This window comes from Mustela putorius, unplaced genomic scaffold (assembly GCF_011764305.1).
Source record: "Mustela putorius furo isolate JIRA1106 unplaced genomic scaffold, ASM1176430v1.1 tig00000281_pilon_pilon_pilon, whole genome shotgun sequence".
Classification (NCBI taxonomy): Eukaryota; Metazoa; Chordata; class Mammalia; order Carnivora; family Mustelidae; genus Mustela; species Mustela putorius.
In genome coordinates this window covers 25092655-25164743 of record NW_025421343.1, presented here as the reverse complement: position 1 = coordinate 25164743, position 72089 = coordinate 25092655, and positions in this window count along the sequence as shown.

Sequence of the window (72089 nt, the reverse complement as noted above, 5' to 3'; positions counted from 1 at the left end):
CAATGAAGTGAGAGATGCTGACTTTCTAGGTGAAATGTTCTCTGGTATAAAGGAATTAATTCAAATCTTGAGGGTTCTTTGCACATCATCTTCCAGCAGGTCAACATCTAGCACTACTCTTCATTCTCATTTTCCACATTTAATTCCCTTCAGTGTTGAGACAAGAATCTCCTCAGTGTCCTTTGTGCCTAAGAAAATAAAATTCTTTTGATCTCAGTTCAGGTCCAAGAAGATCCCTGAATTAAAGGCTTCCCAGAGGGCACCTGGGTGGCTCAGCCAGGTAAGCAGCTGATTTTTTTATTTCAGCTCAGGTTATGATCTCAGGGTCATGAGATCGAGCCCCACATCAAGCCCCACGTAGAGCTCTGCACTCAGTGAGGAGTCTGTTTGAGATTCTCTCTCCCTTTCCCTCTGCTGTTCCCCTGCTCACATACTCATTCTCTACCAAAAAATAAATAAGTCTTTAAAAAATAATAATAATAAAAAAGTAAAGGCTTCTCAGGATTCTTCTAAAAACTACTTTTCACAATGTTTCTTAATGCACTTTTTATTCTGTGCTGAAAAGTTCCTTTCTTAATGGCTGGCCACTTTGAAATCCTCCTCTACCACCTACCTACTTGATTCTGGTCAGTTAATAACTCCTAGTCCAGCTACTCCCAGGCACCTCTGTATTTATGAGTATTCCCTCCTGCATCCTCAGCCATTACATCACACATTCTGAAAGCTCCTGGGTTTCTAAAATCACGCCCCCTTACATCTTCACTCCTAGGTTCACCACCTGCATGCCTGGCACACAGAATTATTTTCTTCACTATTTGCTGGCTGATGACCCAATCACCATATCCCATGATGTCCAATCACCATCCAGTAACAGCTCTGTCATATATTAAAGTTTCATTTAACTTCGAAGGAAAAATATTTAATAGAGAGCTTTCAGAAATTGTAGACGCAAAATGAGAGCGATACACTGAAACTCTCAAATCACATGGTAGGCTATCTCTCTCTTGAGATGACATGCCATGCAACACTCTAAGTGAAATAGCTGGAAAAGTCACCCTTACATGTTAAATTCCAAGACTTTTTGAGTTCAGTTTGTTCTAAGAGCACCTGACAAAACAGACCTAAGGGTTCATTTTATCTTGATGCCTTGATGACACTCAACCACGTAACATATAAATGAACTATTCATGATGTATTATTCTTCTTTTAGATTAGTAGAAAGTGCTGATTCATCAGAAAAACAAATTAGGCTTGTATTAGGTCAAGCTTTTTTTAAAAAAATTAGTAAGTTGTCTAGTCACTGAAATACTGTCCTCTGAATCTTTACACTTTTCAGCTGAAGGTCAAACTCAGAGATAAGCTCTGAAGGTATTTTTAGAATGTATTTTATATCTCTTACCAGATATCAAAATTCCATTTTTTAAAGATTTCTGAGAGATTGCTTCTCGGCCTTTTGGCTAAGATAGAGTGTAGTAAAGATTTCTGAGAGAAGGGTCCCTGGGTGGCTCAGTGGGTTAAGCTTCTGCCTTCGGCTCCGGTCATGATCCCAGGGTCCTAGGACTGAGCCCCACTTGGGGCTCTCTGCTCAGCGGGGAGCCTGCTTCCTCCTCTCTCTCTTTCTGCCTGCCTCTCTGCCTACTTGTGATCTCTATCTGTCAAATAAATAAATAAAATCTTTAAAAAATAAAAAAAATAAGTAAATAAAAAGATTTCTGAGAGGAAATAAAATAATTATTTTTTGATTGTATAAAACACATGTCAATTTTAAATATATAAAACATTAACTACCACTCCTTATAGCAGAGCCTTAGAAACTATGGGTAGAGGTAGCAGGAAGTGGCTCCAGGTTCTCAAATGTGCATCTGCATCTACGAAAAGTGGTATTTCTCCAGTTACATCTAGGTATCCTGCCACTAAAACGGTATTTTTCCAACTTGAGGGAGGCAATCATCCGGAAAAAATAAAATCTTTTAAATTTCAAGTTATTTTTGTTCATGTATGTGTGTGTGAGGGAGAGAGAAATAAACAGAGACAGTAAGGAGATGGTATGTATCTGGTATCAGCTTCTATTCATATATACTAGAATATAATTCGGTTATTTAATTAACAGAAAATTCTATTTGAATTTAAGTAAACCAAGCCATTGCAGCCTTTTCTGTTTCTCTGTAAAGAACTTCAAAAGACCAATGATCTCCACCATCTGCTTGTAAAAAGACTAGAAAGAACATAGGGGCTAGGGAACTGGGTTTTACTCCCAGGTTTGACACTATTTCACTATGTGGCCTGAAGCTAGCTCATCTATATCTATAGATCCCAATTTCCCCAAATATAAAACAAGGACTTGGGTCAGGACAATGGATTTTAAACCTTTTCTTAACTTAAAGTTATTTTAAAACAAAATCTATCATTGATTGAATAGTAATAGTGAAAGGACTGAAAATCATCCCCAAACTTTGTCTTAGTAATGCTCAACTTCCACTCCCAAAAAACCCCCACACAACCATTCTTATTACATATTATTTATTCCTATTTTAATCATACGGCTAAATACACTCTAGAATCTTCTCCAGTTTTATCAATAAACTACTTTATTAAATGGAAATATATCACAATAAAAATACTTGATGATGGTCTATTGAGTTAATACAATTAGGTAAGACTGTAAATGAAAATGCATATCATGGGGTGCCTGAGTGGCTCAGTGGGTTAAAGCTTCTGCCCTCGGCTCTGTTCATGATCTCAGGGTCCTGGGATCGAGCCCTGCATCAGGCTCCCTGCCTGCTTCCCCCTCTCTGCCTACTTGTGATCTCTGTCTGTCAAATAAATAAACAAAATCTTTTTTAAAATTAAATAAATAAATAAAATGCATATCACATGTCTGAATATATAAGACTTAGTAATCAACATTTTAAGTCAAAATTAAACAAAAAGCTATTTTTTTCCCTGTAGGTGGAAATTTTCTCAACAAATGCTGAAAATGGCAGTAATTTTTAACAACACCCACATAACATTGATCTTCTGGCTGCAGCCTCCACAGCTATCATTCTCATAGGTCTGTCTACATTTATGAAGCCCTAGTATTTACATTAAACTCCTTCATTCCCAAGCTAATTGAATCAAGATTGGAATAATGTTGGTATGGGAAAATGGAAAATGGGCAAGGGTAAAGAATCTTAATAAGAATCTGAATTGGGGGGCGCCTGGGTGGCTCAGTGGATTAAAGCCGCTGCCTTCGGCTCAGGTCATGATCTCAGTGTCCTGGGATCGAGCCCCGCATCGGGCCCTCTGCTCAGCAGGGAGCCTGCTTCCCCCTCTGTCTCTGCCCGCCTCTCTGCCTACTTGTGATCTCTCTCTCTGTCAAATAAAATAAATAAAATCTTTAAAAAAAAAAAGAATCTGAATTGGTTCTCTGATTATATGGAAAAATAGCAATGATGCTGCAAAGATTACATAAGGCTAGAGAAATGAAAGGACTCTTATGGACATTGGGGAGGGTATGTCCTATGGAGAGTGCTGTGAAATGTGTAAGCCTGATGATTCACAGACCTGTACCCCTGGGGCAAATAATATATTATATGTTACTAATTTTAAAAAGGGTACACTCATTTAGAGTATATTCAAGGCAAACTATATAGTAGAGAAGAAAAAGAAGCAAACATAGAAAACATTGTGGGCCAAGAGACTTCTACGATCAGCTCCTCAATCACCCAGGATGAGTCTCATTTCTGGACTATGAGCAACCATAACAGTCTGGATATGGATGAGAACTCTTTTTTTTTTTAATTTTTTATTTATCTGAGAGAGAGAGAGAGAATGAGAGGGTATAGGTCAGAGGGAGAAACAGGCTCCCTGCACAGCGGGGAGCCTGATGCGGGACTAGATCCTGGGACTCCAGGATCTTGACCTGAGATGAAGGCAGTCGTTTAATCAACTGAGCCACCCAGGCGCCCAGATGAGAACTCTTGGTTGAGGAGAGCTCAACAAGTTTCCAGAGAAGTTTCCTATGCCCTGTTTACCATAGAGCCAAAACCAGGCTATGTAGCTGGTTAAACCAGGTATAGGTCATCCAATCTACATATCCCTAAAAAACGTTAAATATTTGGCCCTGGCCTACACCAAGGGAATTTCATGCTTTTAATGGCACATCATTACCTAGCCAATTCCATCTTTATATTGCCTTATCTGCCTTCCATACTTCCCAGAGATAAGCAGAGATCTGTTCCAGTCTAATGATAACTATCTTACCAAAACTCCACCTGCAATGGAAAATAAAACAAAGGTAGTCCATGACATGGACTGGTAAAATAAACCAACAAAATATTGCATTCCTGGAGACCTACAGAGACTAATTCCACCATCAAGGACTTAAAAGATGGTTGGAAGATCATTCCTATCAAACACCAAATCAACTCACCTATCTGGACAATATGCAGAAGCCAGGCGAATTTGAGAGAATTACAGTGGATTATCATAAATTAATCAAGTGGTGATTCCAATAGCAGTTGCTGTTCCAGCAAATCAGCACAACCCCAAATACCTCCGGTGCAGCTACTGATCTGATCAAGTTTCTTATCTCTCTCGAGTCCTTCTACAAATGAAGCAGTAGCAATAAACTTCTACCTTCTTTCAGGAATACATTGACTTTCCAGCCTGCGGTTTTGTTTTGTTTTTTAAGTTTTTTTTTTTTTTAAGATTTCATTTATTTATTTGACAGAAATCACAAGTAGGCAGAGCAGCAGGCAGATAGAGAGGGGGAAGCAGGCTCCCCACTGAGCATAAAGCCGGACGCAGGGCTCAACTCCAGGACCCTGGAATCATGACCCAAGCCAAAGGCAGACACCTAACCAACTGAGCCACCCAGGTGCCCCTCCAGCCTACAGTTTTAATCTAGACTGTATGCAACTTGATCATCTGACCACTTCATAGGTCATGGCATCAGTTCACTACATTGAATGCAGACTGATTGAGCAGGAAAGAACAAGTACCATAGATCAGTATTACTCAGAGTATAGTCTGCATACCACTGGATATTTAAATACTGTTTGTGGCTAATCTGTGATTAGTTAGGTACAGAAAATTAGACTAAGCACTTAGAAATTATATAGCAATTTGATAGCATAATTTCTTTCATCTAATACTAAAACATTTAAACTTGTATTTTCTATGTTCATATGCAAACTTGTATTTTCTAACTGGTATTAGGTTATTGAAAATCTAACTTGTATTAGATTATTGAAAATCAAACTTGTATTTTCTATGGTCTGTGTTCATAATTTTATTTTTTTAGTTACTCACTTTTGCTGTATTTTATAAAAGTAGCGGTCTGAAATGGAGTGGAAATTTTAAAATTAAAAAAATAATAAGTAGTTTGAGAGATATTGCCTAAAGCACACATCAACAAACTACCAGGAGCCTGCTTTTGCACGGCCTATGAGCCAAGGATGATAGCTTATATTTTTAGAGAAATGTTAGAAGAAGAAGGAGGAAGAGGAGGGGGAAGAGGAAGGGAAAGAGGAAATGGGAGAAGAAGTGGAAGATGATGAAGAAGGTGGAAGAGGAGGAGGAAAAAGAAAGAAAAAGGGAGGAGGAAGAAGATGAAAAGAAGAAGGAAGGGGAGGAGAAGCAACAGTAGTAGGGATAAAGAGTATTATACGATATATTAAACCTAAAATACTTATTATCTGGCCCTTCACAGAAAAACAAGTTTCCAGTCCATACCTTAGAAGTGTGACAAAGCATAAGAAATAAACCCCTCAATAACTCGGGGTTCTGTCACTTGAGTAAGGTTTCTAGAGTTCCAGTGCCTGTCAACATATCAGCTCCAAGGTGAGGGACAAGCTGGTACATTGGGCACCAACCACCACAGAGAAAGAAACATGATGCCTTTTAGGCCTCTTTTGAGTTTTGAAGGCAACCTATGCCAGATTGGGGCACAAATGTTGCTTGGACATATTTACCAAGTAAGTTGTAAGGTTTCTACTTGTCAGCGGAGTCCGGACAGCAGGCTCTGCCACAAGCCCGCACTACTGTGTAAGCCTCTCTACCACTTGTGCCTCCTGATACAACTGCTCCCATGGCACATGAGGTATCTGTGATAGGGGTGATGTGTGGAGTCTTTGGCAAGGTCCTACTGAGGAATCACCATGCAGACCCTTGAGATTCTAGAGGAAATCATGCCGTCTTCTACAGAAAACCATTCTTTGAAACTCAGCTGCTTCTCTAGATTGGGCCCTGACTAACTGACTTGAGCCACAGAGTTACGAGGCAGCGTGAATTGTCCATCACATGCTGAGGGCTGCCTGAATTGCCAAGCCATCAACACTGATGACGCCAGGGCAGTCCATCCTCAAGGGGAAGTGGTATCTGAGAAATGGCTCCAGAAGGTCCTCAAAGCACACATAAGCTGCATGAGCAAGGCTCTCATGGTGCCTAATTCTGTTTCATTGCCTCTTCTCCCTCACCCCACATATGGTCTCATGGAGTCTCCCCTATGACCAGTTAGTTGTTTACTGAGAAGGGAAAAGAGTTGGGCTCAGTTCACACAGACCGCCCCGGAAGAGAACCTAACCCCCCCCCAAAAAAATGGATGACAGTACTGGTCCTTGAAGGAGAATTATTTGAGGGATATCCTCCCAGTGCATAGAATTTTGAACAGTTATCTGGTTTGCCTAGATGAGATTGCCAAGGATATGAAAATATAAACCCAAGTTTTTATGTGTGCCGTCACTAACAATTGAGCTGAGTGGTCAGGGATTTGAAAGAGCCAGATTCAAAAATTGAAAAATCTGCTTAGGAGAAGAGATATGTGAATGGATCTTCCAGAATGGGTACAAAGTAGGGGATATGTGTCTCCTGTAACTATAGGAGGACAAACACAGCAGAGGAGCCTACAACAATTAGACAGACAAAATGTTCCATTCTGTGAATAGCACCATGGCTAGAGCTGTGGACATTATATAGTCTCGAAAATAAGAATTTTCATTCACCATGGCTTATGTAGCTATATCCACTACTAAGGGAACAATTTATCAGCAACACAGACACTGTCTGAGTCCCCAGTAGGAAGAAAACGATAATAAATTTGCTTAGGGCAAAGGAACTATGGGTAGTGGAAGTACGAAGTTATAATATCAAGTATGGCCATGTGACAAGCTGTAGGAAAAAAGGGATAGTAACTGTCTATATTTTCTTTACTCGTTAATACATATATACTTGATTAATTAATCTTCCTCTCCATCCTCCATCATGAAATATAAAATATGCTCATATGGGCTGACTCTGTATTTCAATATTCAAGTCACGGAATATCAGAACTGGATCAAGTGGCATATGAGCCGCTGTGCCTTCCCTTTTGGGAAAATGAATGTGTGTGGCCTTGAATCTCCCTTTATTACTTACATAAGAAGCCCAAAAGGTACATGCTATATGCCCTCAGGGTGATTCACTGGAGGTGAAAATGCCCACCACCTGTTTTAGGCCTTTTAGAATTATACATCAGAAATACTTACAATCAATATGCTCCAAGTAGCCAATGGGGAAGCCAAACAAGCTGCATAAATGCTGCAGTGCCTTTGTGGGACTTTTCCTACCAAATCAGTGCTATCGAAGCCCATACAGAAGACATCAATTGGGGGCGCCTGGGTGGCTCAGTGGATTAAAACCTCTGCCTTCGGCTCAGGTCATGATCCCGGAGTCCTGGGATCGAGCCCCACATCGGGCTCTCTGCTCGGCGGAGAGCCTGCTTCCTCCTCTCTCTCTGCCTGCCTCTCTGCCTACTTGTGATCTCTGTCTGTCAAATAAATAAATAAACAAAATCTTTGAAAAAAAAAAGAAGACATCAATTGCTGTCCCAGCAGTAAAGAAGATTTCAGGTTCATTTTAATCTTAAGATTAAAGGGATAGAAAAGATGCTGAGAGATCTTCAAGTTCATCAAGATTAGACTTAAATTGCTCCAAGGAGAACAGAATCCAATCTCCTTAGACTCTCAAGGGAAGAGATATTCAACTTCCTCTGCTACTATTCTCACTGTTGGGTACCATTCCTGAATGTTTAGTTGTGACTCTAAACTAAATCAAGTCTGTTGCTACTTCCTGTCCTTTGTCCCACTGCTGATAAGGACAGTTTGCATCCCTTCGTCAATAAACCCTTTGAGATTAATTAATTTATATATGTATAAAATACCTATGTGACCCTGTCAACAAACAACTTATGAGCATCTCCTATGTTGCTGTTGTTGTGCTAGGCATTAGGAAAGAAACAAAAGAAGTTCTTTCATTTGAATTGTAAACCTAAACACATTGAAACTTTGTAGCTCTGTCTATAAACTGCTTTCACTCTCTTGATAACATTTGAACTTTGTAAAAATCTTCCAACAGTTTCTCAGAATTACTGTATCAGTAATATGACCTGAGACATGACAAAGAGGTAGAGGATCTTGGATATTATCCCGTATCTTGCAATTCTTTGTCCAAGGCTCTTTCTATTATACCTCTTTTATGAAAATGTTTATCAGTGAAATGAAAACTGAAGCAATCATCCAGCATATCTGAGATACAATTCCAGACCCCACTGCTGCATTTAGTCACACCAGGTATCAATTGTGCCATCTGACTTATCTATCTTGCACGTTCATTATAAGACATATGTATCCAAAGTTTAGTGAATATTATGTTTTCTGAACGTTTCATGGGAAATGAAGGAGAGGGTACATACCAGCTACTAGGACTTAGTAGAAACTGAAGGAGATAATCTTCCCAAGTTTTGGGGGGCCACTTAGCCAATCAGTGATCCATTCTCTTACCTGTCTATGATTCCCTCTTCCTTCCTTCAGCTTCCACTATTTCATTATAGCAGTTATGTACACAGCCAACTCTAAAATTCACACTGCCCAGGGGTGCCTGGGTGGCTCAGTTGGTTCAATGTCTAACTCTTGGTTTTGGCTCAGGTCATGGTTTCCCGGTTGTGCAATCAAGACCCATGTCGGGTTCCACACTCAGCACAGAGTCTGCTTCAGATCCTGTCTTCTTCTTCTTCTCCCACTGCCCCTCCCACCACACACAAGTGCATACTCACTCTCTCAAATAAATGAATAAGCAAATAAAACCTTAAAAAAAAAACTTTAAAAAAGAATAGAATAGAGTAAAGTAGAATAGAATAGAATAGAATAGAATAGAATAGGATAAAATTAATGCCCATTTTGACCCAGGTCCTTTATTAGAGATTACTTGATTTCAGGTAACAAAAGATAGTCTTAAATTTCCCTGAACAAAAATCATAGTTATGACCACTTCATTCCCACAATAGACCAAATCAGGAAGTGGAAAAGCAGGTCACAAGATTACTGGGCAATTCTCCAAGTCCTGACTCAGTGGCTGCCCCATTACTATCACCCTCTGCAGAAAAGTTTTCTCTGCTTCTCCCAGAAGAAATAAGATGCCCCATGAAAACCAGACAATGACTTTAAGTTTAGAGAACCTCCAGCAACTGCCATCAACCCTGACATCCTGTGAGAAAAAAATCTGGCCGACCCAGCAGATGCCAGCCAGGTCAGATGTGCGATAAAGCAGAACCCAAATTATGTAACCCATTCCCTACTTGGCAGGGGTGGTGCAGGTATATCAAAATACACGTATATCAAGAAGATACAACTGATACTAACTGACAAAACACCCATAGAGCCATCATTTGAAGCCTATAATTCTGAATTTGAGAGGTTAATATTTATCTATTCAGTTAGCTCAGAGCAGAAACAAATTTGTTTCTGCTCTGCAGAAGGCTCCAGGAAGAAGAAACAGAGACTCAAACATGTACCTTGTGCAAAGACAATCTGTCTAGTAGAGAATAAAGCATATAAATAAACAAGATAGGACACAGTATTTCTCTAATGAGAACATTTCTGTTGGTTTTCCAGTGACTCCATAAAAATTCTTTATGCGGGCGCCTGGGTGGCTCAGTTTGTCAGGCAGCTGCCTTTGGCTCAGGTCATGATCCTGGAGTCCTGGAATCAAGCCCCACATCAGACTCCCTGTTCCATGGGGAGTCTGCTTCTCCCTCTAACCTTCTCCCCTCTCATGCTCTCTCTCACTCTCTCTCTCTCTCAAATAAATAAATGAAATCTTTAAAAAAAAAAAAAAACTTCTTCATGACAGTTTTAAAATACTGCCTTTGTATTTTGTTGAGAGTCTAAAAACATAATCCCGTTCTAGATTACCTAGATAAAGATCTAGTAGAGCATGTTTTGCCACAGACTTTCATTGCTTTTATCTGATGAGTGCTTATTTATGAGGTGTAAAATGACAATCTTAAAAACCACTTTCCCTTTGAACTCTTTAATGAAATGTTTCTTACATTGGGATCCAGAAATATTTGGGGGCTTTGGGATTCATCAAGTTTAAGAAGGAGTGATATAAAAAGAAAGTTAATAAAGCATTGTCACCCACTGAACTCCTCCTACGAATTACCTGTTTATATGAAGATTTTATAAAATTTCATACTTAACCTTAAAATAATCACTTGAAATTGGTATTATTATCCAATTCATTGTGTAGGTAAAGGAACTAAAACCTATAAAAGCTAAGCAGTTTTGGGGCACCTGGGTGGCTTAGTGGGTTAAATCCTCTGCTTTCGGCTCAGGTCATGATCCCAGGGTCCTGAGATTGAGTGAGCCTGCTTCCCCCTCTCTCTCTCTCTCTGCCTGCCTCTCTACCTACTTGTGATCTCTGTCTGTCAAATAAATAAATAAAATCTTTAAGAAAAAAAAAAAAAAGCTAAGCAGTTTTGTCCAAAGATCACAGAGATGGCCAAGTAAGAGCTATAATGGTAATCCAGACAGCAGACTATCTCATCCACATGCCTTCCTCTACATCATGTTAACTAAGAAGAGGGAGTATTTATATGCTCTACTCCATACTTTTATGTATGGTATCTAAGTACTAAGAAGGTAATTCTGGCAAAATCAGAAAAGCTGAAAAAAAAAAAAAGAAAAGCTGAAAATCATGAAGGACATACAGAGAACAAAGACTATTTGAATCTGGTAAATGTAGTAGCACAAAAGTGGGGTTGCCAGATTTAGCAAATAAAAAAATATAGGATATTCGGTTAAATTTAAATTTCAGATAAACAATGAGTCATTTGTATAGTATGAGTATTTCCTATGCAGTTCTAAGGATACATTCATACCAAAAAATGACTCATTGTTTATCTGAAATTCAAATTAACTGGGTATCCTGTTTCTATCTGGCAACCCTCCATGAAAGGAGGTAGGTGGGTATCAGCAGGCGTGGTGGAGATAGATGGAACTGTAGACTGTCAACTGACTAAGATTAGACTTTATTCTCCAGGCAAAGCGGAATCAACTGGAATTTCTGAGGGAAATAGCAACATGCTCCGATTTGTGCTTCAGGAAGATTAATCTGTCTGGGAAAAGTAAAACAAATTAGAGACATGAAGAGTTAGAGATAGCAATTCAGAGGACAGGTAGGAGAACCTGAATTATGTGAGCAGCAGTAGGATAGGAGTGGTAGGATAGATCGGAGTGACAGAAGAGAGGAAGCATCATCAAATTAGGGAAACCCAAACGGGCTGGTGAAATGTGCCTAACTGGATTTGTAGAACTAACAAACACCTTTGAAAAAAAAATAGGTACCATTGTCAATAGTTCTATTTTAAAACACATACTTGAAATGCCTCTTGGATTGTTTCCCCCACATTTGGGTGTCTTTTCCCCAGAAGCTATGTAAACAGCTCACACTCAATCCTGAGTTCCTACACTAAATTCATGAAGTAGTTTTTCATCATGACAGTGAACCCAGAGCACACACTCAAGAGGCATATGATGGATTGAGGACAGCTTTGAGCTGCCAGTGGGAATGAAAAACAGAAGAAGACTGAAGACGGCAACATACCAGAGAGAAATCTTACCTTTCAGTTGTTTTTTATCAAGCATGAAGTTTATCTTTTGCCCCAGGACTGCAGTGTTTTCCACATGGGCACAGTGGTTTATGGTCACCATGGGTACCCTCTAGAGGTTACCTAAGTCATCCATCAGAGCCAGTCTTCAGCTGTCACATGGGCATCATCTAGACACCACACAGACTGAAAGAGAACAGAATGTGCAGATAGCTTTAGAATTCTATAAAATTCATTTTTTTTCTCATTTATTCAGATAATATTTATCATATACCTAGTATGCTCTAGAGCAGGGGTCATCAAACTAAAACCCATAGGCCAAACCTATAGGCTGCTTTTATAAATAAAGTTTTATTGGAACACCACCACATCCATTTGTTTAGCTGCTTTCAATCCCCAGTGGCAGAGATCCCATGCCTTGCAGAGTCAGGAAGCTTTCCTAAATAGACAGTAAATATTTGAGGCTTTCTGGGGCCATTCAGTTTGTGTCATAACTACTCTATTCCACAGTACAGAGCAAAAGCACCATAGACAATGTGTAAATAAATGGCCATGGCTGTATTCCAATATAATTTTATTTACAAAAGCAGGAGGTCAACCTGCAGCCTTATTTGTTACTCCCTAGTCTGGACCATACAATGTCTCTGGTTTATGTCTCTAGAAAATGCAATAATAATTTCCCCCAAGAACTAACCAACACTGGCTCAGTATTTTACTAGTGTAAACACAGAGCTTTGATGAAACATATTTTGTTTGTTTTGATTTTTCCATTTGATGACTTATCATGGAAATACAATTTCAACAGATCTCAAGTTCATTTGATTCTCTTTTATTCTGATTCAAATATTTGTTATATTAGTATGTGTTGCAAAGAAAAGAAAACATCATTCTCGCACACTTCTCAAATTCATTTGAATAGAGACATTTGATGGTGTTTTGTTTTATTTCAAGTGTATGCTTAGGTAACCGGCTTTTTTGACTAAGTTCAGATGTAGCATTTACCACCTAATGACCTACTGCTGATAGCTGGAAAAGAAAATATGTGATCATTTAGCAGACACACTCTGAATTTACTCATTGCTACATCTTGGGTGATATCCATTATACATGGAATAATAATTTATTAGTAATAATTCAATGCAATACAGAAACCACATTTGTAATTTAATCAGGGGAACTTTAATATTAGGAATTGTTAACTAGTACAAGGGAATGAGCAGGAGAAGTCAAGGCACAGAAACTGGAAGAGAGCTCCCCCCAGTGCCTTTTATTGACAGGGCCTCGTGCTACGCCAGGAGATTAATGTTTACAGAGTTCAGCTCAAGTATCAAAATCAAGGCCAAGAAGGGGGGGGGGGGTCCTAAACTAAAAGTCAGTAATTGATAACTGGCATGAAACACAACTGCATTTTGCAAATATGGCCTGCAAAAACATTATTTAATCAATACACTGTATTCTAGTAAGACTCCATCTGGGTATTTTAATATTTCCCAAATGCCAGGAACTACAGCTGAGCTCTACATGTACACTCTCCTCTGGATTTAGTGTAGATGTCTCTTATTAACTCTGTATTTGTGAAACCCCAAAATCTGTATGTTGAAACCCTAGCCTCCATGCTGTAGTGTGACTAGAAACCATGTCATTATTTCCAGTGTTTGTCCCATGATCTCTAACGTTGCATCTTTGTTAATGCTTTTTCTTTTTTTCTGATTTCAAGCCCCCAACACTTCAAAATAAAATATTTTATGAAATTCTCCCCCCTATTTAAGGTCTGGTTCAAGGGCACTGTTTTTAGTGTCTTCCCTAAATTTTCCATCTGAAACTATTATCTCCAGAGTGCCCATGTGCCAGATTCTGTTAGAGGTTCCAGGTATACAGGTGATTAAAACAAAACCCTACATACAGTGTGATTGTTTTTTTTGGAAGTGGATGATTGGAAGACAGTGATAAAAGAGAGGAGGAAAACTAGGAGAGTAGGACTCCGAAAGCCAGTAAGAAGGTGTTTCTGTATAAAAGGAATTATCATCAATGCCAGATGGTGCTGAGAAATACAATAATATAAAAACTGAAAAAAGACCACTGAGCCTGGCAAAATGGAAATATCCTTTATAAGAGTTATTTTGGCAGCATGGTGAAAACAAAAGTCTAACTGGAGTGAATCAAAGAGACAATGACAGAAGAGGAAGAGTCAGTCAGTGGGTGGAGACAAGTTTTTATTTTGCTCTAAGAGGGAGCAGACAAATGGGATAATTGCTTGATCAAAGGTGGGTGCTTTCCTATATTTTAAGGTGAAAGATTTTATAGCATGATCTTGTATTTATGGACGAGATCTACAAGAGAAAGAAAATAGTAAGGTGCAAAGAGAAGCTCTTCAAGAAGAAGAGGGACTGATACATAATAGACAAGTACATAAACTAAAGGTTAGTTTGGGGTCAGTTCAATCATGAAACAAGAATAAAAAGAGAAGAAAGAGAAATGGATGCAGGTAGAGTAAGAGATTTGGGGATGAGGTCTATTCTGATAGATCCTACTTTTTCAGAGGAGTAAGGAATAAAGCACTAGGGGAGGGTGTTAGAATTTGGAAGACAGGGAAGTGTGAATGAGTCAGCCCCCAAAATAAGGTGAATTTGCTAGGCTGACTATGGGACACTGATGATGTTTTTGAGAATTCAGCATTGACGAGGCAGTGTGATTGTGTTTTTCTTCAACCACACTCTGATGCTTGGATGCAGAGGTTAAGTATCTGGAGAGTTGGGTTTAGTGGTAGAGATATTATCAAGTAAGCATGACAGAAAGAGAGAAGGGGAAAAAGTTGAGGGAGCAGTTAAGGAACTGTTTAGGGTACTGTACTGGAACGTGTGTTCTAATCTGGGTGATCAGGAAAATGAGTACATGGGGATAGGAAAGAGTAATGTAAAAGACACTGCGTAACAGAAGTGCCAGGGGGTCAAAGAATGGATGAAAACAGGGCACTGGAATGATATATTTATCCCTGATGATCTAGAGCAGGGGATGATGTATTAAATCTAATGGTGGGGGACGAAGCCCACATGCTCTACTTGCTAAAGATTCTTTTCAGGCCTTAATTTTTGATTCGGAAAAGTGCAAATAATATTAACAGCCCCACACACAGATGGACTAAGACAGTGTTTGGCTCAGAGTAGTTTCCAAATAAATATCAGTTTTTATAAGTTTTTTTTTTTTGCTTTTTTTTTCTTTACATTTTTTATTTTGTTTTTTGCTTTTGTTTTTGTTTTTGTTTTTTTACATCTTCAGAGACTTCTTGGCTCCTTACACAGAGAATGTACATTTTTCATTCATTTGCCCAGAAATGTAGGCCATTAAAAAGGTCGTCATACTAGGAACTTAGTATCATCAGCTGAACAATCCTGTTTAAATCTCCAGTATAGCAAAATCTTTAAAGAATTAAACTTCCAAATCTTAGTGCCTCCCACATGGGAGATAAAACATAAACGAACCTTGTGTGCTCCCAGTGAAAAAGACAGTGTATGTATAAAAGAGAATCAGAGAGGCAGGGGCGGGTAGGGGAGATGGCTTCTGGCTTTTTTAATCCTTAAATTCTCATATGAGATCATTATTTTGATTTTGTATGTATGTTTCTTAGCCTATTCAGTATTTTTTTCTTAATCTGTTCTATTCAGGTTTTAGGTGGAAACATATTAGTTCTTTTTTTTCTTTCTTCTTTTCCTTATTTTTTCTTTTTTTTTTACAGTAGCCTTTCTTAGTCTTTTCTTTTTTTTAGTTTTATCTGCCCTCTCATTTTACATTATCATTAAATTCAATGTAATTATTGCTGTCAAATAGAAATTCTACTTGTGCTTTCATTTAAAAAAATCATAAGTTGCTTAAGTCTCACAAATTGACCTAATTAAACAAGAAATCAAATTCTAAAAATTGTACATAAGTTGAATTTGTTTTAATTGAATGAATGAATAAATAGGGGGTTAAGTGTTCTCTAATATAATCCTTGAGGAATAAATACATTTATAAATAATTATTTGGGGAAAGTGAATAATTTTACATTAAATTTTATTTATTTATTTTGTTTTTAAGATTTTATTTATTTATTTGACAGGCAGAGATCACAAGTAGGCAGAGAAGCAGGCGGGGTGGGGGGGCGGCTGGGAAGCAGGCTCCCCACTGAACAGAGAGCCTGACATGGGGCTTGATCCCAGGACCCTGGGATCATGACCTGAGCTGAAGGCAGAGGCTTTAACCTACTGAGCCACCCAGAAACCCCTACATTGAATTATGTTTTAATGTAGGTTTTCACATATTAGATTTGTTTCATGTGGGATAATCTGTTCTCTCATTTCTGCTTACTTGAAATTCATTTCCATAATGACAAAATATATACATTGGCTTCTGACAAAATAAAAACAATGTTTACAAATTAAGAGGATAAGTCACGAGCTGCATTAATAAATTTAGTCTACAGTTTAGAAAGGGCAGCCAAATCAAGTGCCCCATCTCACATTCATTTGGAAAAGTCTTCTCTAAACATAGAAAAGAAATATAACTCTATTAAAACGTCAGACACAGGCTGGTAACCAGTTGAATATAATTTTATAGATTTTTTTATGCCTGAATTTGGAGAGGCTTTTGACTGTCATTTCTTCAACAAGATTTGTATAAGTGAGGGATGACCTGTTGTACTGTGATATACAAATGTATTGTTCAATCTGCTACTTTAACAGTTTTGCTATGATGATGAAAAACTTGCAATGACATTTCCCTTGACATAAATGTAGATCTATAAAACCAAGATTATATCTTCAGGATCAGCGTGGGTTTGAGCTAACAGGATCACAGAGATGGCTTAGTATAAGCTTTCCTTTTATATTTCAGGATGTCAAAACCCAGAGAGGTAATGACACATCCAGGATCACCCAAGGTTGTTAATGTCTATACCACAGTAACTTCAGGACCCTGTCCCTTCCTCTGTCCCACAACTGAAAACGGAAAAGGAAAATTCAGTGCTTTCAAAATCCAAAATTTGAGCTATTTTTTCCTTATTGCATATCTGTGCTACTTTGGGGGTAGTTTCTGCTTGTGTGTTGTTACATAAAGCACCTTATTATTTCAAAAACAAAAACAAAAACCTAAGGTGTTGCCTCTGGGAAAGTTCAAAAACAAGTGAAAAAATATGTATCAAACACTCGTATATACTAATCAGAGTGCAAAGATACTGAGGAAAATTTAAAAAGAAATCATAATTTTAAAGACTCTTTATGGGGCTTAAAACTAAAAGACAACTAAAACAATTATCATCTTGTAAGTAGAATCACCATTTGGGTACCCTACAGCCACAGGGTCCATGCATCTTCTTGACCAAACCTCCTAAAAGAATAAAGATTGATGATTCCCACAATTCAGCAACTCACACTTTGTCCTCCAGTGAACTAAGAAACAGGAGCTTTGTCACGGATTTGCAGCAAAATACGTTCTCAGGATGAATAAAGATACCTAGGTCAAGAATTTGATACTCCAGATTCCAGATCTCCAGATGCACTCAGATTAGAAGGAATGAAATCCTCATGCCAAAACTTTGTTTCCTTGATAACTGGCAGCCGCCCCTTGCTTCTCTGGCTGCTGTGGTACTCACCTGTTGGTCCTGCTCTGCACCTGTCAGCTCCATTCTGACAGACCTACAGGAGCAAGCAAAACCTGGGGACGAGTCACAGTGCCGTTCCCTGGAGTCAGTGGCTAGTAGGTCATTGTTGGCTATGCTCACTGGCCTCTTATTTCCCTTCTATTCAAATTGCAGGCCACTGTCACTTTGCCGCTCGCACCTTAATAAATTTTTACTCCCGACTCTCATTCCTTTTATCAGGTCCCTATCAGAACTTCACTACTGTCCTCCAGAGGTAAAGCAAGCATCTTCCTTACTTATTTAGGTTCTGAGCTACTCTAAAATTTCCAGTGCTTATTCTTCTAGTGAATGATATAAACTCACAAGATGACCCTTCTGGCAGAGGCTTGAGAATCACTGACCATTCTATCAGCTGACTTCTGGCTCTGCCCACTGCCTCCCTGACCCAGCTCTCTCTGGTTTATTAGTACAGTTACCATGTGCCTGTCTGCTTTCTTGTATCCCCAAGGCTTCCTGCTTTCCTTGTTTTTCTATATTTATGACTTCTAAAAGAATCACTTTGTTATTGTATTATTGGGATTTGGGTGGAAAGGGTTTCAATTGGCTAGTTTACTTATCCTTTGGGATATGTTTCGACAACAAAAACCTCAGCAGGTCAGCAGACTCTGAGGGACATCAGCACTGGGTGGCAGCATGGTCAGGCAGAAGCATGAAAATCTTTGGGTTCAGAGAAACCAGGATCCAATCTTACTTTGCCATTACTAACTAGCTGACCTGGACTAACTTAAAGTACCCAAGCTTCTGTTTTCTCATCTGAAAATGGATGTCATGTGCTTTTTTCAGATTCCTTAGAAAACTGGGTGAAACAGTATCTGTAAATTGCCTGGAGCTTTCTGACTTGAGTCGTAACTCATAAATGTTAATTTCATTTTATTTCCTTGAAAGCAAGTCTGAAGTTATGCTACTCAAATGGTCCATGGGCCAACAGCATCTCTATTATCCAGGAGCTTTTTCAAAATATAAACCTCAAGCCCCACCCTAGACCCACTGAATCAGAAGCTACACTTTATCAAGATCCCCAGGACATTTGTTTACATATTTTTATGCATAGTAAAGCCTAAGAAATCTTGTTCTAGAGAACAATTTTATTTCTTTTTTAGAATTAGTTTTTTTTAATGTATAGGAAGAAATATTACATGGTTTATTATGTATAAATATTATACTTTTGGTTGTTATAAAACTTTAAGATATGTTCCTGAAATATACTGTTCTAAGAATAAATTTATTTTTTTTTCAAAAAATTAATATTCATATTATGACATGTAACTTACTTTTGACGTCAGACTGTTCAAGTTGGATTTTTAAACCATATCAATACCTATTGTTATATTGTACTCAAATATTAGTTTAGTATTTCTTTCTTCTTTTTGTAGCTTGACTTTTTTTTAACTTTATTTTTTTTGTTTTTTTTTTTCAGTGTTCCAAGATTCATTGTTTATGCATCACACCCAGTGCTGCATGCAGGAAGTTGAGGCCCATTTTAATTAACTGACAGCTGTTGGGATGAGATAGAACTAGAGGCAATAGGGAAGTCTATTAATGCAGCTCTAGAACATTCTGGGGAAGATTCAAAAGTTCTGGTGACAAAACTGTAGATAGTGTCTTTATCATTTAAAGTATCATTTTAAAATATCATTTTTAAAAAGTATCATTTAAAAGTTTAATCTCCTTGGAGCACCTGGGTGCTCAGTGGGTTACGCCTCTGCCTTTGGCTCGGGTCATGGTCCCAGGGTCCTGGGATCAAGCCCCGCAGGCTCTCTGCTCAGCGGGGAGTCTGCTTCCCCCTCTCTCTCTGCCTGCCTCTCTGCCTAATTGTGATCTCTCTCTCTGTCAAATAAATAAATAAAAATCTTAAGGAAAAAAAAACTATAATCTCCTTTCAGGTTTTACTCTCTCCAATTAATAACTTCAATTACATATCATAGAGCTGCTAAGTCTTCTGACAGACATATTGACTGGACATAGTTCCAGGGATCCACCGCCATACAGTCCATAGGGATGGCTCTATTCCAGGAGATTAAATCCAACCAACCAGTAGTGTATCTCAGGAAAGCCTTTCCTGTGGCACCTGAAAAATGAACTATTCTCTCTACAAGCAGACCATGAGTGTAACTCTTCATGCCTGAGCCCAACATACACAGAGGCACACGTTTCCTAGGTCTATGCACTCTGTTCGGAAGATACTTCAGTCTTTGTGCTACAGCCAGGATTTATCCCTAAAGCTGTAGCTTCAATTTCTGGGGGTCTTGTAGGGATGCATTCTCACAGACTCAAGCAATTTGAGGACTTTCAGAAATATCAAATGTCTATCAGTCAAGAAATAGTGTTGGAGGAAACAGCTACGCCCTTTGCATAAAAGATGATCCCACAACTTACCTTCTAAGACATCCCTGAAATTTTAGTACTCAAGGCTGCTGATTCCATTTAGGAAACTAAACAGAACAGTAATTGACAGATAACTTAAAGCACATTTAATTTGCATCAACTGGGTGTTAGATCACATAGGGATGACAAGAGGATTTTATGGCAAATGTTGGAGCCTGGCTGAATGTAATGAATGTTTCATATTTCTATTCAAGGCCCTATATTTTACTTGTTTACAAACATTTAAAAACAAATGACTATGTCCTATTGACATAGGAATATCTCAAGGCAAAGTAACTGCCAAAACTCTCAACAAGATACTTGAAGTACTCATTTAAAGTTTGGAGTCTATGACAAAGAAGTGGAAAGACATTCCATGCTCATGGATTGGAAAAACACATATTGTTAAAATGTCTACACTACCTAAAACAATCTGCACATTTAATGCAATCCCTATTAAAATACCAACAGCATTTTTCACAGAGTGAGAATCAACAATCCTTTAACTTGTATGGAACCATAAAAGACCCTGAATTGCCAAAGCAACCTTGAAAAAGCAAAGCAAAGCTGACGTGATCACAATTCAAGACTTCAAGTTAAGTTACAAAGCAGTAGTAATCAGATAGTATGGTATTGCCATAAAAATAGACACATAGACCAAAAGAATCGAACAGAAAACCCAGAAATGAACCCATACTATATGGTCAATTAATCTTCAACAAAGCAGGAAAGAATATCCAGTAGGAAAAAAATAATCTCTTCAGCAAATGATGCTGGGAAAAATGGAAAGCAATATGCAAAAGAATGAAACTGGACCACTTTTCTTACACCAAACACAAAATTAAATTCAAAATGGATTAAATACCTAAACATGAGGCCTGAAATCATAAAAATGCTCTAAGAGAACACAAAGAGTAATCTCTTTGACATTGGTCATACCAACTTCTTTCTAGATATGTCTCCCAAGGCAAGGGAAACAAAAACAAACAAACAAACAAAACCTAAACCACAGAGACTTCATCAAAATAAAAAGATTCTGCATAGTGAAAAAAATCAACAAAATTAAAAGGCAACTTATAGAATGAAAGAAGATATTTGCAAATGACACATATGATAAAGGGTTAGTATCCAAAATATATAAAGAACTTATCAAACTCAACACCCAAAAACAAATAATCCAGTCAAGAAATGGGCAGAAGACGTGAACAGACACTTATCCAAAGAAGAAACACAAGTGGTTAACAGACATATAAAAAAAGTTCAATATCACTAGCCATTGGGAAAATACAAATCAAAGCCACAATGACACCACATTACACCAGTTAAATGGTAAAAATTAACAAAACAGGGGCTTCCTGGGTGGCTCAGTAGGTTACGTGTCTGCCTTCAGCTCAGGTCATGATCCCAGGATCCTGGAATCGACTGAATCCTGCATCAGGATTCTTGCTCAGCAGGGAGTCTGCTTCTCCCTCTGCCAGCTGCTCCCCCTGCTTGTGTTCTCTCTCTCTCTCTCCTTCTTTCTGACAAATAATCTTTTTAAAAAATTTTAATAAGAAATAAGTAAATAAAAATTAACAAGACAGGAAACAACAAATATTGGTGAGAATGTAGAGAAAGGGAAACCCTGTAACACTGTTGGTGAAAATGTAAGCTGGTGCAGCCACTCTGGAAAACATTATGGAGGTTCCTCAAGACATTAAAAATAGAGCGACCCTATGACCCAGCAATTGCACTACTAGGTATTTATCCCAAAGATACAGATATAGTGAAAAGAAGGGGCTCATTCTCTTCAATGTTTACAACAGCAATGTCCACAATAGCCATACTGTTTCTTCAGCATATGAATGGATAAAGAAGATGTGATTCGTATATACAATGGGATATTACTCAGCCATCAGAAAGGATGAATACCTACCATTTGCACTGACATGCATGCAACAGGAGGTGATTATGCTAAGTGAAATGAGTACAGCAGAGAAAGATAATTATCATATGACTTCACTCATATGTGGAACATAAGGAATAGCATGGAGGACCACAGGGGAAGGGAGGAAAAACTGAATGGGAAAAAATCAGAGAGGGAGAAAAACCATGAGGGACTCTGGACTCTGGGAAACAAGCTCCGGGTGGCAGAAGGGAAGAGGGTGGAGGGATGCGGTAACTGGGTGATGGATATTAAGGAGGGCACATGGAGTGATGAACAGTGGGTGTTATAAGCAACTAGTGAATCATTGAACACCCCATCAAAAACTAATGATGTACTACATGATGGCTAACTGAACATAATAATTAAAAACAAATGAAATTTTTAATTGGGAAAAAAAAGGGGGGACACCTGGGTGGCTCAGTGGGTTAAGCCGCTGCCTTCGGCTCAGGTCGTGGTCTCAGGGTCCTGGGATCGAGTCCCGCATCGGGTTCTCTGCTCAGCAGGGAGCCCGCTTCCTTCTCTCTCTGCCTGCCTCTCTGCCTACTTGTGATCTCTCTCTCTGTCAGATAAATAAATAAATAAAATCTTAAAAAAAAAAAAAAAGATGTGCAGATGGCCAATAGACACAGGAAAAGACGCTCAACGTCACTCATCATCTGGGAAATACAAATCAAAACCACAATAAGATATCACCTCACATCCATCAGAGTGGCTAAAATTAACAACACAAGAAACAACAGATGTTGGCAAGGATGCAGAGAAGGGGGCCTCCTCTTACACTGTCAGTGGGAACGCAAACTGCTGCAGCCACTCTAGAAAACAATATGGAGACTTCTCAAAGCTGAAAATAGAACTACCCTATGACACACACAATTATACTAGGTATGTACCCAAAGAATACAAAAATACTGATTCAAAGGGGCACATGAGCCCAGATGTTTATAGCAGCATTATCAATAACCAAATCATGGAAGGAGACCAAATGTCCACTGACTGATGAATGGATAAAGAAGAGGTGACATATATGCAAAATGGAATATTACTCATCCACCAAAAAGAATGAAATCTTGCCATTTGTAATGACATGGATGACATTATGTTAAGAAAAAAGAAAAGAGAAAGACAAATACCATATGATTTCACTCAGAAACAAAAACAGATAAACATAAGGGAAAGAAAAGAGAGAGAGAGAGGGAGGGAGGCAAACCATAGGAGAGACTCTCAACTATAAAGAACAAACTGAGGGTTTCCTGAAGGAAGACAGATGGGCGAAATGGGTGATGGGTTTTAAAGGCAGTTGTGATGAGCACTGGGTGTTATATGTAAGGGATGAATCACTAAATTTTACTCCTGAAACAAATAAGTAATATTACACTATATGTTAAGTAACTGGAAAGTAAATAAAAACTTGAAACATTTAAAAAAAAAAAAACAAAGAAACTAAAACACACGCACACGCATGCACACACACACACACACACCAGTCTTAGGTGAGAAGGAAAAAAGCAGCTCTTCAAACAGGTAGATGTTAATATTACAAAAGTACTTTGAATCAATCCCAACCTTCAAACCACTGCAGCCAGAAACTCAAATGTTAATCAGAGAACTGAAGGAACCAACATTTGGTGATAAAGGTCCACCAGTACATCCAGAAAAGCCTTTACACTTAAGATCTTGTTTGGCTCACTATTCATCTAGTAGATCTCACCAGTAATTGTAAATGTTACCTCTTTGCATGAAAGAAATACTCTGCCAGTTGTTAAGATGACAAGTATATCCATAGAGATATTTCATGGCCAAGAGAAGAGGCTGGATGTGAGAAAATTCCGTTACGTACACATTTTCATTAAGAAAAAACTTATATGATCAGGGGCGCCTGGGTGGTTCAGTGGGTTAAGACGCTGCCTTCGGCTCAGGTCATGATCTCGGGGTCCTGGGATCAAGTCCCGCATTGGGCTCTCTGCTCAGTGGGGAGCCTGCTTCCCTCTCTCTCTGCCTGCCTCTCCGTCTACTTGTGATTTCTCTCTGTCATTTCTCTCTGTCAAATAAATAAATAAAATATTTTAAAAAAAAAGAAAAAACTTATATGATCAGAACCATCTCCCCTAAACACAGTTTTCACCATCAAGCTGGAACTGACTGCTGTTATTGTTGTCATTTTAATGGAATTGCTTTTTTCTTTTCAATAAAACTTCAATGAAATTTGTTAGCAGAAGTTTTAGTTAATGGCATTCGGCCAAAGTATTTGTCAACAGGATGTCACTTCTTAGATGTGTTAGGAGCTTTGAAAAAGTTTTTATTTCTTTTTTTTTGTTTCCAACTTGGAACTCTCCAGAGAATGTCTGGAGGCATAAGTATTAAATAGTCCCTATTCTAAAATTCACTGTATATTAAATGTGACGTTCCCAGGACTCCCTTGGGTACTAACATATGCAAATGTCTGTGCATGACACCACATGAGTACATGGTTAAAGATTTCATGACTGCAAGAGAATACCAGTTTAAATAAAATGGAATGTGTTCTTTTCTAAGAAATAAAGAAGACCAGAAATATTGACATTTATTGGGTTTGATGATGGTAATAATAGAGTATAATATATAGATTAAAATTCCAATCCTGATCTGTCTCTCCACGTCATACCGTGCTTCATTAACTGACTACCTCAATTTCAACAGTGTAGAACACCCCGGTCTTTTTAGTGAGAGAACAAACATATTTGCCTTGATTGAGAAACTCAATTTTATTCAAGGAAGAAGGGTATGGTTCATTATAATGTATTCACCTGAATGTGTTACTTTCTAGCTGCATGATTTGACTCTCAAAACCTCTCATCTCTGAATGTGAAAATGCAGAAAATACCTAACTCCCTCACAAGATTGCTGTGCTCACAAGTAAAGCACTGCACAGCATTTATATCTAATAGACACTCAATAAAGTTCATTGCCTTCCCTTGTCCTCCTTCAGGCCATGATTAGAAAATGTGTAACTGTCTTAGAGACTTCCTGGGCTTCACTCAATCATTTACCTAATCAGTGGCAAACGTTATCAGCTGTACTGGCAGAAAGTCACATACAACATGCAACATGTATCATATATTGACTTGGGTCGTAGGTTCAGGATTCTGTGGCGGCTTATGTGGTAACAAACTTTGAAACTGCAGATAAGAAAATATGGAGACCTGGGATGCTTTAGGAAAATGTTCTGTACCAAGAATCAAATCTGTGTCCCAGTCTTGTTTTCATCCTAGTGACTTGGTGACTTTTGGTATCATTTTATCTTTTGAGACCCAATTCCCTCACCTGAAAAACATGATTGTAAAGCCTGTCTTCATTAATCTACCATTTTAGAAGGATCCAATGAAGTACGTAAAGCTAGAAATCTGTGAAACTACAAGGTATCGGTCATAGTAGAACGACAGAAATCTTCCTGCTCTTTTGAGCAATTCTGTTTTTAATCCCCCAACACGTAAAGAGAAGATTTTCTAAGTGGTTCACTGGTGACCCTGAGGTCTTCCTCACGCTGAGAATCAAGATGTCCAAGGGGTGGGTGGGGAAGGGGGTAGATAACTTCTGTCTGGGTGAGACCAAAGGTAGGAGTTAGACTTCTGTGCAACAGGTACAAGACAGTGCTAAGAAAAACGATGGTCAGTACATAAGTACACATACCATGACATAGCAGATCATGACACAAAAGTATATAAAATTTTAGCATGCTTGTGAATATGTAAAAGCAGTGTGAAAAATTTTTAAATTCCGCTAGGCTGAACTTCTTTTCCCTGAATGGGAACAGAGATTTGTAACCTCATGTAGACCAATAAGCATGCAGCTTTTTTTTTTTTTTTTTTTTTTTTTTTGGAGACGTTGTTATGTGGGCTTACCCATGATTTGGGCCTGAGAAGGAAAGGTGTGAAAGCAGTTGAATGACAGTATGGATGCCACATTCTACTGTGGCCCTCCCCTGGGTACCAGCAGTGGACTATCCATGAACACCTATCAGATACAGAAGGAGTTTCACAAAGTCCTGGGTACTTGGGTAGCTCAGTTGGTTAAGCAGCCGACTCTGGATTTCGGCTCAGGTCAGGACATCAGAGTCGTGCAACTGAGCCCTGGCTGCACCCGCATCAAGCCTTGTGTCCAGCCCTACCTAGAGCTCCTGTGGGGCTCTGCGCTCAGTGGGGAGTTTGCTTGTGGATTCTCTCTCTGACCCCTCCGACCTCTTGCTGGTACACTCTTTCCCTCTCTCATATAAGTAAATAAATCTTCAGTAAAAGGAGAGGGCTTCACAAAGACCTTCTTTCTACCTGGAATAAACTTTTGAATGAGTTTTTGAAGTCTTTTGATTGATCACAAATAGTGCTGTACTTGCTGGCAATGGTGCATCAACCTCACACCCCAGATTCCTAATGAACATCCTGTGCAGACAGTGAAAACCATTACCCAGCTATAGTTTATTTTTTAAGGTGAGATTATTTGGGGGGGGGTTGTAATCAAGAGAGAACTTCATGCTTCTTCTGCTTAAATATCTAACTATCTGGATATATATGCATATATCCCTCATATCATTCAAAATTAAAATGCCTAGAAGAATGAGTCAAATCTACAAAGAAAGTAACTGATACTAGCAGAGCAGGAACTTCTCTTAAAATAGCTTCTTCTTCTGGTACAGAAAATTCTCATCCCCCACTGCAATTGTCACCTTTCCTAGGACCTACAAGAATGAGCCCAGGGTCTCTCTAGATCAAGCTTTATTGCAATTTGATCACTCTCTGAAACAATAAACAATTATGCCTTAGCATGCTGGGAGAAAAGATCCCAGAAATCTAAAAATGGATACAAATAGACCCAGAATTATCTTCTAGAGCAGGCAGAGAGTTTGTTTTCAAATGAAGAATAAACTGTCACTTGAGAAACAAGGCTCTGGTACTCTACCAAATTGTGTCGAAACATGGGTTAGGGAGGTAGGAAAACAATTCAGAATCAAGATGCCTTGTGTTGCCTCCAGCAATTTGTGCATCATTGGGCAAGTCACTCTATTTAGTCTATATCCTAATTGTAAAATGAAAAGCTTAAATTGCAGTCTCCAGTGTTTCATCCAGCTCTAGGTGTCTACAATGTTCATGCCGCCTCTGTTGAGTAATGATAAGAGCAGCCTAAGAGCCACAAAAGAAGTTCAGCTTCAGCTTAGATGCAACCAAATCCTATGAATTCTAACACTAGAAACTTCTGAAGTCAAAGTCACAAGATTTAAACATCATTCTAAGATACAGAGTTATTTACGTATATATTTCTTGAGGACAATCTACAGCTAGAACTTAATTCCAACTAAATGGATTTGATTCAAATCTAAATTAATTTATTCCCTCATATCCAAGAAACACAGGGAAGATTTCACATATGGTGGGTAATTAGGTAAATTTCTGGTCAGTATTTTGTTATTAGCTAATTATTAAAAGCAGGTCACAGCTCTAATTTAAGTATTCTATTTATTTCTGAAAATCTGTGCTATGGTTGACTTCGCAGTGCTATTGCAAGGGAGAGAGAAAAAATAGCCCTGAATCAATGGCAGTAAGTTCAGATCCTGGTTCTTCATCCAGAATGATTTAACCCATCCCTGTTCTTCGTTTTTAAGGGCAGGATGGTGCCAATTAAATTTTCTCCTGCATACCTATTTAATAGATATTAATGGGCACCATTGTTTTAACATGGAAAAATATTAGGGGTGCCTGGGTAGCTCAGCAGCTCAATTGTCTGCCTTTGGCTCAAGTTATGATCCCGGCATTGAGGCCCTTAACGGGTTCTCCACTCAGTGGAGAGCCTGTCTCTTCCTCTCTCTCTGCCCCTCCCCCAATTCATGCTTGCAGTCCCTCTCTCTCACTCTCTCTCTCTCAAATAAATAAGCAAACAAAATCTTTTTTAAAAATGGAAAAATATTAAAGGTTATGCCTAATCCAGAAACAGGAAAAATGAGGGATAAGGACAGGAGCAGAAGAGCAGAAAAGAAAAGATTGTCCTTTGGGCATGTATTAGATATTCTATTTGCATCGTCTTTGTTTCTTCAAAGAGATTCTGGAAGCTAGAACAGTGGACACCAAAAAAGGGGAGTGAGGTGGGATTGAAGAAGAACCATGGCAGGGTGCTTAACAAAGGGAAAAGAGAATGGAAACACCATCTGTGGAATCCCCAGTTATCAGTATTGTTGGGAACAAGAATAATCTGCTATTGACCATTTTACATGCTTAGCTTTATTTAAAAGCTTTAATAGTTCACTCAGAAAACACCTAGGGATATATTTGCTGTGATAGAAATAGCATACCTGAAGGAATTATACATATCTTTAAGAAATGAACAATGTGGGCACCTAGGTGGCTCAGTTGGTTAGTCAACTGCCTTCAGCTCAGATCATGATCCTGAAGTCCCGAGATCGAGTCCCGCATCAGGATCCCAGCTCCACAGGGTGTCTGCTTCTCCCTCTAACATTTCCCCCTCTCATGCTTTCTCTCACTGTCTCTCTCAAAAATAAATAAATAAAAATCTTAAAAAAAAATAAAAGAAATGAACAATGTATTTCTAGAGAAAATAGGTAGGAAAGAAGATAAGTTATTGAAAATGATTTTTAGCAAATGGACAGCCTTTAAGGCAATTCAAAGTGTGCTGGGAGACTGGGGGAGAGACAAAGATGAGGTAGGTTGTATTAAAAAACAAATAAATGGGGACCATCAGGGCATTGCTATAAATTGCAGAATTCCATCTTTGCCCGAGACAGCACTAACACATGCACATAAGTTAACCCTCCTCTAACAAGTGCTAACATGGGTCATATATTAAGCCAACAATACAGTGTGGAGCTTACTGGACTGAAGGAGAGAGGCAACAACACTCCACTTGCAAATATTCACTGAGAGGAAAGAAGGATTCTAGTCACCCAGGAAAGAGCAAAATAGGAGGAAAAAGGGAACCAGACTACATTAATTTCTACCTAAAGTAAGAATAATTATTAATTTTACTGAAAGATGGATACAGAAAAAAATCTTTCATTTTATATAGACAAATGTTTAATATACATAGATTTGAATGTCAATGTTATAGGAGCTTTGAAGATAAAAATACTAAAGAAATTATCTTACTTATAATATAGTAAATCCACAGCCCTTTTTCCTTGAAGAACATAATTTTAGAAATTTGAGAAGTACAAAGAGACTCAATCAACACTTCTCTACAATACATACAAAAAACTCAAGCTATTTGTTGGTGGAAGTTTTTTAGATCCCAGGACGTCAACAAAGAAAGGACATCCCCCAACCCCTCATGATAACTTCTTTTTTTTTTTTTTAAGATTTTATTCATTTATTTGAGAGAGAGAGAGAGCATTTAGAGGGGAGAAGGTCAGAGGGAGAAGCAGACTCCTCATGGAGCTGGGAGCCCGATGTGGGACTCGATCCCGGGACTCCAGGATTACGACCTGAGCCGAAGGCAGTCGCCCAACCAACTGAGCCACCCAGGCACCCTCACCTCATGATAACTTCTTCATGAAGAATGAATACTTGCCACTGAAAGCAAGAGATTCCCCCCCAGAGAGACTCCAAATGATGGAGGAGTGATGAGAGATGTTTGCAAGAGGTAAACATTGAACTGAACCCCCTTCTGGTTATTTTTTTTTCCTACTGAATTTAATACAAGTCTCAATTGCACCTGCTAAGGAATCTCAATTTAGAAATCACGTCTTGTCAATATCCCCTGTTGCTTATGCAGAACAAAGTCTGGAACCTCTTGGTGAGCTCTCCAATCTGCTGGTGATTCACTAAACATTAAAAATAATAATGAAAATGAATACAGCAATAAAAATAAAACTTCCACTCATTTGTGTCAGGCAGGGCTACTTCCCTCCTGCAGAGAGAACTCATTTTAATACACTGCAAGAAAATTTTCCGATAGGTGGTGTCAACTAGAGCAAAAATGAAGACTATTCTACCACTTCTTAAGAACCCAAAGAACTCATTCCCCTTCTAAAAGAATTAGGTAATGTCCAGCAGGGTCTCTAGGATAGTAAAGATGTATAAAAAGATGTAATTATATTTAGCAACTTGGGAAGGTTAAAACGAAACCTTTTTTCTGGCTCACATCCGTGTATTAAGCGCCTAGCCACACAACAAATAAGGAGTTTACCAGCCTAAAGCTGCAGGGCACAGGGCAACACAGCAGTCTCCAGCTACAAGCAGATTTCCAAAGGACAGCCGCGTAATGGAATTCCTAGTGGGACGGTCACAGAGGTGGAACCATCAGCCACGCATGACTGCATATAACAAATCCATCAAGACCTATGATATCCCTGGCAAGACAAATAGCAAGGAGCACAGAGCTTTAAATGGCATTCGAGAAAAATTTACTATCCCCCAGCCTCCAGCAGGGTTGAGAAACAATGCCATTCAAATTCCCATCTACTCCAACAATGCAATCAAAATGCTCTTTTCCCTTAGCCCGTTGAATTTACTGCCTAATATTTATTTATTTTTAACTGCATCTACGTGTAGCTATATAAATAAAAATGTTTGCATGTGTTCTTACATATCTCTGTTAGCACATCAGCAGAACTGGCTTGGCGTATTTTTATGAAAGCTGGAGAGAATGTTTTGAGCAACATGATTATAAATACAGGCTATGTGGTATACCTAAAATTTGCTTTGGGGTTCTCAGGGGGTGGGAGGGAGTGGGCAGGCAGGCAGTCATTTACCAGAAGAGCTGAAACAGAAGTGAAATAAGAGGCCCATAAGACTGCCAAAGGGAGTAATGAGCCATAAGTATGAAGATGCATTAATATGCCAAGGACAGAGAAAACAATCAGTAGTTTTAAATATGAGTCCCAAATCGATCGTCATGAAGGCAGGTGTGGTCTGCAATGGAACCACTTTCTCACCTGGGTAACTCTAAGTAGAACAATTCAGGTTAAATAGCATCAGTGACTTAGTTAATTGTGATTAACACATTTTTCTTCAGCAGCTCTGGGGAGGCATTTTTGGAGAGTCTCATTAGTGTGGGGTGACTCTCACCCCAACCCCGAGTCAGAGTAAGGAAATGCCTCACCTCGCACTGGTGAAAGGGGTTTCCATGGAACACTCAGAGCACTCACCACCACCCCCACCACCCCCAGTTACAAAGGCTCAGGGCCTGGTGTCTGACTTCTTCCTGCAAATGCAATGGTCCAGAGGCAAGCTGACTAACCACTAAAGAGAAGTCAACAGAATGGTGCCCGAGTTGGGGTCAGCCTGAACCACCAGAGTTTGCTGGCACAAAAGATGCGTAAGTGTTTCTCATGGACCAGAAGTGTGCCAGGCAGCAGAGAGTGAGCATGAGTGTTGTTAAGTCCTGTGCAAGTGGAAAACAGACTTGAGCAGAAACTGTAGGCAATACTTGGTTCCTAGTGGCCGCAGAAGTTACCAGTCAGACAAAAATATATTTGCTATTACCAAGGTGTCTAAAATTAGATATTCCCCAGTAATTTGGAAGCAGGAAGGGAGGCTTCCCTCCGAAGAATACTTTCTGCATCCCACGAGGGGACAAATCAATTTTAAAGGTCCAGAGGACAAAGCTGGTCTTCAATAGTGCCGATGATGTACAATTAATTGGAGTAGCCAAGGGCCTCTTAGATTCTCATCCTGAGACAAGCAAAGAGCGAGCTCCAACAAACATTTTTAAAGGGACTACAGAATAAACATATTGTTGCTTATGGGTATACCCCAAGAGGCACATTTGCTTAGTATACCAGACAGACTAGACACACACAGGCAACAATGGATAACACTGTCACAGAGACACACTAATCATGATGAAATAAGGTGATTTCAAAGAAGAAATTAAGAAGCACTTGATGGCTTAGAGCTGTGTTGCTCAGGAACTTAGCGGAACTCCCAAATGTCTAGTAAATCAGGTTTCCAGCCCTTGGCCTTATACTGGAGACCAAGACCCGAGCATTCGTCTCCACTTCTCTTGCTCACAGATCCCATTTTCCATCACTCCCGTTTGCATGCACTCCTACACAGCCAGACACACTCTTCATTATCACTCTCATGACCTGGGCCCGATTTCCTCATCTGCTGTACCCAAAGAGATACCTCTCATTGTTCAAAGATGCCTGGGACCAGGAAAGATACAAATATTCATCTTCTGTGCCCTGGGGTTGGTTCTCTGCCTCCATGACTGCTCATGGGCTCGCCCTATCAAAGTTCTAGGATTCTCAAAACTGACTACATAGTAAAATTACCTGAGCCCTTTGAAAACACCATCGCTGGCTAGGGTAACATCTGAGCCAGGATCTCTAGGGCTTGATGCTGGGTAAAGACATTCCATTTTTTGGGGTTTGGGGTATTTTTTTTTTTAATTCGCAAAGTAATTTTTTTAAAATTTATTTATGATGGAGAGATAGAGAGAGGGAACACAAGAACAAGAGGGAACACAGCACGCAGGAGATGGAGAGTGGGAAGCAGGCTCTCCACTGAGCAGGGAGGCCGATGCGGGGCTTGATCCCGGACCCTGAGATCACGACCTGAGCCTAAGGCAGCCGCTTAATGACTGAGCCACCCAGGTGTCCCCTCCCGATGTAACTCTAATGTGCTTCCCGGACTGAGTTTATATAGCTTGAGGTACAGCTCAGCTAATCAATTTCTCTCTTTTTCTTTTCCTTTTTTTATTTAAATCCAATTAGCCAACATATAGTACATCATTAGTTTCAGGTATAGTGTTCCATAATTTATCAGTTGCTTGTAACACCCAGTGCTCATCCCATCTAATCAATTTCTTGAGGCAGAAGCATATAGGTTTTCTAAGGTAGCCCCCCTTCAAGAAATGCTGATAAAGTATCAGCGGGTTGTACAGGTTTCAGTAGGCTACGACAGGTGAGAGAGGAGTTAGACAGGGCTGTGAATAGGATGCTGGGCCTGGGAAAACAGAAAATAGACGGAAAGAGGGGAATATGGTTGTACCAGAGCAGTAATTCTCAATGCTGAACACACAGTGCTTTCACTGGGCACCTCAAACGTCTCTACGTGGGGGCCTCAGGCCCCACAGATTATGAGCTCACTGATTTGGGGGCCTCAGGCACCCTGTAGTTTTTCAATGTTCCCTAATGGACTCTAATGAACAGCCAGGATTAAGGATTGCTGTCCTGAAGGACAAATAAGGTTGGTACTGCCTGACACAGGGTCAACGGAAGCAGATTCTTCCTTAAAGCCTAGAGAACAAACACAGACATTGTGTCTATGAAAATGTTGCGTAGGGGACTCCATGTTCAAGTCTGGGCCCAGATCTCCCTCATTCGCTCACAGGATGCCAAGGCTCTTCACAGAAACATCCTCTTCATAGTTAGGTAAATGTGTGGAAAAGAAAGAAACAAGGAGATCTCAAGAGGTCTTCTTCCCCTTTTTTGTAGAAGACAGGAGTTCCTTGATAAAAGACATTATAAGATTCTCCCCTTGCTGGGGGGCCTGGGTGCCTGTGTTAAGCGTCTCCCTTCGGCTAAGCACATGATCCCAGGTTCTTGGGATCGAGCCCCACATTGGGCTCCTTGCTCAGCAGAGAGCCTGCTTCACTCTGCTGCTGCTTGCCTTGCTTGTGTGCTCACGCGCTCTCTCTTTCCTTTTTAGTCAAATAAATAAAGAGAATCTTAAGAAAAAAAAAAAAAAAGATTTGCCGCTTGCTGTGGTAGTATAGATTCTTGTTCAGAGGTATTCACTCCTCTCCAAAACCTCCCTGGTCTGAAAGCACTTTTCCTCCTCTTGCTTCAGGTGTGGGCATGTGACTTACCTTGGCCACTGTAATGCTGGCAGGCAAGATATGGTCAGGGCCTGACCAGGGGTGAGAAAGAGGCTTGCTCTGCCAGAGATATGAGAAGATCACATCCTCATTATCTTTCTGATGCCGGGAGGGTAAGCATACATTGACTGAAGCTGCCTTAGTCTACCCACAGACCTGCCTGGGACACTCTCAACTCCTGGGATCTGAAGCAGAGCCACCTAGTGAAGACTTGCCTAGATCAGATGATCCTGGCCAATCTGTATGGGGACAAGCTAAATAAATGCTGACTTTGCATGTGGCTGTAACTTTTTGGTTGTTTGCTGTGCAGCCATATTATGGCCCAAACTAATGGACAGACTTGCTTTTCACATCTTTCTTAATCTGGAATGTGCTTCTATCCTTAGCATGGTTTTCCAAATTAGCTCAACATCTACTCCTTTAAGAAGCTTTGTGATATGTGGGAGATGATTTTATTATCACCTTTCCTCACTGTCCCTTCAAACAAATATGGTATTAGGTTTTATCTTTTGAGAGGACACTCCATGGAACACTTCCATCAACCAAAAGGATTGTTAAGTCTAGTCCAGGACTGTAAGGTCAACGCCTTACCTACTATTTGCTGCTATTCGTCAGAGGCCAATTCTTAATAGTTTAAACTTAGAAGCAATCCATGTGACTGATATTAGCAGAATAGTAATAGTTTCTAATTTTCATAGAATAAACTGTTATCCCATATTTTTAAAATATGCTTATGAAAATTAAGTATGAAATAGTTTCTCTATTAACAAGGCAAAACCTAATGTTGTGTAAAAGGCATGGTTTCAACGATATAAAATAATACATATTTAAAAGGTCTAAAGTAAAATATACCAGAATGTTAGTGGAGGTCGTCCCTGGACAAGGGCACTAACAATGATTATCCACCCCTCTTTTTGGGGGGAGAGAGAGAGAATCCTAAGCCCACTCCACACCCAGCAGTGCAGAGGCCTGATCTCATGACCCTAAGACCATGACCTGAGCTGAAATCAAGAGTCGGACCCTTAAACAACTGAGCCACTGAGGCGCCCCTGATTATTTCCATCTTCCTATACTTTCTGAATTTTCTTCAATGAGCAAATTTTACTCTTATTCTCAGGAAAAAACAACTCTAAAATGGGTAAGAAAGAAAACACTTCCTGAAGGACTTGGAACTGGACAGCACATAACTCAGAGGAGAGAAAAAGCTGACAAAGGTCCTTCTTTTTTAAGACCTACTCAACTGGCAAAAGGAGATGAGACTAGCCTCCCCCCGTTGCTGAAAATTCTCTAAATCTGTGGAACCCTCATTTCTTCTTGGGAATCCCTGAATCTGCTTGGTCTCCGCTTGAAAGAGATTTCCATTTTGCTCTCTAAAATCCTGCAAGTTCTTCTGTATGCCGAGTTGCTTCCTCCGTAGCATCAGCTGCAGTTCAATATTAACAAATAAGGGTTTTTTGGTTGTTTTGTTTGTTTGTTTTTGTTTTATTTTGCTGTAGAATCCCACAAAACTTGGGGCACCTGAGTGACTCAGTAGGTTAAGCCTCTGCCTTTGGCTCAGGTTGTGATCCCAGGATTCTGGGATCAAGCCCCATGTCAGGCTTTCTGCTCAGCGGCGAGTCTGCTTCTCCCTGTGTCTCTCCCCCTGCTCGTGCTCTCCCTCTCTCTCGAATGAATAAATAAAATCTTAAAAAAAAAAAAAAGAAGAAGAAGAAGAAGAAGAATCCCACTAAACTGCATGAAGCCAAAATTTTATAGGTAGCCAAAATAACGTGAAGTTAAAGTCTCAATAAATTACTAATTTCACATTAAGTTCTGTTAATTTCACATTAAGGCCACTCTTTCTTTATACTGTGATATGCATGTTTTCGTGTGATTGATGCCAATTATATTTTATATAACTGAAACCATTCAATATAGCCAATTTCATGTCTTGTTTTTTCAATGTGGATACTTTCCTTAAACTTCATAAACATATTATTAAGCCAATGGATTATGAGTTCCTTAAATGCTCACACTCTATTACATTCATCGTTGTTATCCTCACCACGTAGCAAGGTAGGCGGCACACTGTAGGTGGGGTTGACTTTCACAGCATTCATTAACTCTAGATTTGCTCTCTAAGACCTGAAACAGAGCTTGTTCACAGAGACCTTGCAGTCAGGTGAGGCCAAGTGACTAGTTCTGGCCAGTAAACTATGCTGGGACATGACATTTGTCATTGTAGAGCTAAAGCAGTGAAAGTCCCATGAACTACCCTCTAAATTCTCTTCCCTGGCTATAGGAACCAGGGAGCCTATGTCCAACAGCAGAGCTGCTACAAGATGAAAGGCATCAGGAGCCCTGAGTCACACCAGGAAGCGGGGTATCAGGGAAGACTGCTGAGCCTGTAGCAGGTTGCACTTAGTAAGGATTAAATGTGTACATGGTCAGTCACTGAGACAAATCAGGATTTATCCATTCCTGCAGCACAGTCTAACCTAGCCTAATACTGCAGGCATTCTTTAAATTCAACTTGAATTAGTTAGAAGCTTTTAATATTCCACTTTCAAAACATGTATGCTGGTGTAACCAAAAGCACCAATGCTTTTGTTCTGTTAAATATTGAGGCATCTGCTAAGATTAACAAGGAGAGAAGGTAGTCTCTTCTATGCAAGCCACCCATAAGCATATCTAAGAGGTTGCAGAAAGGATACACAAGCTGCTAAGCCCATGCTCTAGGCTTCATGATTCATTCTTGAAGTGCACAGGAATTTTCCAATCAAATTTCCAACCTATACTTAATGTCTCTGGTAGTGGTCTCCAGGCAGTTTGTGGCATCACATTAGGTAAAAGACACCAGATGTGACATGGATCACTTTTCAAATGTACAGAAGTAAAGAATGGGATTCAATACATTGTTTTCTGAAAGGAAAAAGTAAGGTTTAAACTGGCTTACAAAATTGCAAGCTCAAGAACTGTAGGAACATGACATTTCCTTATAGCGAGAAATCTGTAAATCTACTCCTAGGAGTAGTCCTTTCTATAAAAATGAACCTTAGTTACTCCATCCATTTTTCTAATAGTGAACATGGTATAATAGGTCCCAGACATCTGGGGATATAAGCATATGTAGCTATAAGACAAATATGTATTTGAAAACTCCTTCTCTAAGATTGGAAGAAATTCAAACACTTGGAAGCTAAAGACAACCTTGCTTAAGAACGTTTGGATCAACCAGGAAATCAAAGAACTTGAACAATTCATGGAAACTGATGAGAATGAAGACACTTCAGTCCAAAACCTATGGGATACAGCAAAGGCAGTTGTAAGGAGGAAATACATAGCCAGCCAAACCTCCCTCAAAAAAATTGAAAAATACAGAACACAGTTCTCTTTACACCTTAAAGAAGTGGATAATAAACAAAAAATTAAGCTAACCCCACACACAAGAAGGGAAATAATTAAGATTAGAACAGAGATCAATGAGATAGAAACTAGAGATATAATAGAACACATCAAGGAAACTAGAAGCTGGTTTTTTGAAAGAATCAATAAGATCAATAAACCATGGGCCAAACTAATCCAAAAGAAAAGAGAGAAGACCCAAATTAATAAAATTATGAATGAAAAGGAGAGATTATGACTAACACCAAGAAAATAGAAACAATTATCAGAAATTATTATCAACAGTTATATGCCAATAAGTTAAGCAACCTAGATGAAACGGATGCATTCCTGGAAACCTATAAACTTCCAAAACTGAATCAGGAAGAAATTGACAACGTGAATATATGAATATCTAGTCACGAGACTGAAGCAGTGATCAAAAGCTTTCCAAAAAACAAGAGCCCAGGACCTGAGGAATTCCCTAGAGAATTCTGCCAAACATTCAAAGAAGAAATAATACCTATTCTCCTGAAGCTGTTTCAAAAAACAGAACAGAAGAAAAACTTCCAAACTCTTTTTATGAAGCCAGAATTACTCCGATCCCCAAACCAGAAAAAGAAACTGCCAAAAAAGGAGAATTTCAGATCAATATCCCTGAGGAATATGGATGCCAAGATTCTCAACAAGATCGTAGCTAATAGGATCCAACAGTATATTTAAAAGATTATCCACCATGACCAGGTGGGATTCATCCATGGGATGCAGATGGTTTAACATTTGCAAATCAATCACTGTGATAGAACAAATCAGTAAGAGAAGAGAGAAGAACCACATGGTCCTCTCAATTGATACAGAAAAAGCATTTGACAAGATACAGCATCCGTTCCTGATTAAAACGATTCAAAGTATAGTGACAGAGGGAGCATTCTTCCACTTCATAAAAATATATCTATGAAAAAACCCACAGTGAATATCATCTTCAATGGGGAAAAGCTGACAGCCTTCCCTTTGAGATCAAGAACACGACAAGCATGTCTACTCTCACCACTGATGTTCAAAATAGTTGCTGAAGCAACAGCAACAGCAATAAGACAACAAAAAGAAATAAAAGGTGTTCAAATTGGCAATGAAGAGTCAAACTCTCTCTCTTCACAGAATACATGATACTTCATATGGAAAACCCAAAAGACTCCATCCCCATACTTCTAGAACTCACACAGCAATTCAGTAATGTGGCAGGATACAAAATAAATTTACATATATCAGTTGCTTTCTTATATACACTAACAATGAAAGTGTAGAAAGGAAAAAGAGAGGATTGATTCCATTTACTATAGCACCAAGAACCATAAGATACCTGGGAATAAACCTAACCAAAGAGGTAAAGGATCTGTACTCAAGGAACTACAGAACACTCATGAAATAAATTGAAGAAGACACAAAAAGAAGGAAGACCATTCCATGCTCATGGATCAGAAGAATAAACACTGTTAAAATGTCTATACTGCCTAGCGCAATCTATACTTTCAATGCCATCCCTATCAAAATTCTACCCGTGTTTTTCAAAGAGCTGGAACAAACAATCCCAAAATTTGTTTGGAACCAGAAGAGAACCTGAATTCCCAAGGAAATGTTGAAAAAGAAAACACTGGGGGCATCACGTTGCCTGATTCCAAGCTTTACTACAATGCTGTGATCACCAAGAAAGAGTGGTCTGGCACAAAAAATACCCACAAGACCAGTGGAACATAGTAGAGACCCCAGATATGGACCCTCAATTCTATGGTCAAATAATCTTTGACAAAGCATGAAAAAATATATAGTGGAAAAAGATAGTCTCTTCAACAAATGGTGCTGGGAAAATTGGACAGCTATGTGTAGAAGAATGAAACTCGACCATTCTTACACCAAGCACAAAAATAAACTCGAAATGGATAAAAGACCTAAATGTGAGGCAGGAATCTACCAAAATCCTAGAGGAGAACATAGGCAATATCCTCTTCAACACTGCCCACAGCAACTTCTTTCAAGATATGTCTCCAAAGGCAAAGGAAACAAAAGCGAAAATGAACTTTTGGGACTTCATCAAGATCAAAAACTTCTGCACAGCAAAGGAAACAGTCAACAAAACAAAGAGGCAACCCATGGGATGGGAGAAGATATTAGCAAATGACACTACAGACAAAGGTCTGATATCCAAGATCTATAAAGAACTCCTCAAACTCAACCCACACAAAAGATAATCATGTCAAAAAATGGGCAGAAGACATGAACAGACACTTCTCCAAAGAAGACATACAAATGGCTAACAGACACATAAAAAAATGGTCATCATCATTACCCATCAGGGAGATCCAAATTAAAACCACATTGAGATACCATCTTATACCAGTCAAAATGGCCAAAATTAACAAGACAGTAAACAACATGCTTTGGAGAGGATGTGGAGAAAGGGGAACCTTCTTACACTGTTGGTGGGAAGACAAGGTGGTGCAGCCACTTTGGAAAACAGTGTGGAGATTACTTAAGAAATTAAAAATAGGGGGAGGAGTCAAGATGGCAGAGAAGTAGCAGGCTGAGACTACTTCAGCTAGCAGGAGATCAGCTAGATAGCTTATCTAAAGATTGCAAACACCTATAAATCCAATGAGAGATTGAAGAGAAGAAGAACAGCAATTCTAGAAACAGAAAATCAACCACTTTCTGAAAGGTAGGACTGGTGGAGAAGTGAATCCAAAGCGACAGTAAGATAGACCGCGGGGGGAGGGCTGGCTCCCGGCAAGTGGCGGAGCAACAGAGCACAAAATCGGGACGTTTAAAAATCTGTTCCACTGAGGGACATCACTCCAGAGGCTAAACCAGGGTGAAGCCCATGCGGGGTCAGCGTGGCCTCAGGTCCCACAGGGTCACAGAAGGATCAGGGGTGTCTGTTGCAGAGCTTGCAGGCATAAGAACGGGGAAGCTGGCTGCAAAGACAGAGCTGAGGAGTGAGCTCCCAGCTTGGGGTTACCTTGAACCTGTGGCAGCATGGGTGAGCTCAGAGCCCGACCGGAGGCCAGGGAAACGGGAGTAAGTGGGCGCTGTTCTCTGAGGGCGCACTGAGGAGTGGGGCCCCAGGCTCTTGTCTCCTCCAGGCCAAAGACCGGGAGGCCGCCAGAACTCTATGGAAAGCGCTCAGGGGACAAAAGCTCCCAAAAGCAAACCCAAGCAGATTACTCAGCGTGGCCCCTTGTAAGGGCAGTGCAATTCCGCCTGGGGCAAAGACACTTGAGAATCAATACAACAGGCCCCTCCCCCAGAAGATGAACAAGAAATCCAGCCAGGACCAAGTTCACCTACCAGGGAGTGCAGTTTCAATACCAAGGAGAGCAGCGGAATTCCAGAGGAGAAAGCAAAGCACGAAACTCTTGGCTTTCTCCCCATGATTCTTTAGCATTGCAGTTAATTTAATTTTTTCTTCTTTTTCAATTTTTTTTCTTCTGCTAAATTGTTTTTAACTTTTACCCTTTTCTTTCTTAACATTTTTTAACTAGTTTATCTAATATATATATATATTTCTTTTTTATATTTTGCCTTTATTTGTTTTCTTTTTTTAATTGTTTCTTTTCTTTTTTTTCTTTCTGAACCTCTTTTTACCCCCTTTCTCCCCCCTCACGATTTGGGATCTCTTCTGATTTGGTTAAAGCATATTTTCCTGGGATTGTTGCCACCCTTTTAGTATTTTATTTGCTTCTTCATATACTCTTATATGGACAAAATGACACAAGGCGGAAAAATTCACCACAAAAAAAAGAACAAGAGGCAGTACCGAAGGCTAGGGACCTAATCAATACAGACATTGGTAATATGTCAGATCTAGAGTTCAGAATGACAATTCTCAAGGTTCTAGCTGGGCTCGAAAAAGGCATGGAAGATATTAGGGAAACCCTCTCCGGATATATAAAAGCTCTTTCTGGAGAAATAAAAGAACTAAAATCTAACCAAGTTGAAATCAAAAAAGCTATTAATGAGGTGCAATAAAAAATGGAGGCTCTCGGGCGCCTGGGTGGCTCAGTGGGTTGAGCCGCTGCCTTCGGCTCGGGTCATGATCTCAGGGTCCTGGGATCGAGTCCCGCATCGGGCTCTCTGCTCGGCAGGGAGCCTGCTTCCTTCTCTCTCTCTCTGCCTGCCTCTCAGTGTACTTGTAATTTCTCTCTGTCAAATAAATAAATAAAATCTTTAAAAAAAAAAAAAAATGGAGGCTCTCACTGCTAGGATAAATGAGGCAGAATAAAGAATTAGCAATATAGAAGACCAAATGACAGAAAATAAGGAAGCTAAGCAAAAGAGGGACAAACAGCTACTGGACCACGAGGGGAGAATACAAGAGATAAGTGACACCATAAGACGAAAAAACATTAGAATAATTGGGATTCCAGAAGAAGAAGAAAGAGAGAGGGGAGCAGAAGGTATATTGGAGAGAATTATTGGAGAGAATTTCCCCAATATGGCAAAGGGAACAAGCATCAAAATCCAGGAGGTGCAGAGAACCCCCCTCAAAATCAACAAGAATAGGCCCACACCCTGTCACCTAATAGTAAAATTTACAAGTCTTAGTGACAAAGAGAAAATCCTGAAAGCAGCCTGGGAAAAGTAGTCTGTAACATACAATGGTAAAAATATTAGATTGGCAGCTGACTTATCCACAGAGACCTGGCAGGCCAGAAAGAGCTGGCATGATATATTTAGAGCACTAAACAAGAAAAACATGCAGCCAAGGATACTATATCCAGCTAGGCTATCACTGAAAATAGAAGGAGAGATTAAAAGCTTCCAGGACAAACAAAAACTGAAAGAATTTGCAAACACAAACCAGCTCTACAGGAAATATTGAAAGGGGTCCTCTAAGTAAAGAGAGAGCCTAAAAGTAGTGGATCAGAAAGGAACAAAGACAATATACAGTAACAGTCACCTTACAGGCAATACAATGGCACTAAATTCATATCTCTCAATAGTTACCCTGAATGTTAATGGGCTAAATGCCCCAATCAAAAGACACAGGGTATCAGAATGGATAAAAAAACAAAACCCATCTATATGTTGCCTACAAGAAACTCATTTTAAACCCGAAGACACCTCCAGATTTAAACTGAAGGGTTGGAAAACAATTTACCATGCTAATAGACATCAGAAGAAGGCAGGAGTGGCAATCCTTAGATCAGATCAATTAGATTTTAAGCCAAAGACTATAATAAGAGATGAGGAAGGACACTATATCATACTCAAAGGATCTGTCCAACAAGAAGATCTAACAATTTTAAATATCTATGCCTCTAACGTGGGAGCAGCCAACTATATAAATCAATTAATAACAAAATCAAAGAAACACATCAAAGATAATACAATAATAGTAGGGGACTTTAACACTCCCCTCACTGAAATGGACAGATCATCCAAACAAAAGATCAACAAGGAAAAAATAAAGGCCTTAAATGACACACTGGACCAGAAGGACATCACAAATATATTCAGAACATTTCATCCCAAGGCAACAGAATACACATTCTTCTCTAGTGCACATGGAACATTCTCCAGAATAGATCACATCCTCAGTCCTAAATCAGGTCTCAACTGGTATCAAAAGATTGGGATCATTCCCTGCATATTTTCAGAGTACAATGCTCTGAAGCTAGAACTCAATCACAAGAGGAAATTTGGAAAGAACCCAAATACATGGAGACTAAACAGCATCCTTCTAAAGAATGAATGGGTCAACCAGGAAATTAAAGAAGAATTGAAAAAAAATTATGGAAACAAATGATAATGAAAACACAACAGTTAAAAATCTGTGAGACACAACAAAGGCAGTCCTGAGAGGAAAATAGAGAGCAGTTCAAGCCTTTCTCAAGAAACAAGAAAGGTCTCAGGTACACAACCTAACCCTACATCTAAAGGAGCTGGAGAAAGAACAAGAAAGAAACCCTAAACCCAGCAAGAGAAGAGAAATCATAAAGATCAGAGCAGAAATCAATGAAACAGAAACCAAAAAAACAATAGAACAAATCAACAAAACTAGGAGCTGGCTCTTTGAAAGAATTAATAAGATTGATAAACTCCTGGCCAGCCTTATCAAAAAGAAAAGAGAAAGGACCCAAATAAATAAAATCATGAATGAAAGAGGAGAGATCACAACTAACACCAAAGAAATACAGACCATTATAAGAACATACTATGAGCAACTCTACGCCAACAAATTTGACAATCTGGAAGAAATAGATGCATTCCTAGAGACATATAAACTACCACAACTGAACCAGGAAGAAATAGAATGCCTGGACAGGCCCATAACCAGTAAGGAGATTGAAACAGTCATCAAAAATCTCCAAACAAACAAAAGCCCAGTGCCAGACGGTTTCCTGGGGGAATTCTACCGAACATTTAAAGAAGAACTAATTCCTATTCTCCTAAAACTGCTCCAAAAAATAGAAATGGAAGGAAAACTTCCAAACTCATTTTATGAGGCCAGCATCACCTTGATCCCAAAACCAGACAAAGTTCCCATCAAAAAAGAGAACTACAGACCAATATCCTTGATGAACACAGATGCGAAAATTCTCACTAAAATACTAGCCAATTGGATTCAACAGTACATTAAAAGGATTATTTACCACGACCAAGTGGGATTTATTCCAGGGCTGCAAGGTTGGTTCAACATCTGCAAATCAATCAATGTGATACAACACATTAATAAAAGAAAGAACAAGAACCATATAATACTCTCAATAGATGCTGAAAAAGCATTTGACAAAGTACAGAATCCCTTCCTGATCAAAACTCTTCCAAGTGCAGGGATAGAGGGAACATACCTCAATATCATCAAAGCCATCTATGAAAAACCCACCACAAATATCATTCTCAATGGAGAAAAACTGAAAGCTTTTCCGCTAAGGTCAGGAACACGGCAGGGATGTCCATTATCACCATTGCTATTCAACATAGTACTAGACGTCCTAGCCTCAGCAATCAGACAACAAAAGGAAATTAAAGGCATCCAAATTGGCAAAGAAGAAGTCAAACTATCACTCTTTGCAGATGATATGATACTATATGTGGAAAACCCAAAAGACTCCACTCCAAAACTGCTAGAACTTATACAGGAATTCAGTAAAGTGTCAGGATATAAAATCAATGCACAGAAATCAGTTGCATTTCTCTACACCAACAAGACAGAAGAAAGAGAAAGTAAGGATTCAATCTCATTTACAATCGCACCCAAAACTATAAGATACCTAGGAATAAACCTAACCAAAGAGGCTAAGAATCTATACTCCGAAAAAGTATAAAGTACTCATGAAAGAAATGGAGAAAGACACTAAGAAATGGAAAAATGTTACATGCTCCTGGATTACAAGAATAAATATTGTGAAAATGTCTATGCTACCTAAAGCAATCTACACATTTAATGCAATTCCTATCAAAGTACCATCCATTTTCTTCAAAGAAATGGAACAAATAATCTTAAAATTTATAGGGAACCAGAAAAGACCTTGAATAGCCAAAGGAATATTGAAAAAGAAAGCCAAAGTTGGTGGCATCACAATTCCAGACTTCAAGCTCTATTACAAAGCTGTCATCATCAAGACAGCATGGTACTGGCACAAAAACAGACCCATAGATCAATGGAACAGAATAGAGAGCCCAGAAATAGACCCTCAAATCTATGGTCAACTAATCTTTGACAAAGCAGGAAAGAATGTCCAATGGAAAAAGGACAGCCTCTTCAACAAATGGTGTTGGGAAAATTGGACAGCCACATACAGAAAAATGAAATTGGACCATTTCTTTACACCACACACAAAAATAGACTCCAAATGGATGAAGGACCTCAATGTGAGAAAGGAATCCATCAAAATCCTTGAGGAGAACACAGGCAGCCACCTCTTCGACCTCAGACGCAGCAACATCTTCCTAGGAACATCGCCAAAGGCAAGGGAAGCAAGGGCAAAAATGAACTATTGGGATTTTATCAAGATCAAAGCTTTTGCACAGCAAAGGAAACAGTTAACAAAACCAAAAGACAACTGACAGAATGGGAGAAGATATTTGCAAACAACATATCAGAAAAAGGGCTAGTGTCCAAAATCTATAAAGAACTTAGCAAACTCAACACCCAAAGAACAAATAATCCAATGAAGAAATGGGCAGAGTACATGAACAGACATTTCTGCAAAGAAGATATCCAGATGGCCAATAGACACATGAAAAAGTGCTCCCTATCATTCAGCATCAGGGAAATACAAATCAAAACCATGATGAGATATCACCTCACACCAGTCAGAATGGCTAAAACTAACAAGTCTGGAAATGACAGATGCTGGTGAGGATGCGGAGAAAGGGGAACCCTCCTACACTGTTGGTGGGAATGCAAGCTGGTGCAACCACTCTGGAAAACAGCATGGAAGTTCCTCAAAATGTTGAAAACAGAACTACCTTATGACCCAGCAATTGTACTACTGGGTATTTACCCTAAAGATACAAGCATAGTGATCCAAAGGGGCATGTGCACCCGAATGTTTATAGCAGCAATGTCTACAATAGCCAACCTATGGAAAGAACCAAGATGTCCTTCAACAGATGAATGGATAAAGAAGAGGTGGTATATATACACAATGGAATACTATGCAGCCATCAAAAAAATGAAATCTTGCCATTTACCATCACGTGGATGGAACTAGAGGGTATCATACTTAGCGAAATAAGTCAATCAGAGAAAGGCAGCTATCATATTAATTCCCTGATATGAGGAAGTTGAGATGCAACTTGGGGGGTTAAGGGGGTAGGAGAAGAATAAATGAAACAAGATGGGATTGCGAGGGAGACAAACCATAAGTGACTCTTAATCTCACAAAACAAACTGAGGGTCGCTGGGGGGAGGGGGGTGGGGTTATGGACATTGGGGAGGGTATGTGCTATGGTGAGTGCTGTGAAGTGTGTAAACCTGGCGATTCACAGACCTGTACCCCTGGGGATAAAAATATATTATATGTTTATAAAAAATTTAAAAAATTAAAAATTAAAAAAAAGAAACAAAAAAAACAAATTAATATAAAAATAAATTAAAAATAGAGCTACCCTATGACCCTGCAATTGCACTACTGGGTATTTACCCCAAAGATGCAGATGTAGTGAAAAGATGAGCCATCTGTACCCCAATGTTCATAGCAGCAATGGCCACAGTCGCCTAACTGTGGAAAGAGCCAAGATGCCCTTCAGCAGATGACTGGATAAAGAAGATGTGGTCCATATATACAATGGAGTATTATGCCTCCATCAGAAAAGATGAATACCCAACTTTTGTATCAACATCGGCAGTACTGGAAGAGATTATGCTGAGTGAAATAAGTCAAGCAGACAGAGTCTATTATCATATGGCTTCACTTACTTGTGGAGCATAAGGAATAACACAGAGGATATTGGGAGAAGGAGAGGAGAAGTGAGTTGGGGGAAATTGGAGGGGGAGACAAACCATGAGAGGCTGTGGATTCTGAGAAACAAACTGAAGGTTTTGGCAGGGAGTGGGGAATGGGTGAGCCTGGTGGTGGGTATTAAGAAGGGCATCTATTGCATGGAGCACTGGGTGTAGTGCACAAACAATGGATTCTGAAACACTAAAAAGAAATTAAAAAAAAAAAAAAAAAAAAAACACCTCCTTTTCTCTAGGACATTGAGTTCCCAAGGTCCTGTGCAGATACAACCCCTTTTACTGGAGTGGTGAATTTATAAACCAGTTAGTAACTAGGTGATTGGCTGAATTTAGTGGTTACTAATGGATTCATTACCAATTAATCTAGACAAAATGATCAAATTGCTTGTTTATTTCAGGCTTAGTAGCAATAAAAGTCTATTACTCCTTTAAAAATCATGGTACACATAAGCACCCCCACATTCAGTAACTAAATTGGGTGCAATTATGTATTTCAGGGTCTGTCTCCAGCTGCCTTGGCATCTGTTCCAACTCCCTGCGTTTCCCTTCCCCTCAAATCTTTGAGTTCTTTGGGTAGAGGTAGGTCTCAGCAATGCCAAATCCTGCATTCACTTTTAGAAACTGTAACAGCAGGAGCTTGCTGGATTTCACCTTCAGGGGTGTCATAGACATTCGCAGCTTCTCAGGTCTGCTCATCATCTCCTCTGCGGGGCCCTCCCTTGGACTGCCTGCTGATGCTCCAGAAACTAACTGTTCAATCCTAGCACACAACCAGAGTATTGAAAGCTACTGTTATTGTTTAAATACCTCAGTGATTGAAATTAAAACCAAAGAAGGTCCAGCTGTATAAACAGGTATTATAGTATATTAATTTTAAATAAGACAACAATGAGTTTAAAGAAAGAACTGCCAACTAAACAAAGGCTAAAGTAGGGCACAATTTCAAACAGCTTAGAGCAGTGGTTCTGGAAGGTACAAAAGGACTAGATTAGTCTTCCTGGATTCTAACCAATTCCATAAAAGGGAACCTATCTTGTGCATGATAATGAATTCTGTGTGAGTGTGTGCATGTGTGTACACATGTGTGTAAGGATTAAAATGCTTTTTATCTTTTTTTTTTTTTTTCTTAAGAAGTGAGTGGGCTACATAGCATCAAAGGCATTCATTTAATGCTTTCCTCCAAAATGGAAAGTGCATATCCAATCATTATGTCTTTTCTGATGGGATTCAGGTCGTTTCCTGTAAAGGAGGACGATAAGAATTTGATATATGGATTTATTGGTTTAGAAAGCTCAGTCTTTTAGTTGTCTTACTCAAAAACAAAAAAGACCTTTACAACTACATTTTCCTATGTGCCTGTAAGCTAAATTATGGGAAAAAATATGTATCTTATCCAGTTACTATTCCTCTTCTCTTTCTCTACCTTTGCCTTTTAGAAAATTTATCTCTGCCCCATTTTTTCAGGTGGTTTTCTCAAGTCGCCAGCAGACAAAGAACAGCATTAAAGACTCAGAGAATTAAGACCAGAAATATCCTGGTTGTGAAAGGCTGGGGAGGTAAGAACTAAGAAGGAAACAGCTAGCCCCTCTGGGACTTCTCAGAAAAACCAGCCTTTGGAATATAGCGTGGAGGCCAAGAAAATGAAGGTCATCCCACCTCGAGGTTAGCATTAGAACAAGCACAGCCATCTTAGCTTCGGCAGCCATCTCAGGTCCCTGGGACCAAGGGTATTTTCCCCTACTTTATTTTAGTTACAGGGACCCCTACCCTGCTTTGGTAACAGAAATGCCTAACCTTGTAAACACTTCCAGGAAAAACCAATATACCTAACCCTGTAAACACTTCCAAGAAAGTACCTAACCCTGTAAACAGCCCAGCAACAGCGAATCAGCTTACTGCAGAAAAGTCTGAAACTTCTCCTCCCCCACCACAAGCCTCTTGTAATGACCCATTAAAAACCCCTGCCTTCACTAGCGTCAGGGTCCAAGTCCCTACTCTGCTGTGTCAGGTATACTTGGGCCCAAGCTTAAGTTTGTCAAATAAACCCTTGTGTGATTACATGGGTGTTGGCTCTTGGTGGTCTCCTGGACACGAAAACTTAGGCATCACACATAGACCCTCACCCTGCCATTCTACCTCAGGCACACAGAGCCTCTGATTTAGCTCAAGCAAACTTACATTGAGTGCCTACTACATACACTTACACAATTCCTCTCACTCTTCATTCTCAATGTACCAGCAAAAATCTACTCAAAATCATACACGGCAAAGTATGCTTCAATCTATTACAAATACACACACATATCCCACAATAATGCATGCCAGATGATCTCACACTCCCACTATTAAAAATGTTATATATTGTATTTTTGTGTGTGCACCAGTCCATTTAGCAGCAAATGAAGTCCGTTGCAGAAAAGAATTACAGTGGATTTCATAGGGACCTTTTTTAATCGAGTAGAAAGGTACATTGTCACTGGATGCTTGTTTGATTTCAGATTTCTGTGTGTTGTAGTTTGCTAGGATTTTAAATCAACAATGATAACTACAAGGAACCCCTGCTAATCATGGCAGCATACGTCACAGGTCATCGCATTCCGTGTGCAAAAGCAATCTTGTAGGAGATGAAACACAATATTGTAATTAGAGTTAGATGGATTCAATAAATATTAAGCAGTAAAAAATATTATTCATTTATCCATTTCCTTCTCAGCAGAACCTGCAATTCAGGCTCATCCTAATATCTGACCCATGAAATTAAGATGATAAGAAGTTAGTGAGAGAGAAGATGGAGAGAATTGAACAGTCATGGCTTTTTGAAATTCGGGTGTGCTTTTTGCAATTGCAAGTTGATGCTCTCCTCCCCCTCCTCACCTCTAGGGTAAACAAGAAATGGTAAATTAGGGCAGAGGGAAGACGGAACGCAGGCATTTCAATGAGTCCTGTTTATAATTCTATGAGTTACGTGTTGGTATTTTGGCCGAATCAGGCTTCAAGATCATGTGTTCTAGGTAATCCCAACAAGCACATATGTTAAAGTATTTTGCCTATATTTCCTGGTGCTTTGCAACCTGCCTGACCAATTTGAGCATTTCTTTTAATTGAAAGGACCAAACTGTCCCCACTCCAAGCCACTCCCTGTTGGTTTTTGTTTTTGTTTTTTAATACAAGACTTCCTGCCCTTCATCCCAAGCAAAGAAACTTCAATAAACTCTATCTCTGATCAAGCCCATCTAGCCTTCTACTAGTCTCACTCTTGCCTCCAGGCAGCCTGGAGCAGCCGGAAGTGGGCCAGACTAGCTCTCTGCTGGCTAATCTGATAAACTAATTTGACAGAGATGAATGGTTCTTAGGAAGGTTGCCATTTTGCCTTCGTATCAGAGGTATCAGAGTTAAGAACTGGTTTGGATATTCAAATTACTTGGGTCCCTTGTCATGGAAAAGTTGGCCTTCTAGGACTCTCCTGATAAACAGCTATTGTCTAAACACTTTTAAATAAATAATAATGACAACAATAATAATAATGACAATACACAGTGCCATTTCTTTTTGGTTTGTTTTTTGTTTCTTTCACCAAAACTAGGCATTGTGCATATATCCTAAACTGGCAGTCAAAATCTCATCCAGCTTCCTAGAATCAGGCTGATAGAAAGAAGCTGTTATTAAGCTGATAAATCACCAGAATTTTTTTTTCAAAGTTTGGTTTAGGAAATTGCTTCCATCTGCGAGTGGCAAACTTATTCCCTCCTAGAAAATTCTCCCTCCTTCTAAAATACTAAAAGCATCCCTAGAGTACTTTAAGGACAGTTGGCCTCAAGGTTTCTAATGGTTCTGTTTAAGCTATAACTCTCCTCAGGAGGCCCCACTCAGGTAACTTGCTGCCTCGCTGGTCACCATTCCACCTGCTCAAAACCCAGACAGGTGCAGGGCACTTCTAACCTTGCTCAGAAGCCCTTCTGGTCCCCTTTGCTTTAAGGCCTTGAGGGATGTGTTCGGAAGATAACAGTTCATGGATATATCCAGGTCCCAAGCATCAGACTAGGTATCACACAGGACCAAAATAGTTACAAAATCTGGAGCAGGTGAACAAATGTAAAGTTCAGGTTCAAAAGAAAAGAGTTGGGACACCTGGTGGCTCAGTTGGTTAAGCCACTGCTTTTGGCTCAGGTCGTGATCCCAGGGTCCTGGGATCGAGTACCACACCAGGCTCCTTGCTCAGCAGGGAGCCTGCTTCTCTCTCCACCTCTGCCTGCCACTCTGCCTGCTTGTGTGTGCTCTCTCTCTCTGACAAATAAGTAAATAAATAAATAAATAAAATCTTTTTTAAAAAAAAGAAAGAAAGAAGAGAGTTAATTCAAGGGAGAGGCAGGCATTCCAGCCTCGGTCAAGTCTGAATCACAAATTAAAGCTCAACAGGTAACCAGGGATCATGAAGAAATAAAGTCCGGTTGAGGCAATGGGCTCAAGTACATGGGGAAAGACAGACATGAGGGTAAGAACACCTGAGCTTTCATCTCTTTCCACTCTGGGTCTTAAGTTCCTTTCTGTAAAATGGGGGTTTGAAATGCAATTACCTCAATCATTTAGATATTATGAGTCTAGGAAGGCCACACAGATAGTCAAAACCATCAACTTTGCACTACTGAGGGATGAGAACAGGACAATGAGTTAGAGCCAATTAAGTAGATTGAAAACAGCATTTTGAATCTAAGTGAAAGTCTGCCTCAGAGAGAATATGTGTCCTATATCCTGAATCCTTCCATACTGTCTATTAGGCATTGTAGAAAATCCTAAAAATAAAAATCATGCCTCTTTCCGTCTAGGAGGTTGCATCTTTGTTGGAAAGCAAAGGTTCACTTAAATACAACAGATAACAAGACCATACATATTACAGTTCAGGAAAGCAATAACTGAAATGGCAAAAGCCATTCAGTGGTATTCACGGGAGAGAGCTCAGGACTTCTCTGAATATGGCCGCTCAGGATCACATGACCCATCTGCTCTAGTGGGGCTGCTTTCCAAGAATGCCCAGCAGGTGCCAACTCCCAATCTTAGCAAAGTGAAGTAGAAGCTTGAATTTACCTGGCATTTTCTTCTGCCAGAACCTTAAAATCCTTTTATCACCCTTTGTAGCCCCTGCTAGTCTCCAAATACACTGCACTGATTGCCCTGATTATAAAAAATCTAAACCAGCCTGTAGTCCAGGGAGTATGTCTGGACAACATCAAGATACCACTGGGGAAACACCCTAGGTCTAGGTCAGAAATGGATCCTGTCCTGTAGAAGGCAATAGTTAGCACCGACTTAGAAAGACATTTATCCCCCACTACAGCTAATCAACCAGCTATTGAGTGTCTACTCTGCTGAGAGTGGGAAGAAGCAGAAGCCGTAAATTCACATTTCAGGCAAGACTGAGAGCTAAAAGGCCAGAGAGAGAGAGAGAGAGAGAGAGAGTTTGGGTCTCATAGTGGGCAGATGGAGCTCTGAGGAAGGACACTGTCTATTGCCCACTTGGCTTTGATCCTAAGCCTGCAGTGCTGATTATGACTGCAAGACTGTCAGAGGCCTGCAAATTAATTCTGCTCCTGACTGGCTTGGAAAATAAAAAACCCTCAGATTTCATAACATCAGCTCACTGGTGAGAGTTTCACTTTTCTTCCCCTTCGTGGTATCCACTTCTCAAGGCAAATAAGAATTTGTTCTGTTGTACAAATGGCAACAAAACCCTGGTGTCAGAAATACTTAGAGAACTAAGCATCCCAGTTACTTTTCAGGTTCATCATATTTCTTTCGGTCCAAGATCTCATTTGGAATCCAGGAAAACATCCCCACTGGAAACCAAATCAGCTTTCACAAACTGCCTACTTGCAAACTTGTCAGCCACAACATGCCAAAAGGACGTTTTTTGAAAGGATTTCTTTCACTTAGCTTTTTAACCAAGTAAGAAATTTGATATCATGACACCAAAAATCATACTGGTTTAAAGTTGTTAGTGCTTTACAATAAGGAATCCCCAGCATCATTTCTGCTCTCTCTGGGTTGAAGATCTTTCCATTTTGGGGTCTGCCATCTACTGAACACCTCTTTCCCAAGATGTCCATGACACTGTCCTCAGAGGAGGATAATAATCCCATTTGCTATGCTTCCTCTTATCTGCAAGTATGGCCATTGTCAGCTATCTGCTTTCTGCTGGGCTGGAGCTTTCACTGGTTGTACCTTTTGTTTGTTGTTGGCATCGATCCTCTGGTCTGATGGTTTTGCAAATCACAGAGAAAAGTTTATAGCTTCCTCCTATTCCCACCCTCACTCCACCCAAAATCCTGGGAATTGAAAAAAGTCTAGGGACTTTCTGTCTGCCTTTAGTTAGGCAATGCCATAGACTGCATCCACCCTAGTTGAAGTCAACCAGTGCCTTTAATTCCACACAAGATACAGTCACTGAAGTCTCACAACTATGCTAGAGATGTCAAAGGTACCATCTATTCCACTAATAATTCTTTTCTCTTTTTTTTAATTTAATTTTTTTTCAATGCTCCAAAATTCATTGTTTATGCACCACACCCAGTGCTCCATGCAATACATGCCCTCCATGATTCCTACCACCAGGTTCACCCCACCCTCCACCGCCCCCCTCCAAAACCCTCAGTCTCCTCTTGTAGAACTTACTCACTTCACAACTTAAGTATCATGGTATATCCCTTTCCCTGCCATGTCGCGGTAAAGCTCCTTAGAACTAGAAGTGATCACCTGACCCAAGCATGGCCAATCAAATCCTTTCTTATGGAAACATGGAACTGGGACCCAGAGCCTCTAGCCAGTCTATTCTGGATGCCTGAATGTAGAAATGCACAAAGTGGTCTATATTCTAAGACTAAATAATTCTACAAGGAAACTAGTGGACACAGAGCTGAATACAATGTAAAATGCAAGAGATGGAAAATCAACATTAACTACGTTCCTGACCTTTGGCTTGTGTTACACACTCCATGTGGATCACCTGGAGGATGGTATTCATTGCAGTCTTCCAAGCACAGAGGCTAATGGAAGATTTACCTTGACATATGCTTTCCAGATCACTGAGACAGGGAAAGGAAAGGTAGAAAATTGCACACCAGTTCTGGTTTCCAGCCCAAAGTGACAATGTCACATCTGCTTACATTTCATTAGTAATACCAAGTCACATAGCTCTAACTTCAAAGGGTGTGAGAAAGAGAAATCCTATCATGTGCCCAAAGGAAGGAAAAATTGAATATGACTTCCATGCCATCCTCTGGCTCATTTCCCTCCAGATGTAAATATATAACCACCTTTTCTTGTCTTCCGGCTCTTCTCCAAAACTGTTTTTTACCACAGTCACTAGTGGCTGATGTATTATTAAATTCAATAAACACTTTTCAGTACTTATTTCACTTTCTCTTTCTCTCTCTGTTTCTCATTTGTTGCTATACCTTATCCCCTAATCGCATCATTTTCTCCAACTTTGGGATTAATGACACCATTGCTTCCTTACAGTCTCCTCTGCCATTCTTTCTCTCTTCCCTTCTCATTATATCCACACATCCAAGCTCTCCCTGTTCTGTACTTCTGTTTCTTTACAGCAGTACAGAACATTCCTTAGTGAATTAGTGAATTACACCCTCATTGCCCAGTCACCCAAATCAAAATCTAGGAGTCCTCTCTGGATTCCTCCTTTCTTCCTCTGACCCTATAGTATTGGTCACCAAGTCCTCACTATGATTTCTCACTTGATTCACTACCACAGCCTCCAGCACTAGCATCTGGGTCTTATTCTGCACCGATGACTAGAGTCATGTTTCTAAACATAATTATGCCATTTCCTTGCTCAAAAAATCTTCAATGGTTTCCACATGCCTTTAGGCCATAGTCAAAAATCCTTCCAGTGGTTTACAAGGTCCTCAAGATCTGGCTATAATTACTTTGCTAGTTATATTTATTGCCTTGGCACTCTCCAACTGAGTTATCCTGTGAATTACCTGCATTTCCCAAAATGCCCCCAGATGATTCTAATCACCATGTCTGCAGCATGTGGTACTTGATAGACATCTTTCCTTCTTATTCTTTACCTGGTTAAGTCCTTTGAGACTTAGGTTACTTATCATTTCTTCCAGGAAGTCTTCTTTGCGCCTCCTAGTCTTGATCAGGTCTCCATGCTACTTGTTCTAAGAACAACTTGATATTACCTCAATCTCAATAGTCAGTTATTACAATTAATGTTTTTCTATTCAACATTTCATCTTTCTTACCTACTGTAAGTTCCATAGGGAAAGACTTGGTATTAATGATTTTTGTGTAGGGTCTAATACAGTGTCTGACACATATTAGAAGCCAAATATGTACCCATTAAATGAATACATTAACCAATGAAGCTCCATATTCTAATGACCACAAAATTCCAGAACTGTGCTCAAGGAGGCAGGGAGCAAGGAGGAAAAATATGGTTCATGTATATATACCATCCTAGGCTAACATATGTATAGTTTACTTACAGAATTACCTCCATAAGGTAATTATCCAGCAATGATACCCTCTCTTGGATCTCTGGATGGCTGGTCTGGCAGTTTGCCCTTCTGTGATCCCTCTTTCTTTTACCTTTGGGATTCAGTTTGAGAGACAAATGTCTTTTTTTTTTTTTTTTAAGATTTTTTATTTATTTGAGAGAGAGACAGTGAAAGAGAGAGCATGAGCGAGGAGAAGGTCAGAAGGAGAAGCAGACTCCCCATGGAGCTGGAAGCCCAATACGGGACTCGATCCCAGAACTCCGGGATCATGACCTGAGCCAAAGGCAGTTGTCCAACCAACTGAGCCACCCAGGCATCCCTGAGGGACAAATGACTTAACCCCTACTCAGGGTTCATGTTCCTTAGAAATATGTGTTCACTTGTTATTTTTTTTTTTTAAAGATTTTATTTATTTGACAGACAGAGATCACAAGTAGGCAGAGAGGCAGGCAGAGAGAGAGAAAGAGGAGGAAGCAGGCTCCCCACAGAGCAGAGAGCCCAATGCGGGGCTCAACCCCAGGACCTGGCTCAACCCCATGACCTGAGCCGAGGGCAGAGGCCTCAACCCACTGAGCCACCCAGGCGCCCCATGTGTTCACTTGTTCTTCTAAACTAAACTTGTATCTATTGAAGGCCTACTGTGTTGGTCTGGTGATGCAAGATACCTGCCCTCAAGGAGTTATAGCTTAAGAAGGAAACTAAGTTCTCAGCTGATTGAAAGGAGCAGTTGGTGTAAAGAAACAGCAGTAGAGAACAGAAAAGAGCTTGACACCCAGAGTCTGCATACCTCAATCTAAGTCAAAGCTCCTATCTAACGTTACAGAACAAGTGACCAGCATTTACCTTTTTATCTGTGACTTCCTCACTTGCAAAATGTGAATAATAAGATAATATTGAAAGACAAAATTTTGGTTATAATCATGATAATTCTGACACAAATTTAATTGATATAAAAACACATATAATAATAGCTATCATTTACTGCACACGTCCATGCAAGAAAGTATAAATTTTATATTCTTGATTTTCTTTCTTACAACAGTCCACCATAACATTATAATCTCTGTGGTACAGATGAAGAAATAGTGATTCAGAAGGGTTAAGTAAGTTATCCAATATCACATAGCTGGTGAGTAGCAGAACCAGGATTTAAGCCCAGATTTGTACCACCCAAAGACCAGGGCTTCTACCCATTAAAATACACTGCTGACTTTTAAACTCATAAAAATGACATTTATGTATTCAATTATTCCTAATTATTCCCCTGAAGCACTGTGATGAAGTAGAGTCCAAACTCTTAGTAAAAGTTACCATTTTGAAAGTTAACAATTAACCAAATTTTTCATTCTGTAAACTGAATGAGTTAGATCACATTAAACAAGACGCTATATATCAAGCACTCTGTACAGTCCATAATATAGTATAACTATTCAGAAATGCTTGCTATCATTACTGTTATTAGACTAAGTTCTTTTAGTCATTAATTTTCTTTAATTCTGAGACATTTCTTCCATTTTCTTGAAGAGCTAGGGATTTATGTCCAAAGAAACACACCTAGAAGCTGGGCATTTATCTATGGAGGTGGCGAAGACAGGCATCATCTTGGGACTCTAAAGAACTGGTGTGCAGATGAGCAACCACAAGTATCTGGGAACCTATTTTCATTTTGTAGGTGCTAAGGATCTGCTCCCAACTATTTTAAGTAGCCCAGACTCACAATTCATTCTATAGCTAATTAAGAGCACAAATACGCTCATGTTTTCCCCTGTGGACTCCATACTACAGGAAGGGTAATTGCACATTCTACTTATTGCTTGGAGAGAAACCTATGTCCTGGTGAGACTACCCTATTGCAAGAGCACCGAAGCACTTTGAAAATTACCAGCTTCAAAATTCTCATTCACTGAATGCTGGTGGCCACCACTATCCTTTCCTGTTTCATGAGAGCAGCCATGGGCTACAACAAATCAAACAGAGGCAAATAAGCACTGTTGTCTACTAGGAAAGCCAGGTAGGCAAGAAATGAAGAATCCAGGGTATAAGGCAAGACTTCATGGCCTGATATGATCAGGACCTAGGGCATACACGACAAGGTATAATGGAAGTTAAACTATTCAAGAGGAGTCAGAATCGATGAGATTTGAAACAAAACTTGGGGCTTTTTTCAAACACAAGCCTAGTTACTCTCACAACATTGGGGGCATAGGTATGATTAATCCCAGTTTACAGATGAGGAAACTGAGCTACAGAGGATTCAAGTGACTTGTTGGAGGTTACAAAGTTAATAAGAGAATCAAGGGAAGGGAGATAGATACTTAAATGTAGACAACGGTTGTTGTTACTTTTAACAAAGTAATATAGGAGAGTAATCAGGGGAAAGTTGGGGTAACTTTAGCTAGATGGAGTCTCTACTAGTTACATATTGCTCTATAACAAATCACCACAAATTTAGCAGCCTAAAACAACACATTTTATTTTCTCCATTTCTGTGGACTGGGTACCTGGGTACATCTTAGCTGGGTCCTCTTCTTAGGTTCTTCTGAAACAACAACCAACTGGTCAGCTGAACAGTACACTCATCTAAATCTGACTAGGGGATAATATACTTCGAAACTCACTCAGGTTATCAGTGGAAACTAACTTTCTTGTAGCTGTAGAACTGAGATTCAGGCTTCTTCTTGGCCAGTGGGAGGGAAACGCCCTAAGTTCCTTACCACATAGACCTTCCCAACATGGCTGCTTGTTTCATTGAGTTAATAAGGAAGTTCTCAAGCAAGACAGTTCTCATACAATGTGACATAATCCTATGAGTCATATTTGATTACCTTCACCATATTCTATTGGTTAGAAATAAGTCGTAGGTCCATCCATAATCGGGGAAGGGGATACACAAAGGTGTGAACACTAACAGGCAGAAATCATGGAGGCCATCTTAGTCTTAAAGAGACTAACCAGCAATTTTCCATATCCTTAATCTAAGCAAAATGTGCTAGCCCAAGCAGAGTTCTACAATGTGTGCATGAAGCTGACACATCTGAGAAACAGAATTCTGTTATTTGTAGCCCCATACACAATTAAACCACGAAAGGCAGTTCTTTGACACATTCATTTTATTCACACATTTTTCATCTTCTTGTAGGCTACGCCGAGATTAGGAAAAGCATCCTAAAGGATGTTCTGTGATTATACCAAAACTATGATCACCTTTTTACTTTTGCTCTTATAGATTTTGCTGATTTCACCATTTCAATCAAACACAAAGAAAATACCAATTCCACAGTGCTAGGCATCCTCTAGAATTATGCTGTAAAATTAACTTCTAAATTTTAATTTCCAATTATCTTAGAATTTTTACATACCAACCAATGTATTTAGATTATTGTAGCCTATAACAATCTGAGCATATAACAGCTGTTTCATTTTCCAATCTCAGCATAAGTCAAATTTATGTGGTAACATACCAGCTTCTGAGACAAGATGACAACTCTGAATAACTAAAGCTCACAACGTCATGTACACCTCTGCAATGAGGGACTCCCTAGTCTAATATCTACTGTTCTGTTATCACCCTCAGATAATTTGGTAATTAAATTATTGTAATGGTATACCTTGAGTCTCCAAGGAAAGATTTTATTCCAATAAATACATTCTAAGGAATATTTCTTAGACAAAAATAGATTTAAAAGGGGAATTTGGGCTTTTAAAAATATCACTGCATTGATTTTCTTTCTTCAAATTTCCTAGGCACAGAAATAATCTTTTACTAGAAGAAAATGGTAAAAATGTTGAGAATTTAAGGGAGAAAGTCCAAGATTTGAGATTAGATCAGCCTTGGGATCCACCCCCAAGTTTTCTGAACTTGTTTAATTTCTTTTCTTGTAATTTTTGGGTAATACCCTCCATCAGATTTTTATAAAAAACTGTGAGATCCTTATGAGAATTTAATTACAAATATAAATATAACATATAACAACAAATAAATACAATAAAATAATAACAAATATAGCAATAACAAATATAAAGTATGTGAAATTTTGACTGGCACCACCTAAAATTATTTAAAAACATAATTAGAGCTCTTCATAGCTTGAGGCTGCATAGAAAGATCTGCATCTGCAGATAAATTTTTTTTCCTATTCAACTGCTTATTATCCTCAACTCCAACCGGCAATTTCTCTGAATCTCATAACTGACCTAGCTACATGTATGACTTGATTCGTCTTTCTCCCGCCTTTCATGATTGCTGATTAGCCTTCACACTACCAATCACCCTTTTCTTAACCTCTCACTCCAAATACACCCTAGGAAAAGTTTTTCTTACCTGGCCTGTCATGTTCACTTGGAAAGCTCTCTGCTGCCCCCATCAGTCATCGCGAGACAATGCACACAATGTCCGGAGGACGTTTACTCCCTCCCAACAAACCATAAAAAGTTGGTTTGCGCTGGGTTCCAGCAGGAGGAAAATTATCCGGAACCTCACAGTGGCAAAAATAGAGAAAACCTATTGTGTCTCAAAAATTTTTAAGAATCGATTTGCCATATCATCTTAAAGTATGTTTTTAAGGTGGTACCAGGGAGTACCAGAAAGACTCCTAATTCAAGTAAATCCTGTAATTATAAACCTAGCAGAGCCTATTGAATTCCAAGAACATATTCTAGAATGGCCTTGTGTCTTAGGCTTTACAGGCTGCTATAACAAAATACCACACACCGGATGGCTTAAACAACTAACCCTTATTTCTCATTACTCTAGAAGCTGGAAAGTCCAAGATCGAGGTGCCAGCAGATTTGACATCTAGGCAGTCTGCTTCCTGGTTCACAGATAGTTATCTTCCTGCTGTGTCCTCATGTGGTGGAAGAAACAAGGGCTCCCTCTGGGGTCTCTTTTATAAGGCCATTAGTTCCACTGATGAGAGCTCCATCCTCATGACCTAATCACCTGCCAAAGTCCCCACCTCCAAATACTATCACACTGGGGATTAGGTTCCAATATATGAATTTGTGGGGAACACAAACATTCCCTCTATAGCACCTTTTGACTAAGTGAGATAATGATAAGTCAAGGCAATGTGAAACCTGTTGAATTTGTAGCTCAGACCTCTGTAAACAAAAAAGACAAAAAGAGACAAGGGAGAAAGAACCATGCAGGACAGTGACTAAGAATTTCAAAGTCAAAGACCTGACTTTGATTCCCTTGATAACAGCAATTTTGGACAAGATACTTAAATTCCTCAAACTGGAGTTTCTTTTGGAAAATAGTATCTGCTTGACTCTAAATATTAAATATGATAATATACTGCATGGCCTTCATCATAGTACCAGAACATAGTTCAACTATTATTTTAAATGACTTCAGGAATTCTTATCTGGCTGTTATGTTGATGGGGGGGTAGAAATTTATGGTTATACTGAGTAAGGCCTATCAGACACTGTTATACCTAAAAGCCACAGTGTCTGAACAAAGAGCAAATAAATATGAAGTGTTCTGAGATATTACCTTACAATATTCTGTTTGAATTTTAAAATTATTACTCATTTAAAACCTTGCTAAGGTAATGAAAAGCCCTTAGCATTACAAACAGCATGATCTTTATTATGATCATTTCAGAATTTCTGGCTTCCTTATGAGAAACTAAACCAATTTTAAGACAGATGTTTTGTGTGAGTACTTATTATGTTTACATATATCCTAGTGATAAAGCAACAAAGCCAGGAAACCACTGTGAATAAACAGGATGGCAAGGTTTATACAGCTAATGCAGTGATTAGAGCCACACTAACAGAATCGCAGTGAGGAACTGGCTGCAGTTCATGTGCTTTCAATGATTTTCCATCACACTTCTGTCTCTTTATGCCAGATTCACTCACCTTTTCACCATATTCATACCACATTATTTTTTAAAGTATTCAAATGGAGAGGCCACCTACACCCAATACATACCTAGGATATTTGCAGGACTGGATTTTTCCCCTTTATCCTGGTCCCAGCTTCCATATTCTTGGCTCCTCAATGAAGTCCCAGTCACTGGACTTTTCTATATTTCCTTTTCATGCCTTTCCTCCCAATATTTGGGTTTTAACTTTTCTTTTTTTTTTTTAAAGGAACCATATATTTTTTTAATTTATGTTTTTTTAAAGTAATCTCTATGCAGGATGTGACAGTCGAACTCACAACCTCAAGATCAAGAGGCACATGGCCCACTCACTGAGCCAGCCAGTTACTCTTGGGCTTCAGATTTCTACCTGGTTGTTGACTTAATTCAAACCAGATTTCCAGGCCCTGGAACACCTACTTTCACTCAAAGCCAGACTCATCCAGCCCTTCTCTTCCTTCAGAGGAACAAAGATAACAATCGAGTAAACTCAAGATGATATTATTAAATGTCATGAGACAGGCATGGAGAAAGAACACTGAAAGTAATCCCTATGCTGTCTTTATCCCTTGTACCAGGAACTCTAAGTTTACAGCAAAGCACATGGTGTTACAGGGAATGTACCCAAGGTAAAGATGAATCCCCTAACCTAGAGGAGTCTATCACCTTTTTGAAGAGATGAGATATAAGCATAGAGAAGTTTTAAAAAATGTATACAATGTTTAGGAAAAACTTCAAGACAAATGAAAATTTCTTCTTCTGACCAAATGTATGTTCCTGCCTAAAACAATAAAAAATGATAACTGATTTTTTAAATTGTTTTCATGACATTGGACAGTGGATGAAGGACAGTGCTCACTGAAAGACAGGTGATCCCTATAGCTGTTCCTGTTTATTTCATTAAGAAATTTCAGATCATGGTGCAGGTAGGGGGAATCCAAGCAGAGCACAGTGAGCCCTCTAACATGAGCAGACAGAAGTAAAAGTCTGTGAAATATATAATTATAGTTCTTAAGACAGTGCACCAGAGAGAAGAAAGTTGTATGGAGAAAGAATTTCTAACATTTATAAAGGGATCCTTCAGTGTTCAGCTGAGTAATAATCAGAAAATATACATAAGGGAACTACTTGAAGCTGAGGAAAGTCTCTCAAAAGCAGTAAAAGTGACAGTCCCCAACACTCATAAAGGCCAGGAATACAAACTGCTCCCACCAACCAGAATGGAAACCTTCATGATTCAATGAGCTTCAGGTGGACTATACAGAAGGGTCTTCCCTCAGTAGTGGAATACAATTCTCCTCAGACTGAACACTGCTCCAGTTCTAACATATCTTAAATGCAAACTTTTCTAAATAATTTAAATATATTCCAGAACAAAGGACAAAAAATATTTATAAGATAAAAAAGTATACAACACCAAACAAGGTAAAACTTATAACATATGGATTCTAATAACAAGTTGCCAGATTCAAAAAAGTGAGAAAGAAAGAGAGAAAGAGAGAGAAGCAAAATATAACCTATAATAAAGAAAAAAACCATAATCAAACAAAAATGACCCTAAACTGAAGCATGAGTTGGAATTAGAAGAAAAGTACATTAAAATAGTTATTATAGCTATCTATACCATACATTAAGAAATTTAAGTAGAGAAGAGAAAAAGATAGACAGATATAGATAGAACCAAATCAAACCTTATAGGTAAAAATATAATGTGGGAGTTGAAAATAGATTAGATAAGATTAAGAGCAGATCAGATACTGCAGAAGAAAAAATTAGTGAACCTGAATAGATAGCAATAAAACTATCCAAAATGAAACAAAGAGTTTTTAAATGGGCACTGCATCCATGAAATGCAAGACAATATCAAGCAGCCTAATATATGTATAATTGGAGTCCCTGGGTTTGGTGGGTGATGGAGGTAGCAGAAAAAAAATGAAAAAATAATGGCTATAATTTTTTTTTTTTTTGATGAAAACTGTAAACCCCTAGAGATCAAGAGGCTAAAAAAATCTCAAGCACAGGCATGCCTAGCTGGCTCAGTTGGTAGAGTACCTGACTCTTCTTGACTTTGAGCCCCATACTGGGCATGGGGCACACACACAAATACACATACACAGTCCCCTGACCCCCCCAAAAAGAAACCTCAAGTACAATAAGCCAAAGAAAATATGCAAAGGTGCATCATAATCAAATTGCTCAAAATCAATGACAAATAAATATATATTAAAAGTACCCAGAAGGAGTAAAAAAAATCTTATTACATACAAAGAAACAATAATCATGACAGCTAATTTCTTGGCTGGACACAATGCAAGCAAAAAAAAAAAAAAAAACACCACATATGAAACAACATCCATCAATACAGAATTCTACACTGAGTGAAAATATCTTTCAAAAATGAAGATAAAATAAAGACTTAAGCAGATATATAAAAAGTAAAATTCATCACCAGCACAGCACTACTATAATATATGTTAAAGGAAATCCTTCAGTCAGAAAAAAAAAAAAAAAAAAAAAAATTATGTCAAATAAAAATTAAAATCTACACAAAGAAATAGAGAACATCAAAAATGATAACAAAATGGGAGATCATATTGCTCTTATTTAAAATCTTTTTTAAAAATAATTAAACGGTTAAACAAAAGTAATATAAGATAGTACACTGTTTAAACATTTATAAAAGTAAAATGCAGGACACTAATATTGCAAAAGTTAGGAGACAAGAAAAAGTTCATATAACAGGGATAAAGTGGTATAATTTTACCTGAAGATAGAGTGTGATGAGTTAAAATGTATAAAATAAAACCAAAAACACCTACTATAATAAACAGTTATATCCAGTAAGTCAAAAATACAGATAAAATAGAATTATAAAAAAATAAGTTAGTTCAAAAGAAAGGAGGGAGGGAAAATGGAACAAAATCCAGGTGAGACAATAGAAAGCAAATATCAAGATGATCAATTTAAGCAAAATTGTATCACTAAATGCATTAAATTTAAATTATCTAAAAACTTGAAAAAGCAGAGATTATATAGATTTTTTTGAAAGTCACACCTATACACTATTCAATACAAAGAAACAAATATAAGAAAAGGGAAAATATAGATATACATCATATTAATATTAACATTAACCCAAAGAAATTTGTAATGTTGGCATTAATAGTAGAAAATACTTCAAAGCAAAGATTATTTGGAGAGATGAAGAAGATCATTTCATAATCCTAAATATTAATCAACAATCATAACATTCTTAAACATTTATGTAACTAATAATAGACCTTCAAAATGTATGAAGCAAAAATTGATTGGGCTTCTTGAAGAAATACAATATTCCATAATTATAGTTGGAAATTTCAAGACCCCTCTTCCAATAATTTATAGAACAGACACAAATAAGTTAGACCTTAGATTTGAATAACATTATTAGCCAACTTGACCTAACTAATTAATATTTATAGAACACTCTACCAAACAACAGCAAAATACATATGCAAGTACACATTGAACATTCACCTATACAGACCATATTCTGGGCTGCAAAATAAGTTTCAATAAATATAACAGGATTCAAGCCATTAAAGTATGTTCTTTAATCACAATATAATTAATTTGGGATTGAATAACAGACCAATAAAGATGAATAAAGAGCTCTAGAAAATCCCCAAGTATCTAGAAATTAAAAGAACACATTTCTAAATATCCTGTGGATCAAAAAAAAAAAAAAAAAAGAAATCAAAGATGACATTAGAAAAGACTGCAAACTGGATGAAATGAAAACACAATATAGGAACATCTCAAAATTTGTGGTACAATAACAAGTAAGAAACTTATGGCATTAAATCGCTATTAGAAAAGAATAATGGATTCAAATCAATGACATTAGTTACAACTGAACCATCTAGAAAAACAAGAAGTAATTAAATTCAAAATAATAAAAAGAAAGCAATCACAAATGTTAAGTGTAAAAATGAATGAAACAGAAAAAATAAACAATAGGAAAATGCAACAGAACCAAAAGCTTATTCTTTAAGAAAATTAAATTGGGGGGCACCTGGGTGGCTCAGTGGGTTAAGTCTCTGCCTTCAGCTCAGGTCATGATCTCAGGAGCCTGGAATCAAGCCCTGCATCAAGCTCTCTGCTCAGCGGAGAGCCTGCTTCCCCTTCTCTCTCTGCCTGCCTCTCTACCTACTTGTGATCTCTCTCTCTGTCAAATAAATGAATCAAATCTTTAAAAAAAAAAAAGAAAGAAAATTAAATTGGTAAACCTCCCAAGTCAAACATATCAGGAAAAAAAGGGAGAAACAAATTAGCAACAACAGAAACAAAAGAAGTGACAACACTATAGATTCTACAAAGAGTAGCAGATAATAAGGAAATACTATGAAAAATTTTATGCCAATAAATTAGACTAATCCTCAAAATATACTAAGTCTCACACAAGAAGACACTGATAATCCAACTAGCTCTATACCTATTTCAAAAATTGAATTTATATTTAAAAGCCGTTCCACAATACTGAAGAGTTCTGAGGTGGCTGTCATTTGTAAGCCCAAGACCCCAGTGGGGAAAGTAGCAACAGGCTCAAGTACCCTGATCCCAGTGGGAATTATGAGATCCCCAAGTGGCAGAGGGCTAATGTTGTCCCTTAACTATCAGAGACACTGTGGGTAAAATTTAAATTCCCTTCCCACACATGTTCCCCAAACTCCTGCCAATACAGATTGTTGCAGTCTTACAAATTTTCAATGAAGAGACTAACATCAGAGAGATGAGATTGTTAAGAAGGATGTCATCTTGTGTTTCATGCGAGGCTCCTGTGCTGCCATTATTTTTCCTGAGACCAAACTTGGAAGTCTTGCACGGGTACTTCTTCAGTTTAATAATAAAAGATATATTATGGACACTGCGGGGCGGGGGGGTGTGCTGTGGGAGTGCTGTGAAGTGTGTAAACCTGGGGATTCACAGACCTGTACCCCTGGGGCTAAAAATACATTATATGCTTATAAAAAAATAAAAATAAAAATTAGAAGTAAACAAAAAAATAATAAATAAATAAATAAATAAAAGCCATTCCACAAAGTAAACTCAAAGCCCCGATGACGTCACTGGTTATTTCCACCAAACATTTAAGGAGAAATATCAATACTATAAACACTCCTCTATAAAATTGGAGAAGAAGGAATACATTTCGGCTCATTCTAAGAGACCACTGTTAGTCTGATATGAAAACATAATGAAGTCAAGTATTGGGTGCCTCAGCTGGTTAAGCATCTCACTCTTGACCCCAGCCCCCATCTTGGTATCAGGATCATGAGCTCAAGTCCCACATTAGGCTCCATGCTACTTAAAATAATAATAATAAAAACCAAATCAAATCAAAATATAACGAAGTCATTACAAGAAAAGAAAGCTAATGACCAATATCCCTCATAAATATCGGTGCAAATTTTGTAATAAAAAATGTAACCAATTGGGACACCTGGGTGGCTCAGTTGGTTGGGCAGCTGCCTTCGGCTCAGGTCATGATCCCGGCGTCCTGGGATCGAGTCCCACATCGGGCTCCTTGCTCCGCAGGGAGCCTTCTTCTCCCTCTGACTCCGCCTTCCACTCTGTCTGCCTGTGCTCGCTCTCGCTCTCTCTCTCTCGGACAAATAAATAAATAAAATCTTTAAAAAAAAAGAAAAAATAACCAATAGAATAAAACAGTATATATGAAGGATACTATATTATGACCAAATGGGGTTTATCCCAGCAATGAAAGGTTAATTTGACATTCAAAAATGAATCAATATCATTTGCCGTTTTAACAAACAAAAAATGAAAAAAATATAGTTATCTTAATAGATATAGAAAAAGCATTTGCCAAAATTCAATACCCATTTCTGATTTAAAAAAAATAAAACAGGGACACCTGGGTGGCTCAGTCAGTTAGGCCACAGCCTTCAGCTCAGATCATGATTCCAGGATCCTGGGATCGAGTCGGACTCATTGTCCAGCGGGTAGCCTGTTTCTCTCTCTGCCTCTGCCTGCCACTCTGCCCGCTTGTGCTCTCTCTCTGACAAATAAATAAATAAAACCTTTAAAAAATAATTAAAAATTAAAAAACCTCTCAGCCAGCTTGCAATAGAAATGGCCTTCCACAATTCTAATAAAGGGCATCTATCAAAAACTTACTGCTAATATAGGTGATAAAATAAACTCTTGTCCTAACCTCAGGAAAACTATAAGGATGACCACTCTTGCCACTTCTATTATTACACATTGTACTGAAGGTTCTATTACTATCACAAAGCAAGCAAAAAATTCAAACTTGGAAGGAGGAAGTAAAATTGTCTTTGTTCAAAGATGATATAATCCTATATGTAGAAAATCCCAAAATCCACACAAAAAAGCTAATAGAATAAGCGAATTGAGCACTATTTCAAGAAAGAAGATTATCATAAAAATCAGTTACATTTGTATATAGTAGTAAAGAAATAGAAATCATTTTTTAAATATCATTTCTAGAACCAAGAAAAATATCTGTAAATACTTGGGATGAATATGAATATGAATAAAGACATGTACAGTGAAAAACTATATTTCTAGAGAAGTTAAAGAAAACAAAATACATGGAAAACTATAATGTGTTCATGAGTCAGACAATTAAAATTGTTAAAACACTATGCTAATGTCCACAATAGCCAAACTATGGAAAGAACTTAGATGTCCATCAACAGATGAATGGATAAAGAAGATGTGGGATATATATACAATGGAATACTATGCAGCCATCAAAAGAAATGAAATATTGCCAGTTGCGACAATATGGATGGAACTGGAGGGTATTATGCTCAGTGAAATAAGTCAATCAGAGAAAGACAATTATCATTTGATCTCCCTGATATGAGGAAGTTGAGAGGCAACATGAGGGGTTTGGGGGGAAGGAAAAAAATAAATGAAATAAGATGGGATCAGGAGGGAGACAAACCATAAGAGACTCTTAATCTCACAAAACAAACTGAGGGATGCTGGGGGCGGGGGGAGGGGGTTAGGGAGAGAGTGGTGGGGTTATGGACATTGGGGAAGGTATGTGCTATGAAGTGTATAAACCTGGCAACTCACAGACCTGTACCCCTGGGGCTAACAGTACATTATATGTTAATAAAAAAGTAAAAAAAAATTTTAAAACTATGCTAAATTGAGAAGTGTTCCCACAAGATCTAGGTCTACCCAGAACCAGTAAACATGAGCGTATTTAGAAATAGGGGCTTCACAGATGTAATTAGGTTAAGATGAGGCTACAGTGAAGTAGGATGGGGCCTGATCCAATGACTGTAACCTTCATAAGAAAAAGGAAAGTGAGAACATAGACACATGGGGGAGAAAGTCACGTGAAGACTGAGGCAGAGATCACAGTGATGCACCTATAAGCCAAGGAACACCAAGGATGTCTGGCAACTACCACCTGTTTATGGCATGATCTCTCTAGTTAGTCAAGGATAAATCCGAAATCAATAGAGATTTCATGATACTATAAGCCAGGCACTTTACATACAACATTATTTAATTTTCTTAATGATCCAATGAAGTGATAAAATCACTTTACAGATGAAGAAACTAAACCCCAAAGGAATGAAGTAATTTACAAGAATTGTGCAGCAAATGAGGAGAATGTGAATTCAGATCCAGGTCTGTCTGAACAGATCATTTTGTTCTTCCTCAATAACACACTAAGACCTGACAAATTGCCCGGTATGAAGTCCTCAGTGCCCTTAGATATTTATTTTAAAGTCAAAGGCACAGAGTTCTTGAGTTATAAGGAAAGACATGCATCATTAACATGATGACTGCATTATGTTTTATATTTAAGAGGTATAACCACCCAAAACTCAACAGAGATCAACATCTCAAGTTTCTTCCATTCTACACTGAATTTATTAATAGAGATTGTGTAAAACTCTGGGAGGCAATGTAAGATTCCAAAGGTATGTGAAACATTATCTTCTCTGTACAACCCCACATACATGAAAGGAAAATAAACAAATTTTTAAAAAGAGGTAATAGGTAGAAAATCAAGAGTAGAAAAACCTCTAAAAATGAATTTACTAGTTTTCAGGAAGATCTGTCAGGTCTTTTGTAGTCCTGCTTAGTATTCATCTCTGCATTCAACAAGACAAGTAGACAGTGATATATGCAAAGCAGAGGCTTCTCAATATGTCCATTCAGTAAAGATAGTTGTCATGTTATAGATACTGCTTTTCCACTGATACCTCTATTAAAAAGTACCCCAAAATGGATTAAAGATTTAAACATAAGACTTGAAACCATAAAACTCCTAAGAGAAACCGAAGGGGGGGAAAAACTCCTTGGCACTGGCCTTGGAAATGAATTCTTAGAGATGACACCAAAAGCATAGGCAACAAAAGCAAAAATAGGCAAGTGGAATCGTATCAAATGAAAAACTTTCAACACAGCAAAGGAAAGAATCAAGAAAGTGAATAGGCCATCTATGGAATACGATCCTGAAAGTGTCTCCAAGTCATATAACTGATAAAGGTTTACTGCCCAAAATACATGAGGAACTCCTACAACTCAATAGCCAAACAAACAAACAAACAAAAAAAAACACAATTTTTTAAAATGTAAATGACCGAACAGACATTTGTCTAATGAAGACTTAGAGATGGTCAACAGGAATAGGGAAAGGTGCTTAACATCACTAGTCATCAGGGAAATGCAAATCAAAATCATAATGAGGTATCACCTCACACTTGTTAGGATGGCTGTGATCATGAAAACAAATCAAAGGAAGTGTTGGTGAGGATGTGGAGAAAAGGGAATGCTCGTACACCACTGGTGGGAAGGTACATTAGTACACTTACTACAGAATGCAGTACAGATGTTCCTCAAAAGAATAAAATGAATCGGGAGAGAGACAAACCATAAGTGACTCTTAATCTCACAGAACAAACTGAGGGTTGCTGGGGGAAGGGGGGTGGGGAGAGGGGGGTAGGGTTATGGACATTGGGGAGGGTATATGCTATGGTGAGTTCTGTGAAGTGTGTAAACCTGGCGATTCACAGACCTGTACCCCTGGGGCTAATAATACATTGTATTTTTAATTAAAAAATTAAAACAAAACAAAACAAAAAAGAATAAAATGAGAACTACCATATGATCCAGCAATTTCATTTCTCAGTATATATTCAAAGGAACTGAAATCAGGACCTCAGAGATACCACATCCCCATGTTCACTGCAGCATTATTGACGAAAGCCAAGGCATGAAAACAACCCGAATGCCCACTAATAGATGAATGGATTTTATTTTAAATATGCTATATACATATGATGGAATATTAGCCTTAAATAAGAAAACCCTGCTGTTAGCAATAATGTGGATGAACTTAAGAGTTCATTATGAGCAGTAAAATAAGCTGACATTGAAGGACAATGAATACATGATCGCCATGACGAATCTAAAATAGCCAAACTCACAGAAGCAGAGAATAGAATGGTGGATTCCAGGGGCTAGCGGGAGGGGCAAGCCAGATAGCATTGGCCAAAAAGTCTTCCAGTTATGCAGAATGAATAACTCTTAGAGATCTACTATACAATATAGGGCCTATACTTTTAAAAATACTGTATTGTTTACTTAAAAATTTCCCAAGATGATAGATCTTATGTCAAGTATTATTAGCATGAAAGAAAGAGAGAGAGGAAAAAAGAAAGAAAGAAAACGGGTGGGAGGAAAATTCGGGTGGTGATGGATGTGTTTATGGCATAGGTTGTGCGGATGGCTTCACCAGTAAATCACTATAAAGCTTTGTGAATGCTAGTCATACCTCAATAAGGTATTTTTTTAAAATAAGCATAAAGTAGTATGCTAAGTAGTAATAATGAATACTTGGGTATTAACTTTCACCTGCTTCAGCAAAGTATTTTTGTTCTAAAAAAGAAAAAAAGTACAGAAATAGTTTTTCTTTTGCATCTTAAAAGCAGGCATTTTGTAATGAAAAGACCATATGGCTGGTGTCAGAACATCTAGGTTATAAACCTGGCTGTGTCAACAATACCTTTACTACTTTGGGAAAATCTCTAAAACTACTCTGCATGTGTTTCTTGGTCTATAAATTATGGTGGTTGGATTAAAGGACTTCAGTGGTGTCTTCTGATCCTAAAATTCTAGGAATTTTAGAAATTTAGAAATATAAGCTCCCCTATGGCAGGAAATGAAGCTAATATTTACTGATCACCCATATGCTGTAATTGTTCACTTATTACACACACACACACACACAAACACGAGAACAAATTGGCATTTCTCTTCTGAGCACCAGCAGAGAAAGATTCTTATAACCCAGGCCCAGGGACAGAGGAAGAAATGTTGTCTGAGATGAATTTAATTGCTTCTTACACGGATTTTCAGCTCCCACGTGCTCCCTAAGTAACTGAGTATGATCCCTGGGTATAACCCCCAACCCCCTACCCCCTACCCCACCCCCACCCCCTCCCCCACCCCCACCTCCCTCCCCACCACACACACACATCACAATAACCAGAGGGTGAAAGCAGTTAACCCCTACCCAGGCTCCAGCAATCCCTCTTTAATTGCTAATACTGTAAGTGTTCAGAGCCCCACAAAGGCACCCAAAGCAAGGACTAGACCCATGAGGTCATCTCACCAAGAAGCCTTTCTGGTTTGACGTCACTCGCTGACCTCACAAAGACTGTGCAGCCCTGAAGGAACTGGAGTTCCTGTAAAGCGGCACACGGCCAGCAACCCCGTGGCGGAGCCCTTCCCGCCAGCTAACACTCACAGCCCCTGCCACCATCCCAAGTGTCTGTTGGCTACAATTAACAAAACTTTCTTATCTGAAGGATAAGTAGCTGAGCTGTTAATTTTGCTTTTATCAAACCCACAGAAGAAAGCAAATGCCTAAAATGTCTAACTGGTGAAATAAGGCCAAATCCCTATCCCAGAAGCATAGCAGCTGGGGAGACAGAGAAACCTAGCTTCGAACAGAGACCCCCCCTGCCCCCTCCGCCCCCCGCCACCCCCCACCACAGCCCTGAGTGAGCACACCAGTGCTGAAACTCTCTGCGCTGGAGACTCATTGTGAAGCTGGCTATGGGGGCCAAGCTGTTCGGCAATCGGAGAAGGAGGCTTACCGTAAAATACTTCAGATATTTTAATAACTAAATGCAA